This window comes from Lepidochelys kempii, chromosome 22 (genome assembly GCF_965140285.1).
Source record: "Lepidochelys kempii isolate rLepKem1 chromosome 22, rLepKem1.hap1, whole genome shotgun sequence".
NCBI lineage: Eukaryota > Metazoa > Chordata > Testudines > Cheloniidae > Lepidochelys > Lepidochelys kempii.
The window spans coordinates 19,404,111-19,465,058 of record NC_136401.1 but is presented as its reverse complement, the minus strand read 5'-3'; the positions used below and the strand labels follow the sequence as shown (position 1 = coordinate 19,465,058).

At 48.7% G+C, this 60,948-nt stretch overlaps 2 protein-coding genes across 5 annotated transcripts; one reads left to right on the top strand and one right to left on the bottom strand.

Moving 5' to 3' along the window:
• Window positions 1-211: 211 nt before the first annotated feature.
• On the top strand, window positions 212-19,130 carry ZW10 (zw10 kinetochore protein). Of its 4 annotated transcripts, none has more exons than XR_012155895.2 (16): window positions 212-429; window positions 1,516-1,650; window positions 2,803-2,904; window positions 3,801-3,878; window positions 4,033-4,192; window positions 5,862-6,011; window positions 6,743-6,934; window positions 7,899-8,062; window positions 9,210-9,392; window positions 9,974-10,212; window positions 12,172-12,243; window positions 13,701-13,870; window positions 15,125-15,255; window positions 15,771-15,902; window positions 15,979-17,279; window positions 17,415-17,496. XR_012155895.2 is itself a non-coding variant. In XM_073320624.2 (16 exons), the coding sequence occupies exons 1-16, from the start codon at window positions 313-315 to the stop codon at window positions 19,058-19,060; spliced, it is 2,349 nt and encodes a 782-aa protein (XP_073176725.2). In that variant the 5' UTR covers window positions 214-312; the 3' UTR covers window positions 19,061-19,130. The 4 variants fall into 4 exon arrangements, 3 of the variants coding, with proteins under 3 accessions (XP_073176726.2, XP_073176725.2, XP_073176727.2); XM_073320624.2 differs by lacking the exon at window positions 15,979-17,279 and adding an exon at window positions 18,940-19,130 and having other exon boundaries at window positions 214-429; window positions 17,415-17,617; XM_073320625.2 differs by lacking the exons at window positions 15,979-17,279; window positions 17,415-17,496 and adding an exon at window positions 18,940-19,130.
• An 8,654-nt stretch (window positions 19,131-27,784) lies between these two features.
• TMPRSS5 (transmembrane serine protease 5) lies at window positions 27,785-42,438 on the bottom strand. The gene is made up of 13 exons (XM_078849856.1): window positions 42,424-42,438; window positions 40,286-40,409; window positions 39,068-39,175; window positions 38,330-38,452; window positions 36,519-36,654; window positions 35,024-35,137; window positions 34,078-34,121; window positions 32,796-32,958; window positions 32,469-32,647; window positions 31,841-31,939; window positions 31,389-31,531; window positions 29,513-29,665; window positions 27,785-28,286 (listed from the first exon to the last, which is right to left on the bottom strand). The coding sequence occupies exons 1-13, from the start codon at window positions 42,436-42,438 to the stop codon at window positions 28,278-28,280; spliced, it is 1,410 nt and encodes a 469-aa protein (XP_078705982.1). The 3' UTR covers window positions 27,785-28,277.
• Window positions 42,439-60,948: the final 18,510 nt, after the last annotated feature.

Genomic DNA, 60,948 nt, shown 5'->3' with positions numbered 1-60,948 from the left:
TTCCCCGCCCCGCGGCAGCGGCCCAATCAGACGGGAGGGCTCGTTCCCTCGCTCGGCGGCTGCGGACCAATAGAAAGAGGGGGGGAAAGAGCGAAACGTTCTGAATCGGTGCGTCCCACGCCGGAGCTCGTAGGCCCGCTCTGCGTGGTGCACTCTGGGAGTTGTAGTCCCGCCCGGGCCGCCTCAGAGACATTCATGGGTATTGGAGTCCCGGAGTAGGGGGCGGGCGGACTCGTTTTCCCGTGGTGCCGCGCGCTGGCGGGCCGCTGATGCGGAGGTGGCAGGGGGTCTGTGACCGGGCGCTGGGTCCCCATGGCCGCCCCGTCCCCCTCGCTGGTGGCTGCGGTGCTGGCGCACTCGGGCCGGCTGGAGAAGGAGGATCTGGGCACTCGGATCGCCCGGCTCTCCCGCCGGGTGGAGGAGCTGAAGGTGGGGCCGGGAGGGTGATCGGGGGGGCTGGTTGGAGGGGGGGACCCGGGGGGCAGAAGGGGGATCCAGGGGGACTGGGGGGGATCCAGGGGGCCTGGGTGTGGGTGGATCCAGGGGGACTGGGGGGGACCCGGGGGGCAGAAGGGGGATCCAGGGGGGCTGGGGGGGAACCCTGGGGCGCAGAGAGGGGATTCAGGGGGACTGGGTGTGGGGGGACTCGGGGGGGGCAGAGGGGGGATCCAGGGGGGCTGGGTGTGGGGGGACTCGGGGGGGGCAGAGGGGGGATCCAGGGGGGCTGGGTGTGTGGGGGAACCCTGGGGGGGCAGGAGCAATCTGGGGACTGGAATATGGGGGGGACCCCAGTGTGTGTATGTGTGTGTTGATAGGGGCAGAGTAGGGGTGCTGGGAAGGGGGGAGGAGAGAAGGGGACTCCAGGGGGAGAGGGAGTGCTGGGGGTAGGGGATGATTGTGGGATCGTGGGAGGGGGGAGTTGGGGAGTAAATTAAGGAGGGATAGAAAGGCTGTCGGGGGGGCCCAGAGAAGGGAAGGGACAGGGTGTGAGTATGGTGGTGGTGACACTGGAGTGTCGGGGCACCAGGCATTAGGGGGTGGGTAACGCTGAGGGGTGGTGCATGAGGATCTGGATGGTGGGGTGCTTTTCCTGCCAATGTTTGCAGGCTGTAGTGTTGGGGGATCTGTGCTGCTCCCACCTTGGCCTGTGAGACGTTCCCTTTGAGCTACTTGCCTTTGTCCCGCTAACTGCGAAATCATTCTGCCCATCTCAACAGTGTAGGGTTGCAGAGAGGGCTGTGATGGGGGTGGGAGGCTTTGGCCCTGTGGTCACAGCTTTGGGGTTTCTCTCTGTGGGTGTTTAGGGTTGCCAACCCGCCAGGATTGGAGTCTCCCAGAATCGGCATCAATCTCCTGGTGACTATTGAAAGAAATCTGGGAACTTTTAATAGGGTATTTTAAGAAAATGACATTACATCATGTTGGAAAAAAATATCTCCCAGAATAGCTTCAGTCAGAGTTGGCAACCCTATGGGTGTTTGTTTTTCTGATCCTGAGTCCATCCCTTCTTCCTAGGGCGAAGTCTGCAACATGATTAACAAGAAGTATAACGAGTTCCTCCCGAGCATGCAGAGCGCTGAGGACTTGGTGTCACAGGTGGACAGTTTGTCCAGCAACATCGACCTTCTGAAATCCAGGATCGAAAATGAGGTGACACAGCAGCAGTTTCGCTTCATCTGTATCTAGCAGCTTTCATCAAAGCAATACAACTCCACTGATATGCAGCCATGAGCATGCTGCACAGGAAGGCAGGGGAGGGGGAAAGAAAGATCTTGACTAAGGATTCCAGGATGAATCTCCGCCTCTTATAAAGGGTGCCCTTGACTGAAACATACCAATTTATGATGTGTCAGACCTGGGATATAAATAAAGGGCGGGCTGTAGCTTATTCGTTAATTATGTTGCTGAATGGTTTTCCGTGATGCTCATCACAGTAGTTTCAGAGCCCCTCATGTATATTAATGTATTTATCCTGTAAACCTCCCTGCATTGAGATAGGGAGGAATCATTCTTATTTTGCTGATGGGGAAACTGAGGCACAAATAAGTGGAATTACTTGGCCAAGGTCACAGGAAGGTTCTGTGCGGAGCTGGGAATTGAGCTCAGATTTTCTGTATATTGATTGCAAGTCTGTCCTTTCCCAGCTTCCTGTGGCAATTGACCTGTTTATATTTTTTGTGTGTGTCGTCCTTTCTATATTCCTGGACTAATTCTCTTCGCTGTCCTCTGCTTTGCCACTCTGGCTTTGAAATGTAAGTTAGAAAGGCTCTAATGCAGGTGGGATATAAATCTGGATTTTTTTTCTTCGCAGAGGAGCATGATCAACTCAAAAATCACACAATGTGAAAATAACTTTTACATCTGATACTAATTATGCTATGTTAAAAGTGAAAGAATCTTAAACATCCACTTTACTTGTCTCTGTTTATTTGTTGCTGTGTATTTAATTTATGTTTCTTAAGGTATACAGTAACAATCAATGACATCAGTTACACTTGTCTGTAGTGAATTTCAGCTTCAGCTTCCTAGTGCTGCAGTATTTAAGGTACAAACAATGCAGGAGATGAGCATGCAGTCAAATGCACTAGGTAAATACAATGGGGAAATAGAAGCTTTTCCCTTCTAATGTCTTTCAGTTAGAATAACCTTAGGTGTTGGCTGTAACTTTGGGGGGTACGTACGTGTCAGGCAGCATGCTGGTGTTGTCATGTCGGTGTTACTTTTGAAATAGAAATGGCTCTCATCGCCTTTGGTTACTGTAAATGAACTGCTCAAGGCTTGAGGTCTGTGCTGCTGTTCTAGGTCCAGCAAGACCTGAATGTGGCCGTTGCAGAATTTACTGAATTGAAGCAGCAGCTGGAGCGAGACTCGTTGGTTCTGAGTGTGCTGAAACAGCTACAAGAGGTGAGGAAGGAGACTGGGGAAATGGCTTCAGATTGCTATGTGTTTCTGTATTTTTTTTTCACTGACATCTTCCTAGGTCTCCAGAGTGAATAAATAATCATGATTCTTCTATCGCTATTCATGTCATGATTTTAGAAAGTGCTCTGTAATCTTAGAGCTGAAACTTATTTGTGTGTGATTATAAAATCATAGCAATGTAGGACTGGCGGGGACTTCACTAGGTCATCTCATCCAGTTCCCTGCACTGAGGCGGGACCAAATATTATCTAGACCATCCCAGATATGTCCAAACTGTTCTTAAAAACCTCCAGTGACAGATTTCACAATCTTCCTAGGTAATTTGTTCCAGTGCTTAACTACCTTTACAGTGCTTAACTTTTTCCTAAAGCCTAACCTAAATCTCCCTTGCTGCAATTTAAGCCCATTGCTTCTTGTCCTGTCCCTCCTCAGCCTTCTCTTCTCCAGACTAACCAAATCCAGGGGTGGTTTTTTTTCAATCTTTTCTCATTGATCATGGTTTATTGACCTTTAATTATTTTTTTTTGTTTTTCTCCAAATTGTCCACATCTTTCCTAAAGTGTAGTGTCCTGAACTGGACACAGTACTCCAGTTGAGGCCTTATCAGGGTTGAGTAGAGTGGAAGAATTACTTCTCGTGTCTTGCTTACAACACTCCTGCTAATACATCCCAGAATAATGTTCACTTTTTATTTGCAACAGTGTTACATTGTTGACTCATATTTCGTTTCTGATCCACTATAACCCCCACAGTACTCCCTTTCCACAGTACTCCTTCCTTGACAGTAATATCCCATTTTTTATTTGTGCAACTGATTATTCCTTCCTGAGTGTAGTACCTTGTATTTGTTTTATTTAACTTATATTTAACTCTTTCAGTTTGATACAGCTATTAAAGAATATAGCACTGCATTACTGGAAAAGAAGTATGTTGCAGCAGCTCGCCATCTGGAAAAGGTAGTAACAAGCTTCTCAAGTATATGTAATTATATCTCTTATGAATATCATCAATAAATATCCCGTGATTCCCTTATGTTAGCACTTGCATGCCATCGGATCAATTTGCCTGGTGCCCGTGCTCTGTGCATAACTGTCGTCCTCTTATTGCTAGGCACGAAGTAGTCTGAAAATGCTAGAATCCCGCAAAGGCTTTGAGCTGAAGGTTCTGAAAGCACTAGGGACGGAGCTGACGGTGCAGACACAGAACATGCTCTATCACCTGGGAGAAGAGTGGCGGCAAATGGTTTTGTGGAAGCTGCCTCCGTCAAAAGGTGCTGAACATCTTAGTTTGGTTCAGTGACAGAAATGATCCTGGCTTGAAAACCTCTTCAGAGCTAGGAAGTTAGTTAACATAGGTGAGCTAGGATGGATTCAGCTAGCCCTTCCGGCCAGTGGCATATTCCTAAGTGAGAAGGATTGACTGGAGGCAGTGCTCTTTGAATTTCACACCGTATGGGGGTGGTTTGGAGCTATCACAGGCAGCTTGATACATTCAGTGGCTCTTAAAATTTACTTGAATTGTTTCTTCTGGCGCATACAGCAGTATTTCCTAGTGAGTGATACAGAGAAGCCCAGAGAGTTCTCCGCCTCTAGCTCCTTTCTCAGCCATGATGCAAAACCTGAGAGGTTGTAGGATTTCCCCATATTTTATGTGCTGCTCATCTGCTCCTGAGGAAACGAGCTTGGACAGTATCAGGTTGTGCATTACTGAGAAACTGACTTGGCCCATTAGCTGGGTGAGGCTTCTGAAATCTTTCGTCAAGATGAACATGCTCGCCCAGCATAGACTCGTTTGGCAGGTTACACCCCCTTTCTCCTGTTCCTTGGAGCCCGCTCTAGTCCCAGGGTGAGGAGGCAATGAAGGAATAACAAAGTGCTGTTTTGAATGAAAAAGTGTAGTTATGGTGAGGAATAAAATAGAAAGGATAAGTTTCCTCTGACCTATTTATGGTAGAAATTGGGCTTAGTTTGCCAGATTGTTGCACAGGTAATTGAAATGGAAAACTGCTGGTAATTGAAACTATGTCTGAAGTGATACTGATTCTTTAACACCTGTGGGGTGTTACAGCTTCCTCTGTTCCATGTAAGAATACCCCGTCCATATCCACATGTTAGCGTCTCTGTTCAGAGTGAGCTGTGCGGGTGCAGCATGTCTGATGCAAAAGGATTTTTCCAATTCGGTTTTCTGAGGAAGTTCTCATCCTTGGAGACCCACTTCAGTTAGATCTTTCAAGTGACTTCAGTTTCATTTTCTTGTATATAACTGTAGCTCCTTGAGCATGTCAGGAAATCCAGATTGCTTAAGCTCAGCCTTACAAATTCATCATGAAAACTTACCAGTCCAGGCATTAAAATAGACTCACCCACTCTTACCATGACGATTATGAACACACTAATGATATTTGACTTCAGGTGAGCAGAATTTTGCCAAGCTGCTTTAGATAGTTAGGAAGAGGGTAAGCAACTGACACATAGCCAGTGCCCAAATGTATGTATCTCGGTACCCTCTGTACCACAGAAAGTCCTCATTTAAAAAAACAAGCTCATGCATCAGTTGAGTTTATATTGGAGGAGGAAAAGTCATTAGGGCCAAAATGTTCTTTACATCTTAAATTTGCATAGAAATTGAAATGGGGAAATTGTCTCAAGACCTGTGTAAAAGACCAACACAAGCAGTTTGCAATATGCCGCTATTCAGGAGATAACGATTCCGGTGCCAACTCCCAAGGCCGGCAAGGGCTGATCATTATATGGGAACCAGGAGCAGGACACTAGATCCCAGCCACTCTTGAGATCTCCCTGACTTATGGTCAGGGAAATGAGGTAAAGAAAGGAGAGCTTAATGTTTTGTTTTAGTGCCCATCCAAGAAGTCCTGTAGACTGTCAGCTCCTCTCTAGCCCAGTTTGCATTGTAATGGAGATGGCTATGCTCTCTCTTAGAAATCAGCAGTGCAGAGACGGTGATGCAGACAGAGTTGCATTTATGCACCATGCCATTGAAGGAAGATCAGATCGCTGGACCACCTGTTGCTTCTGTGCTCCAGGCATTTGCTGTCCTTGGAGAACTGCACACCAGGCTTAAACTTTTTGGTAAGACAGGCCTTTGTGTCCCATTAAAATGAGCTGTAGAGAGACCTGCTGTTAAATAGTGAATTTGTTTCAAGAATCTGCCAGCGTGGGACTGGGTTCCATTGTCAGTGCAAAATAAGGAACAGAATGTGGGAAGAGGGAGGCATTTTGTTAATGGCCTAGCCCTTGGTCAGATAATTCAACCCTTCCCTTGTTACACTTTCCTCTTCCCATGACTCCTATTAATGTGCAACTGCCCTGAATTATTTATCCCTCCCTGTCAAGTTGTTTTATTACTTCGTTTTGATCTGTGGTTTTGTGGCTCGATGGGCTCGTGTTGAAAACTGTTTTCTGGTTGTAGTCCCCTCCCTGGCACAGAGCCAGGCGTTAATTTCAGGCTGTTGCAGGTGATTATAATCGCAGGTTGTAGTAAAGCAATTAGCGAGCTCTGCCAGTTGCCAGCATACAGTTTCACATGGCTGGTTTTGTAAATAGTTTATCATTTGATTTATAAAATCGTAGGCTCTATGTCTGAGTCCCCAGTTGTATTTATATGAATAAAACATGCTTAAACCAAACACTCTGCCTCAAGAACACTCCCGATTTTACAGCTACCCCAGGGGAATGTTCCTCGTCCTGAATTTGAGCAATCCTAAAACCGAGGTGCTGGTCATAGCTAGTCCACTACTGGAGCAAAGAGCCTACTTGACTGCATATGGCTGCTGAAGATTATCTTTCTCTCCCTTTGTCAGGCCAGTTACTGCTGAAGTACATCCTCAAGCCACTGATTTCTTACCCCTCCCTTCGGCCCCTGCTGGAGGAGCAGCCTGACACAGTCGTCTTGCACTTTGAGTCTGCGGAGCCTAATCTGGAGCATCCATCCCCAATAGAGGTTTTTGGCAAGATCTCGCTGGTGCTTGAAGTTCTTCACACACACTTGTTGAGTAAGTAGTTCATCCCCTGAAATTAGTGTGCGATGCTGCTCTCCACCGCTGGCTCGTCGAGCTGTTGTGGAGGCCACTTGGAACGGTTAGCAGGAAAACAGCACTGGTTTCCGCCAGGGCGCCACTGCTCCCCGTAGCAGTGCCTGGGAGGTTCTGCTATAGCTCAGTGAGGCTTTGCAATGCTTGGGCAGCTTTGAACACTGCAAAACTGCGCTTGGTTCCCTCTCCTTTGGGACCCTTTCATCTATCCAGCTCTGTTGTGCTTCCTCCTGGTGGCTTTGCAGACCGTCTTACCTCCTCTTTTCGTGAGAAGTGTGTGGGGTATGGGGAGGGCATTGATACTACCAGAAGATGGGAATTCCTGAGCGAGGAGTCACTTCTTGAAGACTAGTTTAATTTCCTGGTCTCTTTGAGGAAGGAGCCAGCAGCATTGAAATGAGAAAGTGGGGTTTGAGTGACAGCATCTGCAGTGACTCTGAGCATTCAGGAGAAACCAATACCATGAAAATGAAGAACAAAGAGTACTTAGCTTGTAGAGGATCTAAGAAATGCTTTATTTCTCTGTAGAAAGAGTTGTTCTCAGATGACCAGTATTACTAGATCATTGCTTTGTGAGAAGCTCTGGGGAACTTGAGGAAAAAAGCTTGAAATGCATGATACAATCTACGCAAAATTCCACAGAGGACTAGTCATGGTGGAGGATCTCTTCACGAAGAGTGAATGGGGCACATTCCAGGCACTGAACAAACTCCATGGGAACACAGGTTCAGTCTACATTAAAAATCTGTTAGTGACTCAGGAGGCAGGGAATTCCTGTACGTGGCCCGAGACCAGAGAACATCAGATGAAATGGAACCATTGACAGTTCCTGTTCTGAGCTCTCAGTGGGGTGTGGAAGGGGTCGAGAGGTCTGCCCCCTGGACCATATTTAAAAACCCATTTATGTTCTTTCTTTTGAATCCAGATGTGTCTCTCGATGAGTGTGGGGAAAATGACAAGGACTCCAAAGTGGTATTGGCAGAGATGCTGGGTGACATGGTTTGGGAGGAGGTATCTGGCTGCCTCATTCAGGAATGTCTGGTGTACTCGATTCCAGCAAACAGCAGCAAACTAGAGCAGTACATCGAGGTAGGACTCAAAACATTTAAAATCCATGCAATGTAAAGCCTGGAAAGGCAGATTCTACAATAACGGGAATTGTCTCTGATCTTTATCCTCTGCTTTCAATAGGAACTTTCAAAGTCCGTCTCTGCCTTAAGCAGTGTCTCATATTCCTGCAGTGCCAGTAATGGTGCAATGTTTTTACTACGTATTTTGCTCTCTTCTGTATCCTAGCATAGAAATCAATCAGATGCAGTTAAAGATAGCAGCCCTGAGTCTGAACAGCAGCTCGAACTAGCCTCAGACCTCTTGCTTTTGCTAAACAAGCTGCAATCACCACAAACACTCTTGTTATAAAGAAGAGAGGGTGGCAGTGAGGGCTGGGACTTACTCCCTTCATCGTCCAAAGTTGACCAAATCTGTTGACTTGCAGGGCATGCTGCTGAAGGCATACTTCCTAGATGATGAGGAAGATTGGTAGCTGGCTGACAAGCCAAGTTCCTGTGGAAATTATTTCAGTGCTGCTGAAATTCAATTGAATTGTGTTTACTGTATGATTAATTGTGTTACTTAAAGCTCTTAAAGCCCTGGGCAAGGGTCTTTATTATTTTAAACCTAAATAAATAAAATAGAACTTAGTCCCAGTTCACAAATGGTATTTAGTGCCTAACTCCTGTAGAAATCAATGGGAGTTAGGCACCTAAATACCTTTGCGATGCTGGGCCCTAGTGCTGGTGAAAGGTGCCAGACTGACACCTGGAGTCTTTTCCCCAGCAGAGCAGGTAGCAGCAAAGCTTCTCCCATGCCGCTTGTCTGCAGGGAGCCCCTCTCTTTTCAGTTTCATTCACTCCTTGGCACTGTGGTTGAGATTGCTAGCACAGGGCGGACAGTTAGTGTCCACTGTACTATTTTTGTTCTGGACGCATGTTCAACTGAAACAGGGCCACCGCAGGGTTGTCAGGTGGTCACAGTTTGGGGTCATTACTGACTGGAACCAGATCCAAAGCTGTAACCTAGAGCATTTCCTACCCTTGTACTTCCTTTGCACCCACTCTGTGCCTTCTGTTGAAGAATGTCTGGAGAATGTCCAGCTGCTTTTGATCCTGCCTCTTGGTTATTACAACTCACAATCCATAAGAGTGTGGAAATGGTTTGTGTTTAACTCTCTTCTCAGGTGATTAACTCCACTGAGGAATTTGAAAAAAGCTTGAAGAACATGGGGTTTTTAAAAGGAGATGCCACGGACTTACTGAAATACGCCCGCAATGTCAATTCCCACTTTGCTAACAAAAGATGCCAGGACGTGATCGTGGCAGCCAGAAAGTTGATGACCTCAGAAATACACAACACTGTAAAGGTGCTAGAGATCACAATTTACAATGCGTATTTCTAAGAAACCATCTAGCTGTTGAGTGGGAACAGCTGAAAAACACTGAGTCTGGTTTTTATAGAGGATTGGTTTGTTTTTGTTATTTGTGTGAACTCTGCAGGAAATGGTTGCTCCTTAAGGCTTTGGGTAGCCCTCAAGTGCATTTTCTATAGGGCTGATATTCTAACTAACAAGCTGAATATGATTTTTTAAATAATGGAATGAAGCCTTCCTCAGAACGAGATAGCTGGTTTTCTGAGGATCATGACAGCTAATAGAAATGTAAAGAGAAAAGATCCTTTAGATGGTGCTTAAGAATGAGATAGTTGCCTAGTATGCATCACACATTCAGCTGTTATCATGCCATATACATTTGTGAGCCCCTTAGACTAGCTCCCGTGGAGTCCCGTGGAATTCACAGCCTGGTGTGTGTGTTAGTCTCTAAGGTGCCACAAGTACTCCTGTTCTTTTTGCACATAGGGTCTTTGTAATTCACTGTTAAACTGCCTTATGCTGTCTCCGTTCTCTGGGAACTAAGTTGTGATGTGTGCCTCTTGTTTCCTCCTTAGATCACACCTGATTCCTCGGTAGCGATACCAAAACTGCCTGACCCTGGGGCAGGTGATAATTTAAAAATGCAAAAAGCCTCCAAAATGCTGCACAACAAGCTGATAAATTTGGAGAATGAGACCAAACTGAGCCAGCACACATTCTCTCTGCCTACCTGCCACATCAGTGTATCTGTGGAGAAATTAATGGAGTTGGCTTATCAGACCCTGTTGGAGGCTACAACCAGCACAGATCAGTGGTAAGAATTCTGAATTGGTGGGTAAAGCCCAAGGGACGCTCTTGGTATCAGGACACCTGATTACAGGCACCAATACTAGAACGGGCAGAAAATGTAATTCACGTAAAAATAATCAAGGTGAAATTTTTAATGAAAGCTGCATATTTGCCAGTTGGAGACTGAATCCCCAGATTAATCCAGCAAACAGGAACAGCTGCCATGCAGCCTTCCTTGCAGTGCCCTGGTGGCACAACATCTAGTGGTGATGGCCTCTAAGGGTGTGTTGAGATGGGCTTTATTTAGCTAACATGGTAAAATGCTAGTATGGACAATGCAGTTCGTAGTTTTCAATCATGTTAGCAGATCAGGATAAAAACCGGTGCCTTGTCCATGCTAAAATCTTACCATTTGTTAGCTGACAATTAGTGAAAAGGACTTTTTTCCCAGCCAAGACAAGGTGTTAGAGTGTCATTGCCGGTGAGGGTGAGCTGCCTGTTTTCTTACCACATCATCACCCGAGTGAAAACAAAGAACCTGAGTTGTGCATTAGGCAGGGATTTCGAGGAGCCAAGTGTCCAAGGCTGTATTTGTCTGGCCTGATAACTGGAGACTGTGGCTCTGGTTGGGGAGGGAGGATTGCGTACAGAGTGCCCACCATTCTGCAACAGCAGAGTGTTAATTTTTCAGGGGTGTGTGTGTGTGTGTGTGTGTGTGTGTTCGTGTTCACAGGGGAAATGCTGTCTCCCTGGTTAAAGATGGATTTCAGAGGTCTCATTCCTGACATGTGGTTCTGGAGTTGGCCTCTATCTTGTAGGTCTTCCTTGGGTAGCATTGCAAAACTCTCAGGAGTGCAAGCAATGCCAGCTGCTCAGCCTCGATGTGACAGGCTTACCAGAGAGCTTGGGGGAAGCCTTGGTAAGATTTCCAGGATGCTGCCTGTGGCTTACAGACTGTATTTGCTTTCAGAACAGGTCTGTAAAAGCCTGTGCTCTGGGGGTAGATTGCACACTGCCTAGCACATTGGTCCATGAAGGGGGGCTCCTGTTCGCGACCGTAACACAAATATTTGATAGTAATAATAGTTGCTATTCACAAAAATGTGTGCCCCTCGCTATTCCCTGTGCCGTGATTATTATGTTAGTGGAGGTTCTTTTCCCCCTACCCGTGAGGAAGAAAACACGTGGCAAATGGCTGTCTGCAGTTCCAGAATGAACCGTGCTTTCAGCAGTGTGTGTGCCCTTTGCAATGCGCGTTGTGGAGAGAGTGGCATTCATTGGACCTTAGTGCATGAATATAGAGGAACTGCAGGTGCAGCAGGACACCATGGTGAATGAGGTTGGAGCCCCAAAGTGTTTGGTGACTGCTCTTCCTATTCAATATGCAGCTAGGTCTCCAAGTGGAAAGGCAGAGCTAGTGAGGGCCAAGGGTTTACCATATCTGCCTTGACCAAGCATCTCGGTCATCTCCTCTTTGCAACCTCAGGTACGGTTTTCGGAAGTGTCTCTGGGTGTGTCTACACTGGCGCTCAGAGTGTGATTTCCAGTCTGGCTTGAGTTCTGATCAAGTTAGTGCACTAAAAAGAGCAGGGTGGCCACAGTGGGACAGGCAAGCCGCCCGAGCACGTACCCAGAGTCTCATATGGGAATGGCTAGCCCATCCTGTCATCTGTGCAGCTCTGGCTGCACTGCTATTTTTAGCATGCTAGCTTGATCAGCGCCAGCCCAGATGTGTCTCTCCACGCTGGGAATTACACCTGGAGCACGACGCCCAATTGCCTTCCAGTGGAAACTTGTGCTGCTAAGTTACTTAGGCACTTCTGAAAATCATCCCTTAGTCTCTGCTGGTTATGTTTGATGTCAGGGTCCAAAACACAGCCATTGAATTCTTTCTCCTTTCAGCACCGGATTAAGAATGCGCTGCTTGCTGCATGCATTAGTTCCAACTAGAAGATTGTTAACATGAACTTTGTTTGCCTTGCAGTTGTATACAGCTCTTTTACTCGGTGCGAAATATCTTCCATTTGTTCTATGACGTCGTGCCAATTTACCACAAGTAAGTGAGTGAGTGTTACACAGGGGCCTGCTTTGCGGGGGAGGAGCCAAGCTATTTATGTATAATACTCCTAATGTATAATACTCCTGGGCTTGTCCTGGGTGATCTTTGGTTTGGTGGACGGATACTCCCTTCTCCCTTAGGAAAAACAGCACTCCATCTCTTTTAAAACCCCCTCATATAATAATAATACATAGCTTTTATATAGGGCTTTTCATTAATAGGGCCACTGGAGAATCTTTGACTGTCTGCAATCTTACAACAAAGGGAAACTGTTTTTTGTGTGTTTCATTAATGTGAATAAACTATTTATATCCCTTCTGGACCCTGTGTATGCTGGAACAGTCAGTGCTAGCTACCGCTAAAGCATTATCAAGCCTGGTAGAACAGCTTTTGTCAGCTGTCACCAGACATGGCCGAAGGTAGCTTAGTCGAGTACTTCTTTGTGGACTGGTGGATTGGTATCTGTTAGCACAATTTAAGCAACAATTTTTTAGGCTAACCCCTACATGGAAATGGTTTGTATGCAGCTCATGTTACAGTTGGGTTGGAAACTTCATTCCAAGCCTTGCTATGGACACTGCCCATAGCCTTTCAACCCAAGTGTGGCTTGTAAGACTGTTCCAGGATGTGTTTCCCTGCCCCCATCTGCTGGTGTCTTTTCCTTGGGGAAAAGCAGTGGTAGGAAAGGGTTAAAATCCAAGGCTACAACTGAATTTGAGGACCCTTAGCTCTGGCGGGCCCTGCCACAACCCAGTGCTTTCCTCTCCTTTTGACACTGGTGAGAGTTTCTTGTCGCCTCCCTTGATTTCACCTTCCTGCTATCATCAAATGGCTTTCCTGCTTCTAAGTCTTCACATTAACTATCATTTGAATCTAGACATGGCTAGAGTGTGGGCATGACTACACTGAAAACACTACAGCAGACCTGTGTCGCTGCAGTGCGTCAGTGTGGACGCTGTCTGCTCGATGGGAGGGGTTCTCCTGTTGGCCTGGGTAATCCACCTCCTTGAGAGGCGGTAGCTAGGGTGACGGAAGAATTCAACCTAGTGCTGTCAACATAAGGACTGAGGGCAACTTAACTACGCCGCTCAGGGGTGTGGACTTTTCACCCTCACCCCCCTGAACATCGTAGCTATGCCGAGAGCAGGTCTACAAAGGAAATGACGTTGTGCTACCCTCTCAACATGTAGTTTCCATGGTGTGTGAGAGTCAAGAGGCCACATGCTTTTATTCTCGCTAACTGTCCCCCATGATGCATGTTGCTTTTGATTAGTTAGCATCAGCATTGATCTAAGAGTGGAGGTAGCCTCTTGCCTATTGAGTGTCTGACCTCTTGAGCATTTCTGAAGTATAGAACAATATCAGGATATTTATTTTATTTTTAGAGGCCCGGATCTGATTTTAAAAAAGTCTCTTTATTTCTTCCCTTCTCTTCCTCCACCTTCCTTGGGTAGAGAGAACCTTCAGAAATTACCACAGCTGGCTGCCATTCATCACAACAACTGTATGTACATTGCCCACCACTTGCTGACCCTGGGGCATCAGTTCCGATATCGCCTTACCAACATCCTGTATGATGGAGCAGCTACTTTCGTAGATCTGGTACCTGGCTTTAGGAGACTTGGTAATTTTACCTTTGAAACTGAAACATACTGACTAGCATCTCATCCCAGCATTTGTAATTGAGTGATTTATAATTTAAATGTGACTTGGTGGTAAAAGAAGTGGACTAGGAATTAGAAATCCTGGCACTGTGTGACCCTCAGCAAGTCACTTAACTTCTTTGTCCCTCATTTTTGTTATCTGTGTAATGGGGTAGTGCCTCAATGGGAGATGGGGGCTAGCTCTGAGGCTTAATTAAGCTTTATAGAGCATTAGAAGAAAGGTGCTACAGAAGTGCTGAGTATGATTAATGTTACACAGAGTAATATTGGTCATAACATGGTTTATTCTACATCAATATCCAATGTAATTTGTTAATCCTGTTGATTTCAGTGGGAGTTTGCGTACCCAGGTTTACATTTTCAGTTCCCTGATGCTGTCAGCAAGGAAGTTGCTGTGCCAGAGTATGTCTTTGCCAACTTCCAGGTAGCATTTGAGGTATAACAGAGGAATTCCCAGAGTGCAGAATCCTAACATTTGGTCTGTGGCCATTCCGGTAATGCTAAGGGGTGGTCTCCTGTTCTGCCCTCGTTTGATTAGAGCAGCCTTCTTCTTTGGCTACTGGTGGTATGAATCGTTGTTCTGAGATTACATATTACACCCCCTGCATTTGATGAGAAGGCTGCTCTGTTTGGTAGAGCCCTCTGCCACTTCACAAGTTGGCAAGATAGCCTTTGATTGTCCCTTTCTGTATAATGATGCACAGTTCCAGGAATGATTTTTTTGTACAATCAGACACCAAGCTCACATGGACACTCTGGAACCTGCTGTCCTCTGTTCTGAACATTTGCTAGATTGTTGTAAGAAGCCAAAGAAACAAAATGCAGAAAAAACTTTCAATGTATTGATCTGACAAAAGCAGGGAATCCATAGTTAATGCTTCTGCTCAGATTTTCAAGTTGTTTATTTTATCTTGCATTGTAGGAATCAGATTTGTGTGAGATCTCACATACTGTGGGTGGGTGGGTTATGGGTGCAATTTCATCTTCCCTGCCTGTGTGACGGACAATGTATGCCTGGCAGAATGGTACCATCTGGCTGTTCTGTGAAACTGGAAAAGGCGAATGTATTAGTCTTGTAAAAATTGATCCTAATTTTATGGCAGGTTTATGATTCCAGTGCTGAATGTCTCGGAATAGGCAAATCAGATTTAATGCGGACATCATCTGAGGCTGTGAAATAAATGACTTCTTCCTCCTCTCGTTTGCTCCTCCAGGAATGGAGTGTTTTCTGGCCCAGATGCGTGTGCAGAAAGGAGAGCTCCTGGAGAGATTGTCAAGTGCAAGGAATTTTTCCAATATGGACAATGAGGAAAACTATTCTGCAGCAAACAAAGCAGCAAGGCAGGTGAGTGATGCCAGCCAAAGGGCTGTACAGACCCGAGTGTAATGTGTCTGTGTGGTTTTCCCCTTTTAGTAGCAGTAGGAATTCTTAGCGCAGATATAATGCTTGGCGTTCAAATACAGTGGAATTGAAACAACGTTTTTTTTCTTTTTTTGATACGGGTTTTTTCTTCTCCCTGCTTTCTTTCCCTTTTGTAAAAGCTGAAAAATGTTCGTTTTGATTCCATTCACTTCAACTCAACATGAAAGGGGTTTTTTTTATTTGAATTGCTTTCTTAAAAAATTAGAAGATTTTGGTAAAATTTTCATGTTGTTTGAAATTTTTCAGGGAAAAGAGCTTTTTTTGCACGGGGACCACTTCTAGATCCAAGCTTAAAAATACTAGTTTTTTTCTTAATATGATACCTTATTGCCTTCTCCTGCTTTTGAAATCTAGTTTATAACTGTGTAATTACCTTATCATCTTTAACATCTATCTGTGTTTATGATTCTGGATAAGATGGAGTTGTTATCTTCCAGGTACTGCACCAGCTAAAGAGACTTGGCAAAGTATGGCAAGATGTGCTTCCGGTCAACATCTACTGCAAGGCCATGGGGACCTTACTGAACACAGCACTTAGTGAGATCATTAATAGAATCACTGCCCTAGAGGTAAGGGGTGATTGCATGTGCTCTGCATACCAAGGATCAAATGTAGTTCTAAATAAGGCACTTGTTTACGTTACAGATGAGCTTTCAAGAACCAGCTTTCAGGGCACTCTGGACTTTCACTGATATCTAGGATCCAGTGCAAAAGAAATACTTCAAGCTTCCATCACCCAGAACCAACTGAGACCACGCACACAAACAGGGTGAAATCCTGGCACCATCGAAGCCAATGGAAATGCTCCTACTCACTGTAGTGGAGTAGCTGGATTTCACCTTTTAGTGTTGAATTGAGTGGGTGGTGCACCCTAGGGCTTAGCAAAGTGTAGTAGGATGATGGAGTTTGTAACGTGTTTGCAAAGTTTCAGAGGTGGTTTATCTGAGTATTGCTTAGAGCACCTTTAGTCATTTTGAAATTTCCTGCAAACCAGGGAAACTGAAAATTTTTGTTTCAGAAACATCAAAAACACCAGGATTCCAAAATGAAATATTCTTCTGGGACCTCCAGCAGCTGCTCAGTGAAACTGACATAAATCATGTCCGTTTCACTGTTGCCCGCTACTGAATAGCAACTGTTAATCTGATATGAATCCTAGGGTCTGCTGGCTCTGGGGACCCCAGGGCTTCCAAACTCCCAGGCCAGCTGGCTCTCCAGGCTCCCCAACTCATGCAGGCTGGGGAGCCAGCTGACCTGGTAGTCCTGCTCAGTGGCAGGGAGCCTGGAAGCCCTGAGAGCCCCAGCTCCCTGCTGCAGTGGTCGGGGGCCATACATTAATCTGTCTTCATCCTATCTAGGCACCATATACTGAAATGAGTGCATGATCTCAGTCCCAGATTTTGCTCTGTTTAAATAATCTGGTTGTTTCTACCTCTTTCTCTCTTGTATTTCCCTATTCTATGTCTGTTAAGCGATTGGCAGGATATGCTGGGACAAGTAGTAAAATGAGCATATTAAATTGTTTAAAGGAAATACCATTTCATACCAAATGACTGAAATGTGTTTATCCATCTGATCCAATTGTGATCTGTACACAAGTATACCTGCAGAGAATTAGACCGATAATGCATCTCTTCTTTGTATGAGCTTCTTTACAGGAAGATTGCTATGGCTGTGTCTGCTAATAAATGTAAAGCTTATATTTATTAGGCTGGCATAGTCTGAGCGATTTCCCTATAAAGTGTTCAAGCCTTTATAATCATGTTCCTTGCTTCTCAGTAAGATGTTCTGCATTCCGTTAAGACATATGTGCTCTTTGAAGCAGACACAGATACTGTGCTGAGTGGATGCCAAGAACTTGTTGAAATGCGCACATTCATAAATAAGTTCTCTTGGCCTAGGAAGAGTGGCAGATAGGAAGCTGAAGAAACCTAGTGTCTCATGTGGTATGTTAAGTATGGTTCAGATCACTGTTTTATCTTCACAAAGCTTTCTGGTCTTTTCATGTCACTTTCTGCTCTAAGCACGAGAAAGTACTTAATGGTTCCTTTGAACAGTGCTCCCCGTTTGTGCGATTCCAGGATATCTCTGCCGAGGACGCCGATAGATTGCACTCCCTGTGCAGGATCATGCTGGAAGAAGGACCTCTGGTTTTCACTCCATTACTGGAAGAGAACAAAAATAAGAAATACCAAGAGGAAGTTCCAGTCTATGTGCAGAAATGGATGATGTTCAAAGAGCTGATGATTATCCTGCAGGCCAATCTCCAAGAAATAGTAGATCGGTAGATGTCTCCTTTCTTCTAATACCCACAGGAATTTTTTCACAGTGTATGGAGTTGATGGATAATGCCATCAAACTTGCAGTGTTCTCAATTCAAGGAATGCTGTCTGCTTGAAATCGAGTTAGTTTTGGATATTGCACCTGCCAATAGTCCCCCCTTTTTCTTTTTTGTGATTTTTATGCATATTCCCTGTTTCTTTGCGAAAGACCAACCCAAATGGGAAAATGATGGACTGTGCAGGGGAGGAGTGAAAGTGACTATCCACAAAATGCTGCCCAATGCCCAAAGAAAAGTGTAAAACCTAACCAATATGTTTCTCTCTATTCTCTCATAAATCAGCGTAACCTTAGGCCTGCCTTGTGTATCTCATTGCAGCCACCTTGGCACTCTGCCCATCACTTTTGATGTGATCTGTGCCTACTTGCTGTTTACTGCAATTATACCAAAGAGTCAGGCTTTCCTGTGTGGCCAGTTTGAACTTTAAAATGCTGTGGCTTGCTCCTTTAGACTGGCATGGGAGACTCACATGAATTTTACATGAGGGTTGGGCCAAAATATCTCTGACTGCAACACTAACTGGCAGTAGATGTCTGGAACCAGACAGTTCCCATCCACAGTTGCGCTACAAGCATCTTTGAGGGGTGTGGATTGCCTACTGTCTTCGGCAGTCTTCACTTTGAGGCCCAAAGTGTGTGGAGAGCAAAGAGGAAAATCAACTTCTCCCCTGTATCAAAGAGCTCTGCCACAGCCTGTACTGTGAGCTACTTACAGCTGCTGTCAGAACAACTGGAGATATTTCTGAATGCTCTGGTTCCACCCCAGGTCTTGCAGTCCCAAGAGATGCTGACTTTGTTGGACCCAGTAAATACAGGCAGAGCAGGCTGTAAGTTTATTCTGAGCTAGATGCAAAGTAGAGAGAGCCCTGTCTATAGTGAAAATTCCTAGGAGCAGGTCCTGCTGTTACATCAGTTGCTTTATAAATATGACCATTTTAATAGTGGACACGTGGTTAGTGGGTCGGTAATCAGATACATCTGAAGCTGTTGGAGCAGGCAGTGGTTCTTTGCCCTAGAATTAGTTGTAACAGTACCCAAACTTCATATCACTGGGGTGAGAGGAAGTTATGCAGGCTAGAACTGTTCTTGTAAACTAAGCATAGTTGAAATATTCAGGAGTGTAGGACTGGTTGTGGGGAGCAAGATCCAGAGAACTGGATTGATTTCATTAAAGGGGTCAGAAGAGCTTTTGTAGAAATATATATTGGTATTAACCTGTAGTTGTATAGCTCAGTAAAACGACGATTGCCTTTTCCTCTCTTCCAGATGGGCGGATGGCAAAGGGCCCCTTGCAGCTGAATTCTCCCCCACTGAGGTAAAGAGTTTAATCCGAGCCTTGTTCCAGAACACTGAGAGGAGAGCAGCGGCCCTTGCGAAAATTAAATAGCCTTATGCTTACTCCTGTACAGTAGACCTTTTCCTGGAAAAGCAACAGTAAATCAGGTTTCAAACTGTTATTTGGATTTAACCCTTTTTATACCGATGTCTAATAAGTTTAGCTTTATGAAAGCACTTCCTGGAGGCCTGACCAATGGGAAAGTAACTTCACCCTGCTCAGTATCTATAAAATAAATGTAGCAAGTTAATGCAGCTTGGCCTCCAAAAGCAAAGGAGAGTAACTCTTTGACACTAGCTGTTACTGCTTCATCCACTACTCAGAGAGAGTGGTGTGCAGTAAAACTCTGGCTCCTGACATGTAGTCTACCAGCCCGCACCCATTTCGAGCAGTAAGGGGTAACTTATCAGACAGAAGAATTTCACGGCTACCACGTTAAGCACATTTGTTGAGGTCATCACTGAGGTGGCGGTAGATTCTGGAAGTGGTGCAGTTTTTCTAGATCATACAATGTTTAAATGGGACTGGGCATCAAATTTGAAAAAATCATAAAATCACAAAAAGGGCCGTAATTCAGATGCATAGTTTAATTTTGACCAAAATTGGCAGACATTTTTTAAATACAAATCGTACTGTTTTGGAAAGTTTGGGAAACATTTAGCCCCAGGTGAGCAGTTTTATGCATGTTCCTGTACTTTTTTGCCTTTGGTTAAAGGAAAAGTCTGTAGTCACACAACAGTAAGAGCTTGTTTGTACCATGGAATACATCAAAATATTTGTCATTATTTGTAGAATAGACTGATTTGAGATATTTTTTCTGTCTGTTATTTTTACTAAGTTATGCAGATGACAAGATCCCCACCCCCTAATTATAAAACCTATTTTTGATGTTGTCTGCTCGGCCAGAGACAGAAGCCTAAACCACACATGGTACATATGTAATTTCAGTAGCAATCCATGTGAACGCCTTATATAACAGTAATGACTCTTTGTAGAAGGGCTGTGGAATGTTTTGTATGAATATATCATGTGAATAACAAAGTATAGCCGTGTGCTCTCAATGTAACCCCTACATCTAACGATGGGCTATTGAATGTCTAATGCTGCACCCCTTCAAACTATACTCACATAGTCTCAGTAATATGCAGATAGTTGAAACATTTCTGTGCCCCCTGGAAGAGTCGCTGCTGAGTTCGATACTCTGCTGCTGCACTCGTCCCTGTCACAGCTGCGTGCATGGGAGCACAGCAAATCTTCCCTGCGGCAGTCGCATCTCTTCGTCGCACGGGCATTCTCACCGCCCCGCTGCGCAAAGGGCAGGGTGGCTTCTGGAGCAGGCAGCACCACCACCAGGGTAGGGACGAGACGACCCGTGCTGTCTGTCACCCATCCGGGGATTACAGGGAGCTCTTGAACATACTGAACTTGTTGCATGATTCCATGTGAGCTGATACTTTGCACGTTTCAGGTGCCACCTCAAAGAAGCCACTGTTGGTAGCAGTTTCTCACTTGTTTTGTTCTTAGCAAACAAACCGTAGCCCACGTTCTCCAGAGCTGCTTGCTCATACTGCAGCACAGTGAAGATACCAGTGAGACACAGGCTGCCGCCTCTGAAAAAGCTGCAGTTAGCTACCGTCTAATCATGCCAGTGATACTGAGCAAAGGCGACTTGACTCAGCTACTTCTGGGTTCTTCATTAACGCTTTGGCTAGTCAGGTCTGTCCACGCCATTCATTCAAAGTAACGGGCCTAATTTATAAAGGCACCAACGGGCAGAAATATAGTTACCTCCTAGAGAGTCGTATCCTCTTTAATATGTGAGTGTGACAAATCCGCAGTGCTGTGTAGTCTACTGGTTTGGGTGCACACCCTGAATGTAGCGGTTTCAGGTTCACATCTGCCTTTATGCTGGCTAAGAAGGGGTTTCAACCTTGCTCTCTTACCTCAAGTGAATGGCCTAAATGCTGAGCTAGGAGATATTGCAAGGGGCTGGCTCCCTCAGTATTTCCCATGGAAGGTGGGCTACTGTCATTAAATGATTAAATAGTCACTGGGCCACAACCACCCTGTGAGACCCCTGTAGTCCAGTGGTTTGGATGCTTTCTCCTAAAAGAGGGCAGGTGCCACTTCAGAACCCCTTTATGCTCCCTCTTGATTGATCACCTACCTCTCAAGTGAATGGCCTAAGTGCCCGGCTAGGAGGTAGGGGGATGAGGGGTCTCCCTCAGTCCTTTCTGTTGAAGATAGGACACATTCAGTAAATATTAAATTAGAATTCGGCCAGCAGCTAAGTGTACCCGCAAAGTAGTCCTGTGGCTTGGGTACTTACCCAAGACGTGAAGACGTACTGGTTCAAATCCCTTCCCCAGGAAGGGAGTAGCAGTATCATATCTTACTCCTGAAGCGTTCCACTTTCACTATATATTAACTGAGGCAAAGGAAGCTCTCCAAGCCCTCTACGGGGGTGAAGGTGTTCGCGTGCTGTGTGCATGCTCCTGGTTCAACTCCCCTGGGTGCTGTTTGAGATGGGAGGGGGCGCCTCAAATCCCCTTCTTTCTTTCTTTCTTTCTTTCTTTCTTTCTTTCTTTCTTTCTTCTTGAAGAGAAGGGGCTTGAGCCTTGATGACTTATCTCTCAACTGAAAGGCCTAAGTGCCTGGTGAGTGGGATGTGGGGGATCCCTCAGTCTCTTCTATTGAAGGCAGGCCACTTTCAGTAAATATTACATGAGAATTGGGAACCCCACTCACCAGGATTCCCCGTGTAGTCCTGCGGTTGGGCTCCGTGCCCCCGAAGCAGCGAGCCGCTGGTTCAAATCCCTTTTCCGTTTGTTGAGATCAAGGCTTGGGTCCTTAACCTCTTGCCCCGCGAGCGTTCCGCTTTCACTAGGTATTAACCGGGGCAAAGGAAGCTTTCCAAGCCCTCTATGGTATGGGGGTTAAGGTGTTGGCCTGCCGTGTGCGTGCTTCCCGGTTCAACTCCCCTGGGTGCCGTTTGAAACGGCCGGGGGCGCCTCAATCTTTTACCGCTCAAGCCTTCCACTTTAACTATATATTAACCGGGGCAAGCTAAGCTCTCAAGTCCCTCTACGGTACGGGGGTTAGGGTGCTCGCTTGGATTGCGGGTGACCCTGGTTCGCATCCCCGCTCGGCGGGACGGGAGGGCCTCTGGCGGGTGAGAGGAGGCCCCTCCTAGCTGAGCAAGAGGCCCGACACAGGGCCTCTTGCTCTTTTAATTAAAGAGGCAATGCTGCGCTACAGTAAAACCCCCCTCTCACTCTTGTCCACCCTGATCAGGATACACGCCCAGGTTGTGGCAGACCCCAGGGCACTCCCCTGCTCTTTTGAGGGGTGTGAACTGGGGGCCGCCACCTCCTGGGGAGAGTCACTGGCGAGCGATCCCTGTCCGAATCCCCTCTCCGTCCCAAGAAGACAACGGCCTCTTGAGAAAGAGAGGGGCTTCGGACAAGGATGGCCCACCCAAAGGACGGTCGCCTAGGAGGCAGGAAATCCCTGTGCAAATCCCTGCTGAACAGGCAGCTGGGGGATTTGAACCAGGATCTCCCCCAACCCAGGCGAGTATCCTAACCACTGGACTAGAGAGTGAGGGTAGCCGTGAGGCCGGCCCACAGCCCACTTAACTAAAGTGGAACAGCTTCAACGAGCAAGAAGGAAGCAGGCAACCCCCTCGCTAAGAGAGAAAGGTCTAGGGGGACACACCCACCCACCCACGGGGAGATTCGAACCCGCATCTCACGCACCCCAGGCACCCAGTGTGACCATCAGCCTACGGAGGGTGTTGCGGCAAAGAGAGTCCCAAATACCGTTTAATTCAAGTGGAACAGCTTTGAAAGGCAAGAAAGGAGGCACCCCCAGAAAGATGGCCGCCCAGGCACCAGAGGAGATTTGAACTCACATCTCGCCCACCCAAGGTGCACAGTCTAGCCATCAGCCTACAGAGGGAACGGGGTCTGCCTGAGGCCCAAATACCATTTAATTCAAATGGAACCGCTTCCACAGGCAAGAGAGAAGTTGCCCCCCTCTGGCGATACCCAAAACCTACCAGGCCTGTGGTAGGCGCTCATCTCCAGCCCTTTTTAGCATCAGCAGACCTGGGGAATTGAACCCACAGCCCCCACGTGCCACACATGAGGCCCAACCGCTGGACCACGGGAGGAGTGGTGCCGGGCGCTTTGCCTGAACAATAGTTAATTAACGTGGAACACCTTCTCCGAGCCAAAAAAGCGAGGGACGCCACGGATTCAATCCAGGACCACATCTTCTCAAGGGTTTTCGCAACAGACAAAGGGAGGATTGGACCCCACAGCGGCCACAAGCCAGACCAGTAGCGTAACCACTGGACTACATAGGAAGCTGCTGAATTGGTTGGCCCAAATAATATTTCATTAAAGTTGAACAGCTTCACGGGCAAGAGGAAGGGATCACGAGACCCCCCACCACTGGAGCTACGGAACCGCAGAACACAGACAGCCCGTAGGGCAGCGCTCGTCAAAGCCCCCCACAACCTTCCCAGCAGAGAGAAGGGGGATTTGAACGAGCCAGCCTCTTAGCCCCTCTCTGAAGCCTAACCACGGAATCAGAGAGGGAGCCACAGCCTGTAACTGGGCTCAGGGCCCTTCAATTAAAGTGTAAGAGCTTCAAGTGAGGGTGCTCCCGTCACTCTAGCCCAGCACCCAATGATTAGGGCCCTCACCCGGGCGGTAGGTGAGCCCTTCGCAAATCCCTTGTGCTCGTCCGGCAGAGGGGCGAGTTAGAAGGTGAATGGCCATAATGCATCAGACCCATGGCCCAGCTAGCCCACTGTCCTGCTTTCCGACGGCGGCCAACGCCGGCTGCTTCAAAGGCAGTGAACAGAAGAGGGCAACTCTCAAGCGATCCGTCCCGTCGGGCCCCCCTCCCAGCAGCTGGCCGTCAGCGGGCGAAGGACGCCCGGACCACGGGGCTGCGTCCCTGACCGTCTTGGCTAATAGCCACGGATGGACCCATTCGCCACAAACTTTCTCAGTCTTTCTTTTCGAACCCACTTACAGTTTTGGCCCACCCCACCTCCACCGGCAACCACTTCCACAGGCTGAGCGTGCGTTGCGGGGCCAAGTACTGCCTTTGGTTTGGGTTAAAGCTGCTGCCTGCTCATTTCAGCGGGTGACCCCTGTTCTCGCGTTGCGTGAAGGGGTAAATAACACGTCCCGATTCCCGTTCCCCACCCCAGTCATGACTGGCTAGCCCTCTGTCAGAGCCAACCTGAACCGTCTCTTTGCCCAGCTGAACCAGAAGCACGCTCCCCCGCACCAACCTCCCTCACCGGCGAGGCCCCGAACCACGAGGTTAAAAGTTACACGAGGGGGCCTCCGCCTCCATCCCCTGGGCTGTTTTGTGGGGCGTTGGGCCGGTCCCTAACCAGCTCACGCTAAGTCACCGGAGGGGTTCCTGGCCGTGGCTGGCAAGCAGAGGGCTGTACCTGGGAGGGGAAGACGCTGGGTCGATTTCTTTCTCCCCGCCTGATGAGCTGCAGGGAGTTGAAGAGGGCTCTGCAGTCTCTCAAGCGTGAGCCCCAATACTGAAGTGAAGAACCGCCTTAGGAGGCTTGCTCGTTGTAGCTTGTCGGGGCCTGTGCCACTTCCATGAAGTGGTAACTGGCCAGCCTTGCGACATGAATCCCTCTGTAGTCCAGTGGTTTGGGCACTTACCCAGTGCGTGGGTGATGCTGGTTCAACTCCTCCCCCAGCTTGCTGAGGAAGGACTTAAACAGCCATCTCCCTGGTCTCAAGTGAATATCCAGCTTCTGGACTAAGAGGGATTCTCCTGGGGCACGTGGGCCCCTGTGCCTTTCTTTTTCTGCTGAAGCTGTTCCACTTTTACATGACATATTCATGGGGCCAGCAGTCCACCCAGCAGCCCGCTGTAGTCTGGGGGGTGTGGTGTGCGCCCAGCGTGTGGGAGGCCGCGGGTTCAAAGCCCCTTTCTTCTTGCTGAGAAGGGATTTGGACTTTGATCTCCTGCCTCTCAGGCAAATTGCCTAGGTGCTGGGCTCGGAGGTTTTCCCATGTGGGGGCTCTCTCGGTCTTTTCTGTTGTGGGAGGGCCGCGTTCCGTTACATATTGATTGGGGCAAAGCCAAAGCAGGCAGGCCTGGGTAGTCTAGTGGCTTGGCAAGCTGCCCAGCATGTGGGAGCTTGGGGTTCAAATCCCCTTCTTTCTTTCTTTCTTTCTTTCTTCTTGAAGAGAAGGGGCTTGAGCCTTGATGACTTATCTCTCAACTGAAAGGCCTAAGTGCCTGGTGAGTGGGATGTGGGGGATCCCTCAGTCTCTTCTATTGAAGGCAGGCCACTTTCAGTAAATATTACATGAGAATTGGGAACCCCACTCACCAGGATTCCCCGTGTAGTCCTGCGGTTGGGCTCCGTGCCCCCGAAGCAGCGAGCCGCTGGTTCAAATCCCTTTTCCGTTTGTTGAGATCAAGGCTTGGGTCCTTAACCTCTTGCCCCGCGAGCGTTCCGCTTTCACTAGGTATTAACCGGGGCAAAGGAAGCTTTCCAAGCCCTCTATGGTATGGGGGTTAAGGTGTTGGCCTGCCGTGTGCGTGCTTCCCGGTTCAACTCCCCTGGGTGCCGTTTGAGACGGCCGGGGGCGCCTCAATCTTTTACCGCTCAAGCCTTCCACTTTAACTATATATTAACCGGGGCAAGCTAAGCTCTCAAGTCCCTCTACGGTACGGGGGTTAGGGCGCTCGCTTGGATTGCGGGTGACCCTGGTTCGCATCCCTGCTCGGCGGGACGGGAGGGCCTCTGGCGGGTGAGAGGAGGCCCCTCCTAGCTGAGCAAGAGGCCCGACACAGGGCCTCTTGCTCTTTTAATTAAAGAGGCAATGCTGCGCTACAGTAAAACCCCCCTCTCACTCTTGTCCACCCTGATCAGGATACACGCCCAGGTTGTGGCAGACCCCAGGGCACTCCCCTGCTCTTTTGAGGGGTGTGAACTGGGGGCCGCCACCTCCTGGGGAGAGTCACTGGCGAGCGATCCCTGTCCGAATCCCCTCTCCGTCCCAAGAAGACAACGGCCTCTTGAGAAAGAGAGGGGCTTCGGACAAGGATGGCCCACCCAAAGGACGGTCGCCTAGGAGGCAGGAAATCCCTGTGCAAATCCCTGCTGAACAGGCAGCTGGGGGATTTGAACCAGGATCTCCCCCAACCCAGGCGAGTATCCTAACCACTGGACTAGAGAGTGAGGGTAGCCGTGAGGCCGGCCCACAGCCCACTTAACTAAAGTGAAACAGCTTCAACGAGCAAGAAGGAAGCAGGCAACCCCCTCGCTAAGAGAGAAAGGTCTAGGGGGACACACCCACCCACCCACCCACGGGGAGATTCGAACCCGCATCTCACGCACCCCAGGCACCCAGTGTGACCATCAGCCTACGGAGGGTGTTGCGGCAAAGAGAGTCCCAAATACCGTTTAATTCAAGTGGAACAGCTTTGAAAGGCAAGAAAGGAGGCACCCCCAGAAAGATGGCCGCCCAGGCACCAGAGGAGATTTGAACTCACATCTCGCCCACCCAAGGCGCACAGTCTAGCCATCAGCCTACAGAGGGAACGGGGTCTGCCTGAGGCCCAAATACCATTTAATTCAAATGGAACCGCTTCCACAGGCAAGAGAGAAGTTGCCCCCCTCTGGCGATACCCAAAACCTACCAGGCCTGTGGTAGGCGCTCATCTCCAGCCCTTTTTAGCATCAGCAGACCTGGGGAATTGAACCCACAGCCCCCACGTGCCACACATGAGGCCCAACCGCTGGACCACGGGAGGAGTGGTGCCGGGCGCTTTGCCTGAACAATAGTTAATTAACGTGGAACACCTTCTCCGAGCCAAAAAAGCGAGGGACGCCACGGATTCAATCCAGGACCACATCTTCTCAAGGGTTTTCGCAACAGACAAAGGGAGGATTGGACCCCACAGCGGCCACAAGCCAGACCAGTAGCGTAACCACTGGACTACATAGGAAGCTGCTGAATTGGTTGGCCCAAATAATATTTCATTAAAGTTGAACAGCTTCACGGGCAAGAGGAAGGGATCACGAGACCCCCCACCACTGGAGCTACGGAACCGCAGAACACAGACAGCCCGTAGGGCAGCGCTCGTCAAAGCCCCCCACAACCTTCCCAGCAGAGAGAAGGGGGATTTGAACGAGCCAGCCTCTTAGCCCCTCTCTGAAGCCTAACCACGGAATCAGAGAGGGAGCCACAGCCTGTAACTGGGCTCAGGGCCCTTCAATTAAAGTGTAAGAGCTTCAAGTGAGGGTGCTCCCGTCACTCTAGCCCAGCACCCAATGATTAGGGCCCTCACCCGGGCGGTAGGTGAGCCCTTTGCAAATCCCTTGTGCTCGTCCGGCAGAGGGGCGAGTTAGAAGGTGAATGGCCATAATGCATCAGACCCATGGCCCAGCTAGCCCACTGTCCTGCTTTCCGACGGCGGCCAACGCCGGCTGCTTCAAAGGCAGTGAACAGAAGAGGGCAACTCTCAAGCGATCCGTCCCGTCGGGCCCCCCTCCCAGCAGCTGGCCGTCAGCGGGCAAAGGACAAAGACAGCCCATTTAACTAAAGTGAAACAGCTTCAACAGGCAAGAGGAGAGTAAGCCCACCGCTATTCCAGAACGTTGAGTATAAAGGCACCAGGGTAGATTTGAACCTATATCTCTCACAGGCCAAGCCGATAGGCTAACCATTGGGCTATTGAAGGGGTCTGAAGAAGGTGCTCACCTAAACAGCATTTAATTAAGGTGGAACAACTTCCACAGGCAAGAGACATGAAGCACTACATAGCTCAGGGCACAGACAGCAAGATTATATTTGATATCTGTCCATAGTCCTTCTTAACGCAGGCCAAGGGGAGATTAGAACCCCATTATACACAGCCCAAGCATGGGGCTAAACCATTGCACTAGAGCAGGAGGACTGTAGCAGCCTTTGTCCAAACATTAATTGTTTAATATGGATTAGCTGCAACAGGCAAAAGCAGGGACACTGCCCCTCATTCTACACCAGAGAACACACCCAGGCTGCTGAAGATGCCTCCTTACAGGCCTTGGCAACAGGTAGGTTTTACAGCTCCCTCCATCTTTTCAGTTGATGCTGATCCATTGTAACTACATATTAACGGGGACAAAGCTCCATAGTGGGGATAACTTGTTCTGGACTTTTCTTTGTTTGGCATGTCACCCTGGGGATGGCTCTGCTCCTTAAGCCTATCCCTTGCTTTGCTCCTAGTGGCTCTGTTTAAAGAACAGACAAAAAGCTGTATCAGTTCCATGTTCTGGGATGGGAGATTCTCTGAAATCACAAGGGTCAATATTGTTGCTAATTTGGAAGCAAGAATAAAATCCTGTTACATAAGGTTGGTTGGGGGTGGGCGGGGTTTGGGTAAAGAGTGTAAATGGAGGTTGATAGTCATCTCTGAAGCTCCATGTATCCTGAGATCAATAGAAATATTTTCATTCAAAATCAGAGAAATGAGCTCTTTTTGTGGCAATTTTCTTTTAAAAACAAAAAATCTCCCCCTGTCCTGTCTTGCATTCACACACTGCAGGGTGTTGCTGCACAGTCGTGATATTGACTAGAAACAGACCATGGAAAAAAGAAACCAACTTGTTCTGCCTCTCCTCCTATACAGTAAACAAACTTCCAGCAATGAGCTGCTGAGTGAGAGAATAACTTTCACAAGGCCCTGCTGTCAGTTACAATTGATGTGAGGAAACTCAGTGGGGGCTGTAGGCATCTTTTTTAAGCTCAGAGTCTCCCCTTTAATCTAATGTCCCCTGTAGCTTCTGTTCCTTGTTCCTCTCTGCATTTGTTGCTTTTGACAGCTCTGGAGAAGAGACAAGACTCTCCTTCCCCTGCCTTTGCTCTTTCTGGGGGGGGGAGGCAGGCTGAGATCTGAAGACCCCAAGCTGGTTGGAGGAGCACCGATGTGCTCAGGCTGTGGTGTCTGGATTCACTGGTGGTGTTTGTGCCTGCAAGATCCCAGATGTCTCACCTATGTTTCCCACAGGGAGCAGGGCCCTATTGGCCTTTTGGAGTATTTTTACGTCCCTCTGTATTTAGGGGCATGTGCTGCTGATTGCCCTGTCTCTGGGCCTCTCAGCTCTCTGCTATCCAAAGGAGAGGAAGCCAGCTTGTGTTTCTGATTTCCTTCCTCTGGAAGGCTCTTGCTCCAGAGGACAGAGCTGTTGACTTTCTCCCGGGAGATGCACTTAATCTATAATGGCAGGGGTATTTTAAAACCCACCTCCATTCCCACCCCCCTATAAATGTCTCCTGCAGAGCAAGGTTGTTACAGGGTTCAGGAAGGAATTTTCCCATTGGGCAGTGTTGACCAAAGAGGCAGGTTCTTAAGTGTTGTGTGGTCGCCAGGATGACAAAACTGATGAACCAACACCCTGCTCTGTTCTCGCATCTCCTTGGAGGTCTACCCAGGCCTTTGTCCATTTGCTCCCATTACCTCGATGATATGATAAATCCAGTCCAGGAATTCAGCCACCTTGGTGTAAACCCCAGGGTAGTTGGGTTCAGCACACCCTGTGCCCCAGCTCACGATGCCCACTAAGCGCCAGGTGAGTTCATCTTGGCAAACCAGCGGACCCCCGCTGTCTCCCTGCAAGACAGAGCAAGTGTCACGGTGGGGCAGTGCTTCTGTTAAGCTAGCAGGTGGGATTATGCACCATAGGGCTGCTCCTGCCCTGTGGGCCCTGTCAGCTTTGCGAGAGGCTGAAATGCAGGAAGGGGCAGAGCTGAGTTGCCTGCTGCTAGTACGTCCCCTTGGCATGAAGACGGCTAAACCCCAGCTCTGTTGTATCATTTTAGTTCTCATGATTTTCCTCTCTCCCTTTCCCTCAGTCAGAGGATCTCAAAGCACTTTACTGGCCATTTTCAATCTATGCATCCTGGCGACACAGCGCCAGATCTTCAAAGGCGTTTAAATAAATGGGAGTTAAACAGCAAAATACCTTTGTGAATCTGGGCCAAAATACTGTACAGGACTTTCCACGATGCTCTTCCTCCCTCCTGTTTAGGCAGCCGTGTTGCAGCAGGAAGAGAACTGAACCATGCTGTGTGGGGCCCCTTCATCCCTGGGGGAAGATGCTGCTAGAAGGTGCTCAAGGAGCAGAAGCTGGGATTTGCAGACAGCTTGCAGAAGGGTACTGGGCCCCATGGAGGGTTCTTCCTCTGCACTGCTTCATTGATGCCCAGGGATGCAGTAACACAGCACAGGAATGAAACCCAACAGCCTGAGGCTACCTTTGTTGTATGTGATTTTTCCTGGCCTGATAGATCCCTAACTAATGGACCAAAGATGCTGCTCTCGAAGGCCCAGGTGAACAAATGGAGTTAGATACCTAACTCCTCTCCAAATCCACGGGAGTTAGGCGCCTCAATCCATTTGTGACTCTGGGCCTAGCTCCCCCTAAGGAGCTGCTGTATAGCTTCACACCAACGATCTGCCCATTCAGTGCCTGTCTCCAGCTGGGACTAGTGGCAGTGCAGAAGACGGGGCTAAATGCCTGTAATCAACAATAATGCAGTAGCCCATCTTAAGCAACGTTTGCTTCTGACTACAGGATGTGCGGCTGTGGCTATCTGTCCTAAAGCCAAAGAACTGTAAGTGGAGGATGGAGGGTGTGGGGTGTGAATTGATCCTGCATTGTTCTTCGCTAAGGGTAGCTGCTAAGGAGGTGGGATTTATAACTTCCAAGCAAAAGAGGAAAAGTTGCTGCAGCTTGGTACCCTGGTGCAGGGGGCGGCTGGCAGCTGCCCTCTCTGTATAAAGGAGCATTAACCTAAACCATGGCGGTGCCTGAACGTCTATATTCTAGTGACCCGCTATTCCCCAGGAGGAAGGGGGCCTGTGCATTAGCTCCACGCACACCCCTGCCATACCCCCTTCCCACCTCTGACACACCCTCCCTGGTTCGACGGAGGGCCTGATCAAACCCCATCATGCCCCCACCCTGACACCCACAGCCTCTCACTAGTTCTACACAGGGTACCAGCACACCCCCAATGTGCCCCTGCGCTGCCCCTAAAACCCGTCCCACCTCACCCTTCACACGCCCCCGCCCTGCCATGCCCTCCTTGTGCCGCACGGGGCCTGAGCATGCTCCTGCCATGCCCTCTTCAGTAAGGGGCTAGAGGGGGGACCCCTCTTCATTTAGATGGGAAGCCACGTTTCCCACCCTCTTCCTCATTTTCATGTACGTGATAGACACCATGTGGGATCCAGCCCATGGTAAGCAGCATCACACTGTTCCTCAGTGGAGGAAAGGACCCGATCCCCCACAGCCTATTAATAACAGGGGTTGTTTTCTCCCTGCTCTCACCTGGCAGGCATCTACTTTCCCGTCCAGGTAGCCCGCACACAGCATCCTGGGGGTGAGCTCACCAGAGTACATGCAGGAGCTGTTGCATTTCTTGGTGCTGATTAAGGGAACAATAGCTTCCTTCAGCATCTCAGCAATATGAACTGGATTTGAGGAAAACAAATGAGAGAGATAGTTTAACCTGCGGCCCTGGTGGCTAGATGCTGGTGTTTGCACTCAAGGCACAGTGGGACATGGAGCATTACAGACACTTCATCTCCAGGGCTCTGGGTGTTGGGAGGAGGAGGGGGTTGGGCTGCGGGTTGGGACTGAGGACTGCAGGAGGTTTGGAGATCAGAATTCAACACTCTCCTCTGGACTCAAACATCCCCTCGGTGAGATGCTGCCTTCGGTCGTCTTCGTTTCAAAAGGGAGCTACAAGAAAGCTCTCCATGCCTCCTGGAGCTGCTCACCGTGTTCAGGTCTGGTGTAGCCCCAGCCGGAGATCCAGCAGTGGGTGCCGCGGGGGAAATCCTGACGGTACAGCGGTAAACACACTGCACGGATGGCATCTGGGGAGAGAGCCATGTGTGAGAGCACCACCAGCTTGGGATGCCCCTCACAGCACACAGCACAAACAAATGGAGAGTGGCTCCCAGGAGCAGCCAGCCTGGAGTGAGCAGGGGTGATCTAGTCCTGAGAAGTGCAAGCGAAACACCCTTGCAGCTCTGCTCCCTCTGGCTCCAGGGGCCGGATTCTCCAAAGAGCTCGGCTCCCACTGTGACCTTTACAGCCAAATCCCAGCTCTTTAGAAAATCTGCCCACTTTATTCACTGTATCCTTGGGAGACAAGGTCTTGCGAGCGTTCTGTCCCATGTGCCATCACCAGAGGCCCCGGGGCTTGCCTGGGGAAAGCTTTCTCTCTGCTGCCCACAGCTGGACCAACCCTCGTTCTGGCACTGCCCCTATGATCGACACAGGCCACCAGCGTAGGAATCAGACCATTGGTGGGTGGCTCCCTTGTGAATGGAAGCCATGGGGCTGCCCTGTGGGGATCCCCACCCCCTCCAAGGGGAAGATGGCTGAAGAAAAGGGTCTCACCGGAGAAGTTCAAGGGCGTTGTGAGTTTCATCAGTGCGATGTCATAGTCGTGACTCCTGTCGTCATAGCGGGGGTGGTAGATGATTTTCTCCACCGCCGCCCCAGCCTGCTGTTGGACTGACACATGAGCGATCATCCCAGCAAAGACCAGCCAGCTGGAGACCTGAGGCTGCCTGTAACTGAGCAAAGACATGGCCCACCTGTTCCTCTGGGGCTGAAGTATTGCTGGGGCGGCCAATTCCCCACTCCTTCCCCGGCTGAGGGAACAGCCGTGCTCTGCGCTAGGCTGCCCTCTGAGGCCTCCAGCTCTGACATTCCCAGACTTACTTGTGCACGCAGTGAGCGGCCGTGACGATCCAGTCACGCGCCACCACGGAGCCTCCACAGACGTGTTTGGAGTTGAGGTATAGGCTGACCTGCCACGGCCAGCGTCCCAACGGGGCGTCGCTTCCGCCCACGATCCGGGCCGCCCTGGAGTGCATGCCACACTCTGAAAAGGGGGAGAAACATTAACCTGGTGCCCCCAAACACCTCAACTAGGAGTGGGGGAGGGATGGGCAGCAAAGGGTGTCCAAGAAACTGCTGAGCAGAGCTTTGCCTTGGGGCCGAAGGGAGAGAGGTAAGGTCTTTGAACACCAAGGCTGGGTGAGAAGAGCAGGAGAACAAAGAGTCAGGAAATGGGAGACAAGAAAGGGAAAGCAAGGCAGCAGAGAGGGGAACAGCTGACAGGAGTTATTCCCCAGGCATGCTCCTGCTTCCTGGCTGTGCCCCACCGATGTCCCTGGCTTACCCCCCACAGGATGTCAGGGATTCAGGGTGGCCCCAGCTTTCTCCCTTTCTTTTGCCACCTGTGCTGTTCCCCATGTGAAATAACCCAGAGAAACCCACTCTAATCCCTTCTGTGTGCTCCAAGCTAGTTTCAGCCTTCCCACCCAGTGACCTAAACCAATCTCCTCCGTGTACGAAATGTCCCCCAGCCAGCATCACTAAGCCAGAGTGGAGAGGGAGCAAGAGAGAACAGCGGGGAACACAGGAGTCCCACCTCTCCACCTGGGCCTTCTCTGGGCTTGCCTCTTGCCCGGCAATAGCCCTGGGCCTCAGGGAGAGAGTTCAGGGCCGCAGCTTCCTTCTCTGACAGCAGGGGCTGCTGAGACGGTTAGGATTTTAGATACTGGGGGTGTTGATGGCACGTGCTGTTAATGGCACAATAGCTACGCCATATGGACAGGAGGGATTTGGGAGCTGATGGTCACGTTGCTGCAGCCGCTTCAGGCAGACCCCAGCTATGAAATCACACAGACAAAGGGGCTGCTCCAGGGGCTTCATAGCCATCCTTTTTCCTTTTCTTGCTGCTCAGCCTGCTGGGAAGCTAAATCTTCCTCCCATCCAGACAAGCTGGTTTATGCTGGCTTGTTACTGCCACCCAACACTGAGGCTGCTGGATTGGTGAAAACCACTCTGTGAGGAATGACACAGGCTTTGCAAACCAACACCAGGGCACTCAGTGTCTGGCTGACCTGGGGCTTTTGCTAATTAACAGAGGGTCTATAATAGCACAAGGAATGCAAGAGACTTCAGTGCAATGTGGGGACGGGGCTAAAGCACTTACCGGAGCATTTCAGAGCCACAATTCGCCCTGAAGCACAGCTGCTCCTGCACAAGAATAAAATCAGGGTTCGAAATAAAGTTCTCCCAGAAATCTGCAGCCATGAAACACAGAGCTGGCCCATCACGGGGTGGCCCGCCTAGGAATGGCGACCAGCCAGATTCACCCAGGATGCCCAGAAAGTGGATTCTGATAGGAATAATCATCATGCCCATGGAAGGCTTTTCACCTTCACAGCACTTTGCAAACGCGAGCTGGTGCATGGCAGAAAGCTCACATGCGCAACGACAGGGGCTGTGGTGCTGCAGCAACAAAGCAGAGTTGTTCTAAGAGGGCTAGCGGGCCTGTCTAAAGGTCTGCACGTCAGCTACCCTGTTGGCACTGAGGATATCTCTGCTCTGCAATCAGAGGTGCGATTTCAGCATGTGTAGACGTGTGACTAGCTCAGGGAGCATTAGCCACGAGGCACAGACTGTGCAAGCCCGTCTGCGACCCAGGGTCGTTATTCTGGTAGCTAGTCTGTGCTGAAGTCCGCGCTGCCAAAGCTTTGCTGCTCTGGGTACTCGCCCTAGCGAGAACAAAGCGAGCTCAGATATGCCCACACCTGCTGAGTGCAGCACAGACATCCCCGCTGTGTAAGCATCAAGCTGGCTTAAGTCCTATTTCAGCGGCATGACCAAAGCACCCAACGCTGTGACCCTCCCTGCAGCTGTGGCTCCTGCCAGTGCAGTCACTGTGCTATTTGCCTTCCCATTTGGCGTCATTTAGTTGCCAGTTCAGATTTTCTCCCTCCCTCCATATTCGCTGATCTGAGTCAATGCCAGCTGTGCAGAGCCTGGCAGTCACCTCCAGAAACATGGAAACTTTTTCTCAGACAATACAGCCATGAAAGGACCTTCTGTTCAGTTCCCCCAATGCCATTCCTGCTCTCCCCAGCTCCATCACCCACCTGACCTGCCACATGTCTTCAATGCTGTTCTTCTGGTTGAGCACAATCTGAACAAACTCTTGCGTATCATTCACCTTGACATCTGTCAGGTTCACTCCTTTGTGATGGGCGAGTCTGCAGAAGCAACAGCAAATGTCATCACCTAAACACAGAGAGAGATCAGAGAGCTCACCTGTGCCTCTGACGTGACAGTGTTGTTATGGTCACTTTCTTCCTCTCTTCTGCACAGAACCATTGTACTCTAGTTTATACATGCTAATTCTGGCCACTGCTCACACAGAGATGAAAGGGCTAAATATAATAACCATCACACACTGGGAGGACGAAACCTTTACCCTGCCATGTTTCATTGAATCACAGTGCTTAAAGAGGAGGGCTACCAAATACAGACACAAAAAAACAGGCTTCCACGCTTGCAACTTGAGTTCCAGTTTTGTCTCTCTCATTTACCAGGGGCAAGGCCCCTGTCTGAAACTGCACAGCACACAGGGACATCTAGTGGCTAAATAATAATATTGCAAATGAACATATACCCCGGCCCTTACTTTACATTCTAACCCCAAAATCAGGAAATAGGTTTGCTTGGATCACTAAAGTATATTTTCAGATGCTACCATCACTTCGCTAGCCTTGCAACGTAGACTGCATATGAGTACAACAGGAGACAGTAATAATACTGTGTCCTTTGCTAACGCCTTCCAAGTGAGGATCTCAAAACACGCTCCAAACATGAACGAGTTCATCCTCACTTGGGAAATGGGTGAATATTATGATCCTTGTTTGAAAGATGGGGGAAATGAGGCACAGAGAAAAGAGGTCACAAGGGAGTAGAGGAGGTAGAATTAAAACCCAGGAGTCCTGTTTCTCATTTATGCCAGAAAACCATCCTCCTCATCTCTATGGGGATGTTCAGCAGAAATGCACAGCCACAGAACAGCAGTGGATAGGAGAACAGTAACATTATATCTGGGAGTGACTCTATAGACAGCAATGATATAAGGGCTTACCCCAATTTCCAGGGAAGCCGATGGAAAGATAATTCCACAGTCCATGATTCTGTAAGCTTGGGAAGCTGCTATAAAAGTCTCGGGAAATAAACCCAAGCTACAGTACATCTAGCATGGGTCAAAAAATGCAGATTGTTTTTTTCCCCACAGAAATTTTTTTCATTTAAAAAATAATATCCGGTGAAAAAATTTATAATTTGCAGTGAAAATTCCAATCCCCAAATGGTTTGATTTGAGGGGTTTCCTCCCTTTTCCAGTGGCAAAATAGAAAAAGGGTGAGAAATGGGACTAGCACAATGGGACACCATTCTCAGTTGAATCTAGGCCCCAGTGTAATGCAAATAAATATCAGTAACTCTACGGTCCCTGGCTCCCAGCCCTGTGCTCTGATCACATTACTTCCTGCAATATCTTCATAAAAATGGCAAATCAAAGACTTGTACCTGAGACTGGCCGACTGTGTCTATGCTGAGAGGAGCATCACTTACTGGAGATATCCCAGCTGCCTACAGATCAGAGTCCCCAGGGAGAGATTCCACCGCTCGTGACATGCCAGGAGCCAGCCGGGCCTGCCTTCCACCTGCACTTCCAACAAGAAGTTTCCCGTGTTTATTCTGAAAGATACTAAAACCATTTGATTAAAAACATCCTGCAAGCTTCTCTGCGACCAGCTCTTTGCAAAGGCCCAAGCCAAACACAGTAAAGTCCCAGTGACTAACGAGGGACAAAACCATCCCCAAGTCTGGCTATTGCAAACCACCCCTGGACCTTTCTGTGTGTTCCCCGGGCTCAGGGGGTGGCACTGCTGGGTACTGGCAAAGCATTCTGGGTAGTGGTATGCAGAGGGGGCTAACAAGCTTCCCCTTTGCTTCATCATCACTCCAGTGTCACAAAAACAAAGAACTTTGGGAACTTTGGGTTTAAAGGCAAAAGCTGAGCAGAGCGTGTTTGAGTGAAATAACAGCTGCAAAATTAGTTAGAGGCTGAATCCGAGATACTTGCTACTTACATAGCACTTTCCACTTAGAGATCTCCAAGCACTTTAAATAGCACCATTAACACTATCCCCATTGTAGAGGCAGGCCGAGCTTGGTGTCACAGAGCGATTGTGCTGGAGGCAAGCATAGAATCCACTGCCTGTCCTACACTCAGTCCAATGAACCACAGTCTCCTGCATTCAACCTGCAATTAGTATCTCAGGGATCAGAGTAGCAGCCGTGTTAATCTGTATTCGCAAAAAGAAAAGGAGGACTTGTGGCACCTTAGAGACTAACCAATTTATTTGAGAAAGTGAGCTGTAGCTCACGAAAGCTTATGCTCAAATAAATTGGTTAGTCTCTAAGGTGCCACAAGTCCTCCTTTTCTTTTTATCTCAGGGACTTGATTAAAACTCCATTGCTGTAAACTGGTGACTTTGTGACACACCCCATTCCAAGGGCTAGTTTCAGGTGGGATTAAAACAGGGGCAGAGGTTACCTCTTGGGTGTGAGGGTTGGAAAAGGGGGACCAGTGGAGAACAGGAAGGGGGACATGTTTGGAGCACTGATGCACCCGTACCGAACAACCTGTGCGGAAAGAGGGGAAACCCCCAGCCGAACGGGGCCCAGACACACTGATCTGTGGCAACCTCAGGAGACGGGTGAGGAGGGCTAACGCTGAGCCCTAGACAGCAGGAGGCGAGGGAAAGTCATTCACACCATCGTTGGAACCACAGCTCACAATCTGCTCAGCCCCCACTTTAGGGGGGGGGTCAGAATCAGGGGGTCAGTAAGGAGGGGTCCAGCTCCCTGCTCCTCTGCTCAGAACAGAGAGAGTGTTCCAGCTCTTCTCCCTGGCTTGGGTAAGCAGCACGTCCCCCCTCCCGTCCCCCCGCTCCTCCACCTCCTGCTTCGCTCCCCTTTAACCACTGGGCTCAGCTGTCAGGTTGCTAATGTGATGCCGCAGCCCCAGAGATTGCGAACATCCTCCAGGGAGCGAAGAGGGAGGCCGAGGCCTGGCTTTGCCTGGCTTTTTACTGCAAAACTCAAAGAGAAAAACAGAATGTGGGGGAACTTTCTGGCCGGTCGTGACAACGAGAAAGGGGCAGGCAAAGGCATAGAGACAGCCTCAGTCTTTGCTTTGCTTTTGATCTTGAGGAAGGGAAATCTCCTTGTCCTTAGGTCGGACAGGCTGGATTCCAGGGGGTTTCCACAGATCACTGTGAGTGAAAGGTCCCGCTGAAGGCACTAAGTGACACATCCTCTCCACAGGGATCCTGGCAGCAAGGAGAGAAGGGGTATGGGGAGTAAAGATCTCAAACCTCTCCTGGGAGCCGTGGTGACAATGGGCTCGTCTTCCCCGGCGTCTCTGCAGATCGGGATTGACTCTGTGTCCTGCAGGGGGCTGGAATCCTGGTCCGACAGGGGCGCTGTCAGGAATTTCACTTCAGGAGAAAGCGCAGAGGATTGAGATGTGATTGAACAGACTAGACAAGACCCCAGAGCACACGTTGTGGGGAACAACCCTGCACTGGCCCCGAGGGGGTTAGATATACCCTTAGGGCTTGATCCAAAGCCTGCTGAAGTCAACAGAGAGATTCCAGTTGATTTCAGCTATTCTGAGGCTGATCTATTATTTGCACTACAGTAGCACATGGAGGCCCAACTAAGCTCGGACCCCCACTGTGCAAGGTGCTGTACAAACGCACAGTGAGAGACGGTCCCTGCCCCGAAGAGCTTACATTGAAGCAGACAAGACAGACACAGGGTGGGAGGGACAACAGGCTCAGCGAGGGGAAGGAACTTGCCCAGGGTCACGCAGCTGGTCATGGCAGACCAGGACTAGAACCCATTCCAGTGCCTGCAGCTCCACGCAGCCCCCTGTACTCTCGCTTCCTGGGCTTTGCAGCTGGGCTGTCCCATGCCTAGTGTCTGTGGTCCTGGGACCCTGGTGACAATTTGCTCATCACTTGCATATCCCCAAAGCCCTGCTCTCCATTTTGGCCACTGGTCTAAGGGCGGTTTTGAGAGAGGTGAGGAATTCCCCAGGAGATACAGACCTAGAAGCCACATCCCAATGGCTGCCCCTGCCAGCAGCCCGATGGCCCCAAGCAGCAGGAGGCATCTCTTGATGGGGCAGAGGTTTTCCAGGGACGTGTTGGAAGAATCTTTAAAAAACAGAGAGAGGGGGAGGGAGGATGGATACTGAACAAGTTCTGGGTCTCATTGTCTTCTCATCTGTGGCACAATCTGGGGCCCTATCTAGACCCTTGTAAACTCCCTAGCTCACCACAAACTCTCCTCTCTTCTTATGAGGATAAGCCCAGTGGTCCACCATGCGCCAAGGTTGGTGCCCAGGATGGGGCAGCGGGTCTCAGTCCCTAACAAGACTCCCCAGGGTGAAAACACAAGAACTAAGAAGGGATCCTTCCCCTGTACATCTTCCATCTGGCCAGAAAACACAGTCAAAGGCACAGAAGAAGCAGGATCCTTTCAATTAAAGAAGCCAGGCTAGTGGGACCAGGCAACCTACCTACTTACTAATAGCTGGCTGCGTCTCCAGAGAGGCAACATCTGCAGCATCTATAGCTCACAAGGGAGGCTCTGAGTCATTTACATGAGCACAAGAGGCGGGGACATGGTGCTGCACTGTGCAAACGCTTGTGAAAAGCATGTGATCTTCAGATCGGCACACTAGAGAGCCTGTCCCACTTGGCTGCATTTAGCGATGCAGAGTAGACTGGCTGGTTGGACACCTCCGACAAGGGGCAATTCCCAGTGACCTTCTCCAGGAGATGTGGGGAGGGGGCAGGTGACGGTAACAACCCGCACGGCTACCGCAGCACCCTCCATGCAGGGCTCTCTAGGCCCTGGACACTCGGGGTTGCTGAAGTGAGGGAGGAATGGACTGATTTTTCAGGCTCAGGAGGGTATTTTCCTTTCCAAAGGTAGAGGTGAGGGTTAGGGCCTGTCGACACTGAGAGTGCAGCCCCGGGAATGGCAAAGAAAGCAGCCTCAGCTTCCGCCAGTTCTGGGGTGAGCACGGACAGCTGCCCGAGATTCCCGTCAGTGTGGGATTCCCACGTGAGGCCCCTCAGTCTCTGACTGCTTATCTCCTAGGCGAGGGTCAATGCAGCCACCTTGATGTAAGCAGGCGTTGTGGGGATGCCAGTCCTGGCCCGCTCTGCATCCTATGTGTTCTGTGGGTGCCAGGCATAGCAGAGAAACCCCTTATGCCACATGCTGCCCCAAATGCCCCATCCCCGTGAATAGCTCACCACGTCCTGCTGAGGTCTGAGTCCTTTCCATGTCTCTTGGCTCTGTTGTCTTGGCCCCCTGGCTTTGGTCAGCATCCCGAGGGCTATGAAGGTCAATGGGGAACTGGGCAACTGGTCCAAGACTCTAGAGGGAAAGAAACAAAGATCTGTACAAATCTGGGGCCACAGGGAAGTAATCAGGGGAATGGCCCAAAATGCACTGGTGGAGGTGGTTCATGGCCCAGTCACTCGTGCTGGGCCCAGATCTGAAAATCTACTTGGATAGATAGGTGAATAGCCAATGCACCCTATTCCCCTGTCAAACCAACTGCAAAGTCCCTATCCTGCAGGCCCCAGGGTCCAAGTGTCCTGCCGTCTCCAAGTGGTCAATGAAAACCTCACAATACCCCTTAGAGAGGGATCTCCACCAATTTGGTTCTAAACTGAGAAGATGGAACCCCTGGCTCAAGAGCCGGGATCCGGTCCCAGCTCAGCCCAGAGGGGAGGCATAAAGCCAGAGCAGTTTGGGAACAGGCATTCCCTTTGTTCTCAGTGGAAGCCTGAGATATGGGGGGTGGGATCCCAAGTCCTAGGGGGAAGGATGGGAGAACAGAGCACTCCCCTGGCAGCCCTGTGTGGGCTGGATACAGCCGGTCAATACACAGGGGGAACTCTCTGGCGGGAAATTCAAAAGCAACAAAACATTTTCATTTCGTTTCAAAAATGTTCACCGAACTTTTTCCAGTTTCTTTTTTTTTTTTTTTTAAATGAAACGACATTAACCCCCTGGAGAAGAAAATGGGGGAAACAAAACAACTGCCCTACCCCCAACACTGAAAATATCCTAGGTTTTCTTCAAAAAACGATTTTGACCAAAACAAAGAGTTTCCATGAAAATGCTCATTTTGCTCAAAAAATGTTGTCATGAAATGTTTTCCACCGGCTGCCGTGCTGGACAGCCTGAGGCTGTCCTCTACCAGCTGTGCTATGGGGCACGCCAAAGCACTGTAAGACGACCTAAGAAAGAAAACAAGCTACTTTATCCAGCAATCTGAGTGGGGCACTTCCTGCGAGCGCGCTCACATACAGACACACATCTGATGCCTGCTGACGAGCCCAACGTTCAGTTTCTTAGCTTTCCATTTGCTTCTTCAGTCACAGACTCTTCACTAGTTTCCAACCCACAATTCCTCCCTCCCATTCGCTGGAACGGTGGGATGCGAATCTCAGAGCGCATTAGATCCTCTAGCGCAGAGGTTCTCAACCAGGTGTCCAAGGAAGCCTGGGGGGGCCACAAGCAGGTTTCAGGGGGTCTGCCAAAATAAACCAGAGCTGGCGTTGGGGCCCCGGGAAGAAAGCCCAACCCCCATCGCAAGGGACTGAAGTCTGAACCCTGCTGCATGGGCCTAAAGCCAAAGCAAGTTAGCTTTGCAGGGCTCCCTGTGGCATGGGGCCCCGGGCAATTGCCCTGCTTGCGACCCCCTAATGCCGGCCCTGGCTTTTAATGTACTGGATATGGAGAAAACCAGTTGTTGTGGCACAGGTGGGCCATGGAGTTTTTATAGCCTGGTGTTTTTTTGGGGGGTGGGGGGAGGCTCAGGAAGAAAAAGTGCATTAAAGGAACCCACAGAGCTCACCAATTCCATACCATGCAGGCCCTCTTAGCTCCAGGCTGTGCACCACCAGACAGTGCATGGTCGTACAGGAGGTAAAAGCTCCTTACCATGACAGCGGCACTCAGGGGTGAGAGCGTGCGGCTAATTCACCATCACTGCTCCACGGGGCCAGCGGCTGCTCTCTGGGCACCCGGGCCTCCCGTTAAACACACACGCATGGGCTAGACAAAGCCAGCAGCTATGGTGTCACAGTGAATAGAGCTGTTGTTTTCCCAGAGAAGTCAGGAGGCTGCCAGACTGGTTTGCCCACCTCCCTACAGTCTGCTAATTGGTGCCTGTAATAGATAAGGGGGCAGTCGCTTAGCAACATCCCACCCTCCTCCCCATGCCCAAAAAGCATGCCACTCTCGGGGCGCCCCACAGGGAAACTCTGTCACTCTGCTGGATTGAGGGTTGAAAGCGACAGAGCAATATTAGCCTTTGTTGAAATGTTTCAGATCTCAGCCCTCTGGTTCATTTTGATTCTGTTTGGACAAGACTTACCTGCAGTGCAGCCATACTATTCCAGGTGATAAATAGAGAGAGCAAGAGGTGATAAATAGAGAGCAAGATCAGCTGCAGCCTATCCTAGCCCCGTAGGGTTCAGTTCATCCATCATTTAGGAAGATGGGATCCTCTTTCCTGAGTCCTGCGGCACCAGCACCAAGGGCACGTGGTGGTATTAACTCTGGATCAACAACTCCCAGCAATTTCTGCTCCGGTCAGGTCACTGGCAGAAACTCCAGGAGTTCTGTCACGGTTAACACGGCGCATCGGGAGCCGTGTCTTGGGCAGGTTTCACAGCAGCCGCAGAGCGTGATATTGTGTGGCCCTGGTGCATAGCTGTCCTGGGGGCCAGCTGTCACATGCTACAAGGCCATTTCCATTGTCTCTTTCTTCCCTCAAAGTCAGCCAGTCCGTCCTGGGCCTTGCAGCCCGAAGGGGTCTGATCTAATGGGTTGACAAGGGGTTTCCTTGAACCTGCCTTGCTCAGGAGGTGGGAAAGAATGAGGCCATTTGCTATGGAAATGGTTGTGATTACCAGCAGGATCCTTTGCGCTGATCCTAGGGTTTTCTCTCCCTTTGCACCATCTTCCTTCCTACCATCATGGTCTCTGTGTCCACAGACAGGGCTGGGGTACTGTGGTAAGAGCCTTGGGACCCCCATTCCCCCAATACACTTTCACAGGGTCTGTGACAGAGATAGCGCACTGGCTGCCTGTGTCATCCCTGTGTGTCACGGCCAAGAGGGCATGGAGAGGCTCATGGCAAGTCACTCCTGTCCCTGAAGCTGCCTGGTTGCAAGTCAGACTGGACTGAATTTACAGCACGTAGAATGGTGCATTTTACCCACCTTGGGCTACAGCACAAAAGGAAGAGTCCGTTGGGATAATTAAGCCAGAGCAGACGAAAAGGCATGTACTGTCAGGCCACTAGTGCAGATCTCATGTGCAGTGGGGCTGGTGGTTACTCTCTTCACCTGAGCAATGTATTAATTCTTACATCCCCGGAGCAGTATAGTGCAGAGAAAATGGCAAAGGTATGTTTCATTGATGCAGGTCAGGACTGAGCTGAACTGGCAGAGCTGGGTGCCGCAGGATTGAATTGTATTATTGGACTGCAGTGCCTGAGAAACCTCAGCTGACTGATGGGTGTCGACAGAGCTGTGGGTGGGAACCCCAGGGCTGGAAGAGCTGTGGGGGCTGCAGATCAGAAAACCAGCAAGGCGCTGCGCTTTGACGGCAAATTGCTCCTGAGCCCCTCCACGTCTCAGCAAACCAAGCCCTTGCGAGCCGGGGGGCTTTGACATTTAAAGGTAACTTTCACAGGCATTATGTGTATTATTTGCTGACCAGGTGACAGTTACTCAGCACTCATCACTCAGCCCTAAAGCCCACCTTCACATTGCACCTGTGCATTTGTCTGTAACACTGCAGGCTTAAAACAAACAGAGAGCCAGGTAATTCTCCAGGAACGTGTGCCCAACCCTCAGCTCCCTGCATGTCCCCCTGGCCTTTTGGATGCAGAGTGCAAAGAATAAACTATCATAAAAGTCAGAATGGCAGGTGCCACCATTTCGTTTCTGTTTTGATTTCCCACGTTAATTTCATGCTGGTGAAAGGTGACTGGTTGATATCCCAAGAGAATGAAAGTCTTTTATCCACAGCATGCTCCCCTACCCCCTCTGCCCCACAGCATGGCTCACTCACCAAAATGACATTGTAACATTTGTAAATTGCTAGACATCATCTTGGTCAATATTAGGGACAGATCGCAGGACCTCTAGCACCAAGAACATGCTCCAGAGTGTGCTAAAGAACCAAGTCCCCAAGCTCGCACCTGCAGCAGACTCCTGCCCATTGTGGATAGGGCAGAGGGGAACCCATGACACACCCACAATAGTGAGTTACACAAACATTGCGGGGGTGTCAGTGTCACATCCTTGCTGCGTCCATATTGCCCAGCCTGGGAGCAAATTACTGGGGAGTTTCCTCTCCATTTCCACATGCATCTAAACCTATGAGCCCTTGATTTCAATGGCTCTCTCTGGATTCACCCCATGCAGCCTCACTGATCTTCCTGCACATCCATGCCGTCTCTGCCTCACCTCTCACATCTCCTGTTTCCCCTCACCCTATCTGCTCCTTCCACTTCTCTCCTCCATCCCTCACAGCCAGAGTTTCTCCTTCACTTTGCTGCCGGATGTTTTCCCTTGTAGCATCACTGAGTCCTTTCCCTTCAAATTGTCCTTTCCCTTCTGCTTGATGGCCAGCCCCATCTCCAGGCAGACACTTGGCTGCCTCAGGCTCTGTGCTGGGTTAACAACAGTACAGGTGTCTCATTTTTTCTTATTCCACCATTCCTAGACAGCAGATGGTGCTGAAGGACTAGGGAGATGTGAGTGGGGCTCTTGGATGTACAGGACTGCAGCTGGTGGGTGCTGAGTCAGCCACTTCTTTGCTTGATGCGCCATCTCTTTTTCCAATCTACTCGGAAAACATGGGGGGAATCACCGTCCTGTTTTCTGAGGCTGTCCCAAACAGAACAGTCCCCAGTGGTCTGTGGGTAGAAAATTGAGGTGAGAATTAATTCAGCCATATAGCCCCAAATTCCTATGGCTATGGGGTTAGGGAAATGCCTGGATTTGCTGAGGATCAAAGTTTTGTGACTGCAGCCAATAAACACATTGCTCCATTTTGGTGCAAAAAACAAACACTTTTATAGAAATGTGGCTGACCAGAATATAAGAATGAGGAGAGATGGAATAATTTACTGGTTGTATGAGATTAACAGCTGAGCTGTTTGAAGAAAGATGAACTAAATGGGGTGAACTGTAAAAAAACTACAAAAACAAATCATTGCTCTAATTTTATAAAGATGGGATGAATACTGACTGAAAGTCATAACGAGGCTTGCAAGGATTAGATTTTTGTCAGTAAACGTCGATTTCACTGTACACACACAACCCGATGAAATAATAACAATAATCAGAATTCAATAATAATCAGAATTTACAGTTAGGCAAAGTAAGAAAAATGCTGATTAAGAACTTATTATGGTTTGAGTTAAGGATAGTTGCTTTGCACATTTTGACATGGGATGTTGACAATTTGTGTTTTAACAGCTACAAAGCTTTAACTTTCTGAATCTCAGCATTTACTGTCATGAAATAACTATTGTCTGAGCCCCACATGGTCAGACCTCCACTACCCCCTGCAAATTTCCCACAGTTGTGAACATTTAAATTGAGAAAAATAGAGAACAAAGGCTTCAGAATAAACATTGATATTATCCATCACAATTATCAACGTAAAAAAAAAAAAAAGAATTCTGCCAAGCCTACTCACAGCCTAAACTGCCTCGATCCTGTTCTGTTCCCTTATCTTTTGTAGCTGCTGAGCTCCCTCTTTGTACTTATGTAGGAAAGTAAAGTGTACTGCCTACAATGCTGTTTACTTTAAATAAAATGCTAGTGACTAAGACAGAGCTGGGCAACCGGTTTTTAAATGAATAATTCTGATGAAAAAAAGAAGGGGGAGGAGGGGACCGTCGTGGCATTTTTTACCTATTTTTGATCAGCTCCACTCCGTTTTTTAATGTAGCTATTACAAAACACAAATGCAGGACAGAAACAAACAGCAGGAGACTGCAAACATCAGTCCCGATGCTGAAATATTCCTTCGTGTATTCCATCCATACTGACTGACAGCTGTGGTTATGAAGGATACAATGTTTTCTTAGTCATTTTCATTTAGGAAACCGCTTCCTGGATTCTGTACAATACAATCATGTTTCTAACTTATTCTCTTTGGAACAAAACAATGTCTCGCTTTTGAAAGTCACAAGTAGGGAGGGTGGAATATGTAAAGCAGCACAGCCTCATCAAAGCCAATCAATCTATGTCCATTTACAGCCTCTGGGGATCTGGCCCGTGGTGTCTCAAATAAGGTACTCAGTTAATTTTGCACCATATTTGCAAATAAAATATGAACAAATATTTCCGCCCATTAATCAATGGGGTCTGCTGAGTCTAACCACAAAAGGGTCATTTATTGGCAGACGTGACCATGTTCTTTGGAATGTGTGCTCCTGCCTGTGATTCTCCCAGCTCATTTCACACAAGCTTCTGGGCATTTCCAAACTGGGCCAGATTTGAACCAATGTCTGCTCCAAAGCTCTGCTCTTCCCCTGAGCCAGCCAGTCCTCGTGGTCTTTAACCCATTTAGCAGAGGAGAAGGAGATTCATGGTATTTGCTACTTACCGCCAGCCCCCACAATGAGCCTTGCAGATCGGATGGTTGGACACATTCCCTGCCCTGCAAATCTTACGGCCTGAGGTGGGCATGTCACCGCCTCAGCGTGTGGGCTACTGGTGGACAATGTAGAGGCTGGAGATTGGCAATGCATTGCTGCAAAGGAGGAGAGGTTCCAGGGCAAGCAAGCGGGCTGCTGAGTTAGGGGACACAATTCACCAAAATGGTGGCTGGGACTGGAGTAGCTGGGACTGGGACTGGAGTAGCTGGGACCGGGACTGGAGTGGCTGGGACCGGGACTGGAGTAGCTGGGACCGGGACTGGAGTAGCTGGGACCGGTTGTTTGCAAATGCAGGACCCTCCCAGGCAAATGCCTCTTCCTTTAAGGGAGGGAGTGGGCAGCAGATAATTCTGAAGAACTCCTACTCTAATGTCTCACTCCTTCCAGCATTGAGAAGCCAGGCAGTAGAGATGCCCAAATCTAATCTCCTCTGCACAGAACTTCAGTGACTGGGCATCAATCCTGTTTGCAGCTTCACATTGCGTTGTGCTCCTGTAGTTGGTGCAGGGTATGTTTCCTGGGTGTTTGATCAACCCTTCCAAGATTTCCCATCAGTCAGGATCAAGTCCACATTCCTTCAGTCCTTGCTGGCATGTGTTTTTATAGCGAAGCTTGGGATGTCCTGTTATTCTTGTTCCCTCTGATAGCTCCCCGTATAGCTTGTCCTTGGGTATGCATCTGTCTTCCAACCTACCCAGATGGCCCAACCAGAAATCTTGGCCAGTGATCATAACAAATGGCACCATTGTCTCCACCAGGGCATCAAAGTCCATGACAGGAGCTGGTTCGTACAGCTTGAAGAGAAAAGAGCCCCTAGGAAGCAAGCTGCTCCCAACCAAGATATGTTTCAGAGTAACAGCCGTGTTAGTCTGTATCTGCAAAAAGAAAAGGAGGACTTGTGGCACCTTCGAGACATACATTTGCAATAACTGCCAAAGATCACACAAATCTCAGATTGGGCTATTCAGTCACATGAGACATTGCAAATCATCTACATCATAGGCTGCAATTCCCACTGTCTCTCGCAGATGAAAATCGATCGACCCTTATTGTTATTATTATTGAACATTTGTATTGTGGTGGAGTGTGAATTAAAATGACCTGCATCCACAGGATGCAACTCTTTAGGCATATTAAATGGCCTGTTAATATGTAGTTTCTAATGCACTTTGAAAGTGGATTAAATTCACTGAGGATTGCATTACTGCAGACCAATGTTAGTGTGGGAGCATCTCCACTTTGCACTAGCTTGGAAGTACTCCAACTGCTCTCCCACACTGCACTATGCCAGGACCATTTACCTGGCTGCCCTCCACTGCGCTGTGTCACCTTGACCGGATGTCTCCTCCCTGTTCAAATGTCGGTGCAGAGCCAGGGTCGGTCCAGGTGCTGCTGCACACTCCTGGAGTTCCTTTTGATGCAGCAGCTAAGTTCTTCTTCTGGGGTTTCACCCAGTGAGGTGAGCACAAGACCAAACCCTTAGAAGGTCAGCCTCACGCCTTGGGGATTCATCAGGCTGTTTTTCAAGACTCTCTCTCTTGTGATGAAGGATTTTGCTGCACGTCTTTACAAGACATTTTAAATCCTCCTTGTAGGAGGATGTCCTGAGTGCTTTCATTCAGCCTGTCACAGCTGGACAGCCCCAGGAGGGAACTGTACCGGATTTCAGTGTAATTAATCTTACAAACCCTCCGCAATGCTTATCCGATTCAAAGCCAAACCCTCATCCAAGTTGCTAGTCGTCCTATAAATGAGTTTGCCTTTTGAAAAGCAAAATCTTAGCTGCTGTTTCAGGCTCTGAGGCAGATCCAGTGTTTGGATTCCTGCACATGATGGTGGGGAGCCCAGACAAGTCTAGTAATGCAAAACCCACGTAAGCCCAGAGATCCCTGCTCAGGGGACACACATGCTAAGAGCTCAGATGCTGCAGTGGGACAGGAGGAGCCCAGAAAAAGGAAGAAGGAGTCAGCATCAAACAATGCAGGATTCATTTTCTCTGGGATAAAACGGCATGCAGTCTCCTGATCCAGAATTCCCAAGGCAATTAGCTCAGTACGAGGGAGAATACAGAAGGGACAGTCAGCTGGGAGAGCACGTGGTCAGTGTTTGGGTGGGGGGAAATTCAGCAGTTACAGTTCACAGGGTTCTCTGCTCACAGCTTGGTTTCTTTCAGATTTGATTTGAGTAACATTTGCATGAATGAGCCCAAGGAAATCTCAGAGCAAAGTCACCATGTTATGAATGGATTCCCCCGAAACCCTCTAAACCGGCCCTGACGTGCAGAACGCAGCACAGCTCACCCAAGGGTTTTTTTGGGGAAGAAATCCAAAAACGAGTGAGCCCCACCTGTACCCGGGTTGTGCTCTGACAGCCCAGCACACAGTGCTACTGCTACCAATGACGTTGCCGTGTGGACTCTAGCAGTTTGGCTGCTGAATTTGAAGACTCGGTGATGTTCAGTCAGGGTTCTGCTGCCTGGTACCCGGAGTACGAGAGGAGGGGTGAAAAATAAGATTGATTCTTTGAGCATAGGGTCCATGAGAGTGAAATGCCAGGCTGATGGGACAGCTGAGTGTCTTGCACCTTTTGCCACCAGACTAGCTCCCCAGGGTGAGCGCGGGAGGCATGCTGTGTGCGCACTACATCACTTACCAGTCCTCTGAGGCACGAATGTGTGGAAATCTCCATATCCTTGCTGGAGATTCAGAGCTTTCACCCATTCCCTTGAGGCTCTCCATGGCAGTCACTGTCTTGATGATGGAGGCCTGGACAGGAATTCAAAGCCTGTTAATGTGGAACCAACCGCCAGGATGGTTGTTGCTTAGGCTTCTGTCTACACTGCACAGTTGACGCAGGTAATTGGCACCCGGGTCTGAGCACCTAGGTTAGCCTAGCCTGGAGTGAGCATCCCCACAACAAAGCCATACCCGCGTGTCTGTGTCCTCACTGTTTCTGCACTTGCCCATGCGTCTGGAGGCATATTCCCTGGTTCCTTGTGCTGAGATGCTCTAGGATTCTTTCCGTCTCAGCTGTGTCAATTAAAGAAGAACATGTTTGTTCTTTGGGGGAAATTATGGGAAGGCAATGGAGGACTATCAGCATTTGAGTGATTTTGCCTGCACTTTCACTGGAAAGTGGGTATGTTCTAGCCTGAGGTAAAGTGGACATCGAGATCTAACCCATCTCCCCAGCCAGGTCAGCTAGCCCGGGTTTCAAGCACCTCCAAACCCAGGCCAGAGGTTCTTCTGTGTGGGTGGTAGAAAGCGAAGGTTAAAACCTGCGTAAGAGCCTGGATTAACTCTGCAGTGGAGACATACCCTGGCACAGAACTCCTTTGCTCCAGGGACTGAGCATACTGCCTTCTGTAGGCTCTACCAGTCCACAGGGATAGAGACCAGAGCTGGGAATTGGCCATGAGCAGTGCCCAACTCACGTGTCTCCTGAGGCAGTACAGAACCAGGGCCAGCATCCTCTTTCTTCCCGGGCATCTTTCTTTTCAGAAATTCCCACTCCGCTGCTGAATTTCTCTTGGAATGATACTGTGTGCAGTGAGTGGCTTATAGCTCCTCACTAGCGGCTCTCGCTCCTATCAGCTGACTTAGGGACTATGCAAAAACCCAGAGAAGCCCTTAGAAAAGCACAGGTCCCTTATCTGACTTCTTTACCAGGTGCAGAGAGCTGCTGCTGGGACTAGATACATATGTGTATTTTACCTGCTTTGTTTTTTTCTGATTTAATGGGGGGGGATCCCGTGGAAGCTAAAGAAGAAACCTTTTTCTTATTTAAGCTAAAAATGAAGCTGTGCTGGGCTCAGGGTGGAGAATTCACGGGCCCTGCTATTCACACACTGACTCAGCTGGTGCCCTCGGCCGTGAGCCACTGCTCTCTCCACGGAAGGCGAAGGCTCTGCCTGAATGCTGCTGGGAATGAATTTGGGGCCAGATCCAAAGCCTGTTGAAACTGACAGGACTCTTTGCCTTGACTCCAATGGGTTTTGGATCAGGCCCTTTGAGAGGGCTAAGGATGCAACCCCAGAGTCTGAAATCCTCTCTCCTGGGAAAAAATCTTAGAGGAGGAGAAGAGTGACAAAACTTCCAGCAAAGTTACACCCGACTCCAGGATAACTTGCCCAATCCCAGCCATTTCCCACTCCCTGTTCACTCCTGGCATCTCTTGGGGTGTGTCTACATGGCAGCTGGAGGCGAGCTCCCAGCCCAGGTAGGCGGAGGCATGCTAGTGGGGCTAAAAATAGCTGTGTGGATATTGTGGCTCCAGCAGGGACTTGCGCTAGCTACCGGAGCTCAGACCTAGGGAGTCAGGTGAGCTTGAAAGCCCGAGCCGCACTGTCCCCACTGCTCTTTTCAACATGCTAGCTTGAGCCCCGCTAGCATGGGACTCGCTCCCAGCTGCAGTGTCGACATGCCCGTGGAGGCTCACATTTGAGAAGGGAATTTATTGCAAAGGTCCCTGACTCTCCCTCCTGCTGGACTTGTGAACTTTCCATGAGGCCCTTTGGTAGCGGATGGGTCTTGCTACACAGCATCCATCTCTGGGAACATGTACCAGCATCTGCCCAGAGATGTTACAAGAGAAGCCCAGGTCGGGGTGGGGGCTGGGGTCAAGTAACATTTTAAACGTCTCCACACTTTCACAACAGTAACATTGCACTTTTCTCCAAGGCTGTAACTTCTCTGCTTCCACCCCTCCTCTCCTCTCACCTTATTTCCATGGACTTCCAGCTTCAGAAATGCAGCTGTGTTGTTGTCGTTGTTGTCGAAATGCACTGAGCAGGAGGTGGGTGGTGTATTATTGATCCCTCTGCTTTGCTGGCTTTGGTTTATGTTCCCTTCCCTGGGGCTGATCCCTTAGACAAAGAGGAGCAACCAACGTTTATGCAACTTGACTGAAAGAAGCAAAGTTTCCTTCAGTTCCCAGGGCTGAAATGTAAAGGAAAAGCACATTCTGGTTAATGTCATCTAATTAGAGATTAGTTCCTTCCATAGAGGCAAACAGCAGATTTTAAATCTGATGCTTTCAGTGCCAAAGCACAGACCTCTGATGCTTGAACGAAAGGAGTAACTCCATTATCTGGCATCAATAGTAGGCTGCTATCCTCCATGTGGGCCAGTCAGACACTGTGTAAGTATGTTACACTGAGAAACGCAAAGGCGCAGTGCAAGGAACATGAGAGTTTCCTGGCTATTTACACCACAGGCTGTGTTTCTTCCCTAGTTCCAAATAAGTTCTGACATATTTCTAATGTCAGTTGGGAATAATTTCCTAGTGGTGAGCTAGCCTGATTCTCCCAGTGCAGTGCCTTCTGATATTGGAGGAAGTCTTTATTTGAAGAGACTTTTTCCTCCATTTGTAGCAGCTGCAGGAGTCCCTTGAATGCATCTCCTGGATGCACAGACATGAAAACAAAGACAAAGGGTGCATCAAACACCACTTAGGAAGTATTCCAATGGCATCTCATGGGTCAGAAAGCTAAAAGCCCCATGTCCACATACAGCTCACTTGAAAAGCATTTTACATCTCTTCTCAGACGAGCAATACTAGGGCCAGGGAGGTTCCATTCTCTGAATCACCTCTAGGGTGCTTTGACCCACTGCTTTGTCAGTTTCCACCCCTGCCCTGCTTTACTCATCACTAACTATTCCAGACATCAGGTGCAGAGCAGAAGACACTTCATAAAACATCTTCTCCAATCAGAAGCCATTTTCACCATGGAGGGCACGATCCTTTGAAGGCATGAAACTGCCCTGTCTCCACGCTGTCAATGGGAGCAGAACTCAGCCGGATGTGAACCTGTAATCACAGAGGGAGCTGTGCCTTCAGTCAAGGACTTTGCACTGAACTTACTGAATCTGCTGGCAGCTGCATGTTACAGCCAGCCATTACTGGGAAGTGCTTTATGATTGAAGTTTACACTGAGGAATTCAGCTCCATTTGTTCTGAAATATTACAGATGGGAAACGTTCATTAGGTCCCAAGTAGCATGGAGAATTGCTACCTAGAATGTTTCCCAGTCTAGATTTAAGTGACTCAAGTGGTACTGTTAAAACCTCAGTGTGCTACAGTGACTCTGTTTCCATTTTAAACCCAGCTAGGCCATAAGCATTAACACTGTTAATCACCCAGGGCTGGAGGTTCAAAAGATGGTGGCCAACTTATTTTGTGTTTCAGAAATGCAGCTCCACGCAGTTAAAAGACCCCAGCCACCTGGATGTGCCAAGACACCATATGCTTGGGGGGCATATTACTCTTGATTTACATGCAATAATCCTACTGAGGTCAAGCAAGGGACTTCGATGGGACCAGAATTTAGTCTTAGGGTATGTCTTCACTGCAGGTTAGCTAACCCACATTAACTAATTCGGGTTACAGTCACAGTGAAGGCATGGGCAGCTTTTAACTTGGGTTAGTAGCTGGAATTCAACCCCAGACTCCCCTGCAGGCTTTAACTCCAGCTTCTAACCCAAGTTAAAAGCTGAGCTGCCATGTTTTAACTTGTTTTAAGTGCGGCAGGTTACAGTAGCAGTGAAGAACACACCCTTTTTTTGCATTGAAGACATACCCTTGGCTTAAATTTCAGCTTCTATGCACGGCATTCAAGGGATTTCTGCTGTGTGACCCACCATGATATCTGTATGTACCATGCCCAGTACATCCTCCTTGATGTGCCCCTGAATGGAGACATCTGGAGCTTTCTAAACTACTTTGTCCCATAACATTGAAACCCAACAAAAATAAGATGTTGTTATGCTGAAAGATGCTAATGGCTCGCCCACTTTGGGGGGTGTTAACCCAGACTGGAGATTGTGTGAGGTGCACGCTTCTTTGTCTGACCTTCCTATGTATTGCAAAGCAGCTGCCGCAAAAGTCTCACCTCTGAAGGCCATGTGGTCTGAGCAGAGGCACTTTGAACTAGAGGGGTTTCCCAGGTGTAAGGCTCAGGGACTGAGTCTGGGACAGTTCTAGCCCACGAAAGCTTATGCCCAAATAAATTTGTTCATCTCTAAAGTGCCACAAGGACTCCTCGTTATTTTTACTAAGCAGTTGGATTGTGGTGCAAGACCCTAGAGAAAGATAGGGCCCCAGCTTCTTCTTGGGTCAAGGTAAATAACACCTGAGCATTCGTCAAAGAAGGTTCCCTGTGTGCATTTTTCGACCCCTTCTGTTTAAGGAGACAGGACTCGTATAGTGTGTACATAAGCAAAGTACACTAGGAAATTCCTTGACCCACCCCACCGATTTTTGCTCTAAATGGGAAATATACCTAGAAAGACCCCAAATCTTCTCCCCCTCAGCAAATGGGCAAAAAGATTAAATAAAAATAACTATAACAAAACACAAGAAAAAGAATGGCCACACTGGGTCAGACCAATGGTCCATCTAGCCCAGGATCCTGTCTTCTGACATAGGCCAATGCCAGGTGCCCCAGAGAGAATGAACAGAACAATTAATCAAGTGATCCATTCCCTGTCGTTCATTCCAAGCCTCTGGCAAACAGAGGCTAGGGACACCACCCCTGCCCATCCTGGCAAATAGCCATTGATGGACCTATCCTCCATGAATTTATCTAGTTCTCTTTTTGAACCCTATTATAGTCTTGGTGTTCACAATATCCTCTGGCAAGGAGTTCCACAGGTTGTGTGTTGTGTGAAGAAATACTTCCTTTTGTTTGTTTTAAACCAGCTGCCTGTTAATTTCATTTGGTGACCCCTAGATCTTGTGTTATGAGAAGGAGTAAATAACACTTCCTTATTAACTTTCTCAACACCAGTCATGATTTTATAGACCTCTGTCATATCCCCCCTTAGTCGTCTCTTTTCCAAGATGAAAAGTGCCAGTCTTATTAATCCCTCCACACATAGAAGCTGTTCAATACCCCTAATAATTTTTGTTGCCCTTTTCTGAACCTTTTCCAATTCCAATATATCTTTTTTGAGATGGGGTGACCACATCGCCATGCAGTATTCAAGATGTGGGTGTACCGTGGATTTATATAGAGGCAAAATGATATTTTCTGTCTTATTATCTATCCTTTTCTTAATGATGCCCAACATTCTGTTCACTTTTTTGACTGCCGATGCACATTGAGTGGATGTTTTCAGACAACTATGCACAATGACGTCAAGATCTCTTTCCTGAGTGGTAACACCAAGTGCAGAGCTGGCTGACAATCTCTGCTAGGCCGTAGGGGTTGGTCCTCTGGCTCCCGGCTACAGTTTGTCCTAGGCTATGGGATTATCCATTCAGGACTGTCTGAGATGTTACACTGGCCCACTCTACCATGCATATAGACCCTGGAAAGACTGCACTGACAGTCTGCCTTACTGAGGTGACAAGCAGTGTATAACCAATATAGACAGAATTTTTCACTCACTGCTCCTGCCTGTGTGGGTGACCCTATGAATAAATGAAGGATGTGTGATTTACTGTCCCAATAACTCTGGAACACAGCACAGCCACTCATGCTCCAGAAGGGAGCAAGAACAGGGCTTGGAAGAGAAGCAGCAGTAAGAGGGAAAGGACCTTTCAAACTCCTCCAGCCGCCTGTGCTGGACTCAGGGGAGCGTTTCTGCTCTCAAATAGGCTGGTGTAAATCCAGAGTAACTGAGTTCAGTGGAGCTGCTCCAGATTTACACCACAGTGAAGGGAGAATGTGTCTGAGGGTCTTGCAATGACTCGTGCAACATAATGAAAAGGCAACTCCATAACAACAGGTTGCAGGTGGTGTAAACTTCAGAAGCAGGTTCGGGCTTTCCCATGCAGGGGAAAGGGTCCCTGAAGTTTTAGTGCATTGGAAGATGAGAAGAAACATTTAGAGAAAATGGAAAACTCCCCCGCTGACTCTCACATTCCCAGCGGCAATTCTTATCCCTTCAGCCAGCGTCTGTCCAGACTACTGCTCAGCACTTCCAAGTAGCTGGACACAGATGGCTGGACACAGAGAAGTGGCCCCGTTTTGGCATGAGGCAGGAGCAGCCGCTTGCAAAGGGCTAAGTGAGCTTTCAGCTCCCACTGGTGTCAATGAGAGTTGAGGGCTCTCGGAATCGGGCCAACAGTGAGCCAAAGGTTAGGAATATGCATCGAGATGGCCCCATACAGCTCCTACCCCGCAGCACACGTGGTCTCACAGTGCTAATTGGATGTGCAAGCAAGGGTCCTTCTGTAACTGGGAGGCTGATCTGAGATAATGCCCAACCCAGCAATCCTCTCCTTGGAAGGAAATGTCGATTTCTTTCTAATGGAGACCAGGGGCCTAAATTGCTGAGATCAAATCATGAGAATATCATTTTCTTTCAGCCCAAATGAAGGGTAATTTAAAGACCCTTTAAAAAGCCACAGAGAGATGCTGTCAGGAGCAATGAGCAGAAATTGATGGGAACAGAATATTTTGCTTCCATGCAAGGAAGTAGATTGTTTCTTTGTCTGGACCAACTACAGACCAAGACATCTGGGGACAACAAAAACCATGCAATGGAGTTTTGCGCCACAGAGCACCAGGCATCCAGTGCACAGACAATGACTGAGACAGTTCAGCATTTGGGATTCAATCTAATCCCCAGCAAAGCCTGATCCAAAGGCCAGTCAAATCAATGAACAGGTTCCCATTGACTTCAAAGGGATCTGGCCCAAACCCTTTAATGGGAGCTGGCACGTGCCCCTGACGAGCACGAGGCAAATGTTGGGAAAAGGTCAGACGTGGCTCAGGTTCCTTCCGAGCTGAGTTTAGGGGAAAGGCAGAGAAGCTGGCTAAGCATTAAGGAATGTGGTGGGTGCATCATGATTATTCATCAGCAAGTCCCCCCAAGGGTTTGACACATACTGAACTAGCCTCTTTGGGACCACACTGCCTAGGAGGAGCAAAACTCTGCTAATTCACCTCACCACAAAGCCGCTGCAGCAGCAAGGCATGTCTGCCCCTCCTTTTAAAAGCCTTTATTCTTTACCTTTAGGGCCCCCTCCATCTCTGGCAGCAATCCTGGAGCCTCTTCCCCCCTCTGCTTCCCTCTGAGACTCTTTCGGGGGGTTTGCAGGGCTGGGAGGCTCCTCACTACCACCTGACTCCATGGATATAGGCACATTATAACCCATGACCCCTCCAAGCATCCCCTGTTCCACTGGACAGTCACCCCAGATTACCTGTTACACCTCAGGTCACCATATCTCTTAGCACACAGAACTTTGATAAGGTTATAGTGAAAACAAGTAAAAATTCATTTAACAAAGTATAGAGATTTGAGTGCTAGCAAGTAGGAGTATTGGAAGCAAATGGTTCAAATGGAACAAAATCATAACCTGCATTCTAGACCCTCAACTTAATTAATTAGATACTCTCCTGTTGAATAAAGTATTGCTCACCAGTGCTTTCCAGCAGGCAGGCTGTGACCCTTTTTCACGAGACAAAACACGCTGTCCGCTTGTCTCGAAGGTGTAGGGTGCTGTGTGTTTCCTGGCATTACCTGGTATATCAGACGAATCCTTTGAATTTAGTCAGAAACAGGACACCGCCCCACAGGTTGTTTTTTCCTGTGAGTTTTCTCTCTTGTTGAGTTCACAATCTGATGTCCGGTGTCTGGCCTGGAATGCAAATAGGCATCCATCGCAAGACATACAATGCACAAGACACACATGACCAGATGGGGAGAGAAGCACCTGCTACCTTCTGTCTGAAAATAACATTTTGTCACCTCCTGGTGTCCTGCCTTAACACCCCTACTATAAGAACATAATTTTCAGTATAGAGCTATAGCTCCTGAAATATTACCGTACACACATTTCGCAATGATTATGATGATCAGTGGGCTACTAGCTCTCAGTAGACTCCTCCTATGCCACCCTTTAATGAATTATTATGCATCTATCCAACCCAACGGGTTCCCTGTAAAACTCCATGTGCCCTCCTTGCCCTCTGCCTTAGGTTCCTGAGTCACACGCTCCCTGTTTCAATCTGCAGTACAGAGGTTCAAAGCAGTGCAGGACTCAGCTCCGGCCTCATTCTAGAGTCTTTCCTGAGGCAATTTGCTTCATGAAGGTTATAGAGTGAGTGGAGGCAATTTCAGGGAAACACATTTCTCTCTACAAAGATTGAGGAGAAAAGCAATCACCATAACCTACTGCAATCAGTTATTTAAAGGGAATCTGGCACCTCATAGAACAAAATGAAAGAGAATTCAGAGGCAATTCAGAGAGATTGTCTGCACTTCTCCTCCCTGTTCTGGAGAATGAGCAGAAAGTTAGAGCAGACTGAGTCCCCTGTCTTTGCAAACCAGAGTAGCCAGAAGCCATCGCTACCACACAGCAAGCATTAAGAAGGTTCCATAAGTTAACACCCCAGGCAAACCTTCACCCCAAACTGAAAAGGCCAGATTTTCAAAAGTGTCTACCACCAGCAGCTCCTCCTGGGAACAATGAGAGCTACATTTAGGGGCCTAAATGGGAGATGAGCCCTTTGAAAAGCTGGAACAAAATGTGCACTGATTAATGCTCAGAAAATGTCATTACCTTTTTTTTATTTTCTCGTATTCTACTCCTCTGTGCTTCCTGGGTCAGGAGAGGACGTGGAATTACTGGAATTCAGCACAAAACCCCAGCAGAACCCGAAATCTGCCCACGGCCTTTTCTTGTGCTCTTGCAGGACATTCAGAGCCGAGGTAGGGATTAGCAGCATGCAGACTTGGTCAGTCACTGGATCCCTGGGATGTGATTGACACCCAGAGTTACCTCAGTTGTGTTTGACATTTCCAGACCGGGACTGGCGAAGATCCTTTCCTCATGTGACAGATTATACTCTTTGGAGTCATTAAGATAAAGCTCGTTTTCCAATTAACTGGATTGTAATTGCTACAGCCCGTTGCGTCCTGTCACCGATACCGAGACTGTGGCATTTTAGAACTTATCGATGGTAAGCGTGTTTTAGCCTTTGGGATGAGCCCTGACCAGAAAGATGGTTTGTTTTCTTACTCTTTTGCTCTCTTTGCTTCTTTTATTTTTCTGAAGTTGCACCAGGGAATCTCGGGCTCCTTTGCCTCCATGCTAACCACGAGTCACTGGCCCTTGCGGTCAGAGCATGGGCTAGTGGGGTACAAAAATGCTGAGCCTTCAAACTGCTTTACATCCTGCACTGGCTTTGACCTTCAGGTAACGCACATCACTGGGGGAGGAGGGTGAGATGACAGTGGTCTTTCCCTGTCAGCGTGCATGGCTGAGAATCCGTGTGGTGATAAATGAAAGAAAAATGCCCTCTGGGTTGACATGTGAGCTATTTAGATCACATATGATCAAGGAATCTCTGTGTATATATAGATCCCACCTGACCAAGGAATATCTATCTAAATGTGGGTTTTATTGGTCTTCTTCTTTCCTGAGGATAAAGCAACTTCCTGGCATAGGGGCTGGAACTAAGGGTGTGGGGGGTGCTCTTGCACTCCCTGACCTGAAGTGGTTTCCATTATATACAGGGTTTACAACTTGGTTCAATAGCTCTCAGCACCCCCACTAAAAAAATTGTTCCAGCTCCCCTGTTTCCTGGTGTTAGCATAATGAGTGAAGAGAAATGGAAGTGTAGGAACGTGGATGGGGGGGAAGAATGTGGGTCTGTTTGGTGTGACGGTTCAGATGCCTTTATAGACACACATGTAAGGGAAGATCAGGTAAATGCCTTAGACAACTCTCCTGGTCCAGTATTCACAGCTGACATGATTGTAATCAATATCGCCTGGAAGAGAAATCTGCTGTGTTTCAGACAGATGGGAGGGTAGTTGTCTTTACTGCTGATGCTCTTTGAGGTGTGGCCAGGGTCTAATTCAAGCCTTAAACCACACAGAAAACTAAACAACGTATCAAGTCTGTGAGTGCATGAGTGTGACTGTGGACATGCGCCAGGGTATGTCAGATTGTCTGATTTTGTGTGCATGTAAAGGAGAGAGAGAACTGACACCCCAGGGCACTGTGACCCAGAGAAGCGCAAAAACAGCTGCACTTGAGCCAGACCTGTTGCTTCTTCAGCTGCTCAAAATGTGTTTCAATCACTTCAAGGGCTACTAAGAGGATAAAAGATTGGGAAGTGTGGTGACATCTAAGAGCTCGCTGACACTACCAATAACACTGCCCAACCCACAACCCTGAATCATAAAATACGGTCTGTTGGCTGCAGGGTTAGATTGGGGGAAAACCCAATAACCCAAGGACACAGTGGACTTTCTCAGTCATGACGAGGTTGCTCTTCAGTGCTACGTGCATCAGCATGCTCTATCAGTTGGGTATTGAGGCCAAACAAGTGGGCTAGGTATTTTAATCTCTAAGACCTTTAAGGCCAAATCTGCTGGTGTAAACTGGCCAAACACCATCCAAGTATTCTTCCCAAATCCAGTTATTACCTATTCATCCGTCCGTCCGTCAATGAGCTTATCTGCCCTGTCATCATGATAGTCCGAACAGACTCTGCTCAGGCTGAGCACGTGTCTGTGTTGCTCTACTGGGACAGAACAGGAACCGTTTCCCTGAGTCCAGCTCATTTCACCATCTGATTCTTTAGCTCAGCCTTGTGTTCGCAGCTAGCAGAAAAACCCAGCCACTCCACAGCTTTACAGGGTCCTGAGCAAAGAGACAGACTTTTCTGTTCTAGCTGCAGTCAAGGGCCATGCTGCTGCCAGTCAGACATCCCAGCAGCTGATCATTTATTGAAAATCCCCAGGATAGGAAGCTGCAAAACAGCCTTAAACTCTTGGAGCCAGATGGGGTCACCGCACTGTTTACTGACCAGATCTTACAGCTATTATGGGTTTGTCTGAGCAGGGGGTGGGTCTCTGGAGCATATTACCTGCTGAGGGTTGGTGACCTTTGGAGAACTCAAGGAGCAAATCTTCCTTGAACTTTACTGCTTCACCCCAGGGAATTCCCTTGTAAGTGTATTTTTTACACATAGCTGATGTGGCGGCTGGTTTGCTTCTGAAAACGGACATGAAAAGGGGACTTAGTGCTGTGCCCTATAAAATGACATCGGAGGCGTAATTCTGTATGCTGGGGGATGAAGCTGGGTGTGTGTGAGATGAGGGACGACGAGAACAGGCAGGTGTGGTGGGGAAGGCTGGGAAGAGATGGTGGCAGAGGAGCAATGCAAGCAGACAGACACTTTATCCTGTATAAATTGGGTAAAGTCTCAGTTGCAGCATTGTCCGGTGGCCAAGGCCGAGGGCCAGCAAT

What these genes read in the sequence shown, in the direction of transcription:
- TMPRSS5 (XM_078849856.1), bottom strand. An exon ending in GAAGACATGTGGCAGGTCAG is followed by an intron (nt 34,122 to 35,023) that starts GTGGGTGATGGA and finishes ATTCTTGTGCAG; the next exon opens with GAGCAGCTGTGCTTCAGGGC. An exon ending in TGTGGCTCTGAAATGCTCCG is followed by an intron (nt 32,959 to 34,077) that starts GTAAGTGCTTTA and finishes CCCCCTTTTCAG; the next exon opens with AGTGTGGCATGCACTCCAGG.
- ZW10 (XM_073320624.2), top strand. Translation starts at nt 313, where the DNA reads ATGGCCGCCCCGTCCCCCTCGCTGGTGGCTGCGGTGCTGGCGCACTCG. An exon ending in TGCTGAAACAGCTACAAGAG is followed by an intron (nt 2,905 to 3,800) that starts GTGAGGAAGGAG and finishes TAACTCTTTCAG; the next exon opens with TTTGATACAGCTATTAAAGA. An exon ending in ACCTGGCTTTAGGAGACTTG is followed by an intron (nt 13,871 to 15,124) that starts GTAATTTTACCT and finishes TTGCTCCTCCAG; the next exon opens with GAATGGAGTGTTTTCTGGCC.